General features: G+C 38.1%; 2 protein-coding genes across 3 annotated transcripts; one reads left to right on the top strand and one right to left on the bottom strand.

Annotated features, from left to right (window-relative positions):
- Positions 1-20359: 20359 nt before the first annotated feature.
- LOC113087772 (early nodulin-75-like) lies at positions 20360-23403 on the bottom strand. Its single transcript, XM_026255658.1, has 2 exons — positions 23349-23403; positions 20360-21357 (listed from the first exon to the last, which is right to left on the bottom strand). Exons 1-2 carry the CDS (start codon positions 23401-23403, stop codon positions 20360-20362), a joined length of 1053 nt encoding a protein of 350 aa, XP_026111443.1.
- A 30667-nt stretch (positions 23404-54070) lies between these two features.
- Positions 54071-71265, top strand: LOC113079753 (noelin). Of its 2 annotated transcripts, none has more exons than XM_026251969.1 (6): positions 54071-54524; positions 59454-59603; positions 59748-59903; positions 62168-62387; positions 67624-67730; positions 69495-71265. In XM_026251969.1, exons 1-6 carry the CDS (start codon positions 54459-54461, stop codon positions 70167-70169), a joined length of 1374 nt encoding a protein of 457 aa, XP_026107754.1. In that variant the 5' UTR covers positions 54071-54458; the 3' UTR covers positions 70170-71265. The 2 variants fall into 2 exon arrangements, with proteins under 2 accessions (XP_026107754.1, XP_026107748.1); XM_026251963.1 differs by lacking the exon at positions 54071-54524 and adding an exon at positions 56523-56977.
- Positions 71266-72089: the final 824 nt, after the last annotated feature.

The following is a 72089-nucleotide window of genomic DNA, read 5'->3' as shown; positions in this document are numbered from 1 at the left end:
TAATGCATGTCGCAGTAGATCTAGTTCTAAAACCTGGAGGAGAAAAGGCATTTCTGAGCCAACGGTTCATGGGTTAAGAATTTCCTGTGGGTTTCTAGAATGAGGGTTTTGGATTAATGAGGAGAATTTAATGTCTGTGGTTAACTTTGCATGAAGATGCTTATGTTTTCTTCTACAACATAAATTACCCAAAATCAGAATTATGAAACAACTGTAAAAATAAATCAATCAATAAAAAAAAATACTAATTTACTATGTCTATAAGACCAAAGGTGAGTGCATGCTTAATCTTATATGGCAATTACGTTTATTTATTTATTTATTTATTTATTTTTTAAATGCGTAAATTCAAAATTCATGTTTGACACATGGCAATGTGTAATTTATGGTATAGAACAAAACATGCAAATAATATTAACCACCAACATTATTTTACTCAATAAAAATGAGTGAGTACTTCTGGTTTGGTAAAATATAATAATTATTGGTTTAAACAAATTAAAAAAATTATATCTAAAGCCCAAAGTGCAAGCACAGGCCTATTTTTTTCTAACTTTGTCTACTCTGTATCCTTTTTTTTTTTTTTTTTTTTTTGCAATAATTATTGTCTTTTTTTTCAGTCATAACTTCTGGAGAAAAAAAGCACAGACACTGGACAGAGATAAAAGGAGGGGATGTGTGTTGAGCACCTGTGTTCGTGCATGCTATGAAAAGAATTTGACAAGCTTTAAATGTGCTATATATGATTTTTCTACTTCTATGTGTCGGATGACAACACTGCATCTCAGACTAAAATGAACATGCACTTCAGCCGAACCTCCTCTCCGTTTGTCCAACTGTAGGGCCAACCTGTAAAGTTTAGCCCCAGACAGCTCCAACTTACTTGCCTTGTCACTTTCACTTTCTCTTTCACTTTCACTTTCACTTTGTCAGGAGAAAGGGGCAGGATTCAGATGCGGGTTTACGCAAGGCTTTATTTAAAGCAGAGGAGGCAGATCAGATGAGTCACGTTCACAGGATTACTCGTAGTGACTGGAAGAATAGTCGAAGCAGATGAATCAAACCGATGAGTAACGTTCCACAGTTATTTGTACGACCACTGAGACCGGAGGGATGACACTGAAGCTTCCAAGAGCTCTGCGCTGGGGAACAGGGGGCAGAGAAAACAGCCAAACACACTGGAGCCTGAGGACAAGACACGACAAAGGTGAGTGCTAAGAACAGCTAGAAGATCCGAGCTATTGAAACGAGTAACAACAGTCTGACAATAGGCAGAGAAACACAGGGAATGATAAAGGTGTAAAATTAGAAGAACATAGAAAACAGGTGGCGAGCAATTAAGGTTCACAACACAGAAACAAGGAGGGCGGGGAAAACTCAAACAGGTAGACACGGTGAGCTGACAAGTGATAAACACACACACCAAAAAGGCAGGTGATTAGCCCCGAGGCCCGACAGTACCCCCCCTCCCAGGAGCGTCACCTGACGCCCTAGGAAGGGCCCTACCTCGATGTCGCCGGAAGTCCTCAATCAACGAGCGGTCCAGAATGTCCCGGGACGGCACCCAGCACCTCTCCTCTGGGCCATACCCCTCCCAGTCCACAAGATATTGAAACCCCCTGCCGCGGCGCCGCTCATCGAGTAATCTCTTAACCGTATAGGTGGGAGATCCATCCACAAGACGAGGGGGCGGGGGGGTGGGCCGACTACAAGCAGGATTAAGGGGGGAAGAGAACACCGGCTTGACCCTGGAAACATGAAATACCGGGTGAACCCGACCAAAAGTTGGAGGGAGCTTGAGCCTGATCGCCACCGGACTAACCACCTTGGTGATGCGGAATGGCCCAATGAATCTGGGTGCCAGCTTACGAGAAGGCGCCCGGAGAGGCAGATCCTTGGTAGAAAGCCAAACCCGCTGACCACACACATAGGCAGGAGGAGAGGACCGGCGACGATCAGCTGCGGTCTTGGTTCGGCCAGAGGTTTGGATCAGAATCCTCCTGGCTTTCTCCCAGGTGCGACGGCAGCGCTGGACGAAAGCCAGGGCGGATGGAACCGCTGCGTCGGGTTCCTGTGAGGGGAACAAAGGTGGGTTATAACCAACAGAACACTCAAAAGGGGACATACCTGACGCGGCCACCGGAAGTGTGTTATGAGCGTATTCTGCCCATGAGAGCTGCTGGCACCAGGAACTCGGATTGTTGGATGCTAGACAGCGGAGCATTCTTCCTAGATCCTGGTTGGCCCGCTCACACTGCCCATTGGTCTGGGGATGAAACCCTGAAGACAGACTTGCAGAGGCCCCAATCTGTCTACAAAATTCCCTCCAGAACCGGGAGACGAACTGGGGACCCCTATCAGAAACCACATCCACCGGAAATCCATGGAGACGGAAGACGTGGTCCACCACCAGTTGGGCGGTCTCCCGGGCGGAGGGCAGCTTGGGCAGGGGGATAAAATGAACAGCTTTGGAAAAGCGATCCACCACCGTGAGAACCACAGTGTTACCCTTCGACGGAGGAAGCCCAGAGACGAAATCAAGGGCAATGTGTGACCAAGGACGGGAAGGGATAGGGAGAGGGGTTAGCAGACCATCAGGAGGGCGATTGACCGGCTTACTTTGGGCACATGTGGGGCAGGCCAACACAAACTGTCTAACATCGGCAGCCATAGTAGGCCACCAGAAACGCTGTCGGATGGCAGACAACGTTCTCCGAATACCTGGATGGCAGACTAACCTGGATGAGTGACCCCACTCAAGGACCTCAGAGCGCAGCGCAGCCGGCACCGACAACCTGCCCACCGGGCACTCTCCTGGCACCTGCACCCCTCGACCGGCCTCCTCAACTCGCTGCTCGATACCCCATGAAAGAGCCCCGACCACCACCCCCTCAGGAAGGATGGCCTCGGCCGCAACCTCCCCCCCTGGAGCACCGAACAGACGAGAGAGGGCATCAGGTTTGGTGTTCTTAGAGCCCGGCCGGTACGAGAGGGTGAAGTTGAACCTGGCAAAGAAGAGTGCCCAACGGGCCTGGCGCGAGCTCAGCCTCTTGGCCGAACGGACGTATTCCAGGTTCTTGTGATCCGTCCAGACCAAGAAGGGCTGCACTGACCCCTCCAACCAGTGACGCCACTCACCCAAGGCCAATCGTACCGCCAACAGTTCTCTATTGCCGATGTCGTAGTTACGTTCTGCAGGGCTGAGACGACGAGAGAAGAATGCACAAGGGTGGAGCTTCCCATCGTGGAGGGAACGCTGAGATAGAACTGCGCCAACCCCGACGTCCGAAGCATCAACCTCCACAATGAACTGGGCCTCAGGATCTGGAACTAACAGAACAGGTGCAGAGACAAAACGGGACTTTAAAATGTCAAAGGCTACCTGCGCCTCCCGGTTCCATCTGAAGGACACCTTGGTGGAGGTTAAGGCTGTGAGTGGTGCAGCGATCTGACCAAAATTTCTGATGAATCGCCGGTAGAAGTTGGCAAAACCCAGGAATCGCTGCAGAGCCTTCCGGGAGTCAGGGACCGGCCACTGGGCGACAGCTTCAATCTTAGCGGGATCTGGCTTGATCCCCTCCGTGGAAATAATGTGGCCAAGGAACGTAACTGACTCAGCGTGGAATTCGCACTTCTCCGCCTTGACAAACAACTGATTTTCTAGTAAGCGCTGGAGAACCCGTCGGACATGCTGGGTGTGTAATTGGAGAGAAGGGGAGAAAATCAAGATATCATCCAAATACACGAAGACAAATTGATTGATCATGTCACCCAACACGCTGTTGACGAGTCCCTGGAAAACGGCTGGAGCATTGGTAAGACCAAACGGAAGAACCAAGTACTCGTAGTGTCCCGAAGGAGTGTTAAACGCCGTCTTCCACTCATCCCCCTCCCGAATGCGCACCAAGTGGTAGGCGTTGCGCAGGTCTAACTTGGTGAAGACGCGAGCTCCCTGTAATAACTCAAAAGCAGAAGACATTAAAGGTAGGGGGTACCTGTTCTTAATAGTAATGTCATTCAAACCTCTGTAATCAATACAGGGGCGCAGGGAGCCATCCTTCTTCTGAACAAAGAAAAAACCTGCACCAGCGGGAGAGGAGGAATGGCGGATGAGCCCAGCTTGAAGTGACTCACGTATATATTTGTCCATGGCCTCTCTTTCAGGACCCGAAAGGGAATATAAACGACCCTTAGGCGGAGAAGAGCCCGGGAGAAGATCAATGGCACAGTCGTAGGGGCGATGCGGGGGTAGCGAGGTGGCCCGGGCCTTACTGAAGACCGCCCGAAGATCATGGTACACCGCAGGAACACCGGACAGGTCAGAGGGATCCTCCTGAGGAAGACAAGACACAGGGACAGGAGGAAAAACAGCACCCAAACATGACACGTGACAAGACTGACTCCAGGCTAACACGGAATTGTTGACCCAGTCAATGTGAGGATTGTGTTTGTGCAGCCATGGGTGTCCCAGAATTAAAGGGGCCTTAGGGGAATCAATAATAAACAACTCAATCAGCTCGCTATGGCTATCAGCAATGTGAAGGTTTAACTTGGGGGTGATGTGAGTGATGGTGGTAAGGGGACGGCCAGCTAATGACCATGCTGATACGGGACTAACTAAGGGGATAAGTGGTATTCTCCATCGTTGGGCAGAAGCAGCATCGAGGAAGTTCCCCTCAGCCCCTGAATCCACAAGGGCGAGTCCAGCGTGAGATTGACTCTGGACGGAGAGTTGGAACGGCAGCTGAGTCCGTGCTGCAGGAGAGCTTGAACTAAGAACCGTGCCCACCAGGATGCTCCGCCTCACTGGTGGCCCCTGGCCCTTTAACGAACAGTGCAGAGCGAAGTGACCTCCCCCGCCGCAGTATAGACACGCCCCCGACGACAGACGCTCCCGCTTCTGTTGCGGTGTAAGCCGTAAACGACCCAACTGCATGGGCTCCTCCTCCGAGGGCTGTCGGTCGGCTGAACTGACTGAAGAGGACTCTAGGTGGCGCCACGGGGCGGGAGTTTGCCGTTGCTTGCGGCGGCGGCTGAGACGGCCCTCAATATGGAGCGCGAGATTAATGAGGTTATCCAATTCCCGCGGGAGCTCTATGGCCGCGAGTTCGTATGAAATGGCGAAATCCAACCCCTCAAGAAAGCGGGCGCGCAGCGCGCTCTCATTCCAGCCACAGGCCGCCGCTAAAGTCTGGAACTGGATGGCGTAGTCCGTGACAGAGCTCCTCCCCTGAGTCAGACGCGATAACTGGGCCGCCGCCTCGTCTCCCTGAGCTGAGCGATCAAATAATTTTGCCATCTCATGACTGAAGTCCGCGAAGGTTGCACAACAGGAAGCCCGCGATCTCCACACGGCAATCCCCCATTCGCGGGCACGGCCCAAAAGAAGTGTAAGTACGTAAGCAACTTTGGCCTCTTCTTTTGCGTAACGCCGGGGCTGCAGAGCGAACACCAGCGAGCATTGGGAGAGGAACGCTTGACAGGCGTTAGGATCGCCATCATAGACCGGCGGATTGTTGGCATGAGGTTCGGGCTCGTGGAACATACCGGTGTGAAGAACGGATCCGCTCGTTGCCTCTCGCCGAAGACCATCCACCCGTGCGATGAGCTCGGAGACCCGGGCAGTGAGAGTGTCCACTTTCCGCGCGGTGGTGCCGAGCTGGGTGGCATGCTGTCCCAACAAAACTCCCTGCTGAACGAGAGCCGAGCGGAGTGGATCAGATCCCGCTGAATCCATGATCTGGTCAGACTGTTATGTCAGGAGAAAGGGGCAGGATTCAGATGCGGGTTTACGCAAGGCTTTATTTAAAGCAGAGGAGGCAGATCAGATGAGTCACGTTCAAAGGATTACTCGTAGTGACTGGAAGAATAGTCGAAGCAGATGAATCAAACCGATGAGTAACGTTCCACAGTTATTTGTACGACCACTGAGACCGGAGGGATGACACTGAAGCTTCCAAGAGCTCTGCGCTGGGGAACAGGGGGCAGAGAAAACAGCCAAACACACTGGAGCCTGAGGACAAGACACGACAAAGGTGAGTGCTAAGAACAGCTAGAAGATCCGAGCTATTGAAACGAGTAACAACAGTCTGACAATAGGCAGAGAAACACAGGGAATGATAAAGGTGTAAAATTAGAAGAACATAGAAAACAGGTGGCGAGCAATTAAGGTTCACAACACAGAAACAAGGAGGGCGGGGAAAACTCAAACAGGTAGACACGGTGAGCTGACAAGTGATAAACACACACACCAAAAAGGCAGGTGATTAGCCCCGAGGCCCGACACACTTACCTTGAAGTTTCTAGCACTGTGTTGGAAATTGTACCCTCAAATAGGGCACTATTTGAGGGGACAGCCATTTGTAGTGGGCCCAAAATAATGTATATTCACTCGGCAGCTACAGAACACCCATAATGCACTGTGATGGTTGTGCTGAATACCAGAAGATGCGTGCAGCTGAATCATCCATCCACTTATTCTCCAGTCTGCTTGTCCAGTGAGGGTATAGAGTAATATCATTCAGGTATAAATTCATTTTTTATTTGATTTACTTTAATTTTGGTTTATATATGCTAGTTTCCATGACATGTCAGTTTGCTAAGCTTCAAATAATTATTAAACAGCAAGCACAAAGTATGCAGAAGTGCCCAATTCCACTTGTTTTCATTCACACATTCAACTAGACTGTATTAGTGGACTAATGTAGCGGTTATGGGTATGTGGGTGATTTTAAAAAGCCTAGTAAGTCACTGATTAGATGGTTGAGGTGTGTTTAATTAGAGTTGAACCTAAACTCTGGGACAATGGACCTCCAGGAACAGATTTGGACAGCCGTGGTCCATAGCCTTTCAAAGTATTCTTCATTTGATTGCATTTGAACACAGGCACTCAACATATGCAAACAATGCTTATGCAAGGGATATTATGAAGAGAAACTGGCAACTCTAGTTTAAACAAATACTTACACTTTTTTTATGAGTTATAACTTCTGGAGAGAAATAATGCAGAAACTGGACAGTTGGAGACTGTACCAGTCTTTAGATGAACACAAATGAATGTTTTTAGAAATAAATAATCACTAAAATCTCTCTATATATAAGAATTGGAAAGACCACTGATTTACAGATTTATATTTGCATTTCTCTACGTTTCTTCTTTCTCACCTTCTTTTTCACCTCATCTTCACTATGATTCATCACACTCCTGCATGCACTGGACCCACAAAAATGGAAACCTGGCCTTCATATTGTATACAGTATCTTCCTCACTTTTTGTGAGAAACATCAGCATGTTATGATTCATCTCATACAAGAGGTGACATCCTCTGTGCTTCCATGTCACTTCTCACAAGAGGTTCACAGCGCAACTTCATTACATGCTGACATTTACACCACATGAACCGGTGCATGACAGTTGACCAGATCAGTGGTTTACAGGGATGGATTTTTTATTCTAAAAATGTATGTTTGTGTTCAACTGAATCAAGTAAGTATTTTAAATATACCCACAGGAATTAAAGCAGTAACACATAACCATAAGTTGGTCCAGTACAGCCCCTCTGGTAAAAGGATCATTAAGACAACTTCATATCCTGAATAACAATTTTTTTGTATAGAGCAATCAGTTAAGTGCTACAACAAAAATACAAGCACACTCCATAGACATCCATTCAAAGTGCACTATGGTAAACACAGATTTGTTTGTTTTTACCACAGAGGGAGAAATCAGCAACATGTCACAAATATTATAATAGTACTAGCAATAACTTATTTTGAGCCCATAATACACCTTAAACTAAAACAAGAAGATCTAGCCAAACACTAAAACTAGCGGCATGAACACTTGCTCGAGGTTGAGTCATGTGACAGGTCCGTGATGCATGCTGAGCCATGGAGTCAGGCAGAGCTGGCTCGACTTGTGAAAGTGGATAACCGGAGGATTACGGCTGGCTGATGATCCAACAGAGAGAGAAAGAGAAATCCAGATGATCACTGTCTAAATGCTCTTATCAGCCTTATCAGTTCAACTCTGTCTGCCTGTCACCTATCTGGAGGACTGTCTGTTTGAGAGTGGCTGTGTTTTGTCATTTAGGTCATAAATGTGGTCGGGTTTTCAGGTTACAAAGAATTACACTTACAGTATGTGGTGATATCAGGAAAAGGTGTGTTGAAAACCTTAAGCATAAGAGCTTGGTTCAAACCCATGATTTTCGAACCTTGGTTTTGAAAGATTTTGAAATTCCCAGAGTTTGCCACGACATGAAGTTAATCTGGTGAACCCATGAACAAATGCTGGGTCACTTAATAATGATTCATTTTTTATTCATTTAAAGGGAACATAACACAGTTTCTGCCCATCCCATGTTAATCTTGAGAACCTAAAGAGTAGTACTGCATCCTTCATTTCTCCGAAGTCTTTTATCAGATTTATAAAAGACAGATAAAGATTGACAGATAAAGCTTTACAGATAAAGCTTTACTCTTCTCACCAAAAACAGTTGAGCTCCTGGAGGCGTGCCATGGGCGGAGCTACAGAGTCAAGAGCATGCGCAGTTGTTGCGTAGCAATCATCTGCAAGCTTATACTAAACTTATATGAACCCTGAAGGAGTGTATTTGGCACAGAAATACTCTGTCATATGTCCAACTAATTTGTAGTTAAACTCTATAACAGTATCAATATGTCAGAATGCATGAAATAGCATTAGACTTCAACTTTAATGAATTTTATTAGGCTATAGAAGCATGTATAATACAAAAAAAGAGAAATTCTACTTAAAATGTTTAAAAGCTGTCACTGGGTTGGTACCAAAAGGTACATATTAGTACTTAAATTATATATTTTAGTACCTAAATGATATGATGTACCTTTTGAAAGGGTGTGGCCACAGTGACAGCTTTTGGACCTTTATTTGTATGTGTTACAACACCCAAAACAAGGACTAGAAATTTATAAAAACATTTTATAGAACCTTTTATTATAATTATTTGTATCAAATTATATTTCTTACCCATTATTTGTAATCAATTACATAAGCAATTTGTTGATTCAGAACTTCCATGAACGTATTTGGGAACCACTGTGTTTACACAGTGGAAATAAGGCTGCTCTGTGCGTGCTCAAAATGCAGCATAAAGTCCAGACTAAATTATGCCTGCTCAGAGCCACCTACCCTAGTATCATAGTATGCAGATGGACTTGCTGTGTAAATACAGTACAATGCCACCTCTGAGCATTATTAAACATTCTGTCTTACATAAATTCCAAGCAGGATTTATAGCAATCTGTGATTCATAAGACTTTCAGGCAAGCTTATGCAGTAGGTGTTGGTCTTTATGGCTGATTAGGAGATTGGTGTTGGAAGTACGGGTTAAAGCAGGTTAATTAGGCAGGGGGCAGGGAACGCTGTGATCTCTAACTTCAGTCTGTCCTTTCTCCAGAGTGATCATCCACCTCTAATGCTCCTTACGCTGCCAAAGTGTGATGACAATTACACGCAAGGAGTCTCATGAAGAGGATTAAGGTGTTAACCCAGGAGTTCTTTTGCTCAAAGGATTTTAGAAACCTCAGAAATAAATCTGATGAACCAATCATTATGCATTATTCTCTACAGTGATTAATGTTCATGTTATGACTGTATCCACCGCAGGAAGCCAAAGGAAGCCATCTCTGACTGTTGATATATTAGTGGGTGCTGGTGGGTGGTTGTAGTTGAGGGCATTCTTACCACTTTCTGTTCTGATGCAGAAGCGATGCTTGAAGCCCTTGTGGGAGTGAGAGCAGGTGATGACTTCGGGGCTGGAACAGCCTACGTCCACGTACCTCTGGTTATGCACAATGTTAATGAGGGGCTGCATAACACTGCAGCCCCTCAGCTATAAAGCAGAAAGCAGATCTTTGTTTGCATCTGGGTTATGGAGAATACCGAAAAGCAGGAACAAAAAGCGGCCAACGATATCTTCTTTCACCATCAGTTTCTCCACTATTTCACTCACTGTGGCTGCAAATCAAGCAGGGTTGAGGCTGTAACGACTGAGACTGAAATTAGCCGCGAGGTTTTAAGTCACTCAGCCATGTGCTCAGAACCCTGCTGTTGATACACATGGGTTTAGCTGCACGGTGCCTCTAGCTACACTTTGACAGGTAGTTGTTAGGCTAATGTACTGCTCCTCTTTGGTAATGTTGTTCGTGAAGACCAGTACATACCATATTATTAATGAAACACCTCAAAAAGCATAAATCATTTACATCAACAAGGAAAAGCATTCGCTTGCATGCATTATTGATGTCTCACTAATCTTCTGAATGATTTGCAGCGACAAGCAATCTGTATCTGGCATTGGCTTTGAAACTATCCAGTAGAATTCTGCATGATATGTGTACAGTTTCTGACAGGCTATTGGCTTTTTCTCATGTATGGCAATTTATCATTTCTGGTAATGTGATCTCTATGTCCTTTTTAAAAGGCAAAGTTTATCTGGGGGCGTGGTTCACTTTATATAACCCCCTCACTGGAATCTATTCAGACAGAAATGTTGTGTTTGCATTTAAGATTAGATCTAAATTAGGCTAATTAGCTTGAGGAGGCAACACTGCAAGCAAACAAAGATATTTCAATTCATTACTGTCGTATAGCTCATATACATTTAGCATGAAGAATTATACCTAGAATGTGTCAAATACATAAAATCTGTTTGTTAGAGGTTTGTAAAGAGTAATGCCGTGATGACTGCTGCATGGAGGTCACAGAGCAAGTTCAGTGTCAGGTGGATAGTTGACAAAAACAAGTGCCTCTATACCTTTGCTATATAACAAAACCTTCATAGACATACATTTTTAGTATAAATTAGAGAAAATAAAAGAGAAATACATAGAGAAAATACAATGTTTGCCTTATTTCCTAGTAAAATTTTATAAATATCCCAATAATGGGAATAACATGAGATGCAAAATTGCACACAATATTATGACTTGCTTTCAAAGAATATGTCTTGAATTACAAAATTGTGCCTTATAAAGTTACATCTGTATTTTGTTTTGTCTCCTTCAGTGTAACTGACACCATTCAACACAAACACAAACACAAACACAAACACACACACGTTTGTTTTTGTGAAAAGTGGGGACATCCCATAGGCGTAATGGTTTATATACTGTACAAACTGTATATTCTATAGCCCTACACCTAACCCTAACCATCATAGGAAACTTTGAAATCTGTATGATTTATAATCGTTTGGAAAAATGGTGATTTTTTAATGTCCTAATAAGTCACCCTCTCGTAATACCTGTGTCATACCCATGTCATTATACAGAGTTGTGTCCTGATATGCCACAAAAACAAGAGCACGCACACACACACACACACACACACACACACACACACACAAACCTACCTTGTGTCAAAAGAAGTGTCAACAATGCCAAGAAATAATAAAGTCCAAATCCATTGAGCAGGTATTTCTGGAGAGTCATGGGTGCAGCTGGTGGAAAAGTCACCCAGGCAAAGCAATGAAGGGCTGAAGGAGCAATGAATCCTCCTGGGAGTAGCTATCTGCCTCTTTTAGCATGAGCCACCACTCTCTAACAAAATACAGTCAAACTGATACTCCAAAGGAAAAGGGGAGGGGCCTCATATCAAAAAGAAGTATCAGTAATGAGCCGTTAAGAACAGACTACATGCTACATCAAAATAAAGTCCAATCATTTGTCCCTGGTTTCTCCCATTCTTCCTAAGCCTTACAGGGAGTCTCCAGTCCCTGGCAGACGCACACAGTCTGTCTGAGACCCTCTGCTGGATCAGAGGTAATTTGCTCATTGATAATCCCAAAGCCCCAGATAAACACTTTCACGCCCAGTTTCTCACTGTGACAGAGGAGTCAGTCTCGATGCTCTTATGTGTGTGGTATTAGTGTGTCTGAGTGAGTCCTCAGGCCATATTGCATGTAATGAAAATTTAAGAAGCAAATCCTCACTCGGGAAGTGATGTCTAATGAAGGAGTGGGTGGTTTTTTTAGAACAAACACAGACATGAATCAAAAGCGATTGCTGTGCTTTGAAGGGTCCAATCAGTTTCAGAAGTGATTGGATGGTGACCCGAAACGCTTTCATATACACTCATTAATGTTAGATGTAGCTCCCTCTTCTTCTGCCACTCTTTCTCTCTTTCTCTTAATAGAGTTTCTGTTCGTAACACTGGCTGTCAGGATCAAGAGAGTAGAGGTGTCTGCCATGTGTGATGTGTAGCGGGTCTAATTGGGGAAGTGGTAAGGATGTCGTCAGTATTCATATGAATTAACACATTGCATTTAAAGTAGATGTATGGGTGCACATTTTAATCATTTACTCTTTTCTAACCCACAATAACATAGTAAAGCTAGATTTTTTTTCATGTTCTAAAGAAAATGTGATTGTTTGCCCATGCAAAATTCATCACAGTTCTATAAAAAAACATGATTATAATTTAAATGCTAATGGTAATTTTAACAGACTGTAAAGATGCTACAAAAACCTTGATTGATTCACAGTTAGTTCCCTTTCTCGAATCCATGCGTTTTTGTAAAAAAAAAAAAAATCCTTATTTCAAATGTAATAAACACTTTTTTCTCAATTCCGTTATCTGTCATACATGGAAGCCGTTCCGGCAGATCATGCAAGATCATGCAACAGAAGTTCGCACTCTCTCTCTCCTTGCTGTCAAATAACTTTAGTAAGTTTTGCATTGTTTTACTTACTTGCTTTTGACATATCCAACCGAACTCCAAACTTTCCAGTGATGTCTTTGAGATATTCACTAGACAAGCATCACGCATCTGTGAGGCCGCACGCTCAATCTACTCGCCGTGCTCTGCTTATCCACTATACAGGCGTGAATACTGAATGTTTAAAGTTATATGAATTACTTACATGTACTTCATAGACATCCTTAATCTCTAATCATTAAACTCCATTCTACTCTCTGTTGTTCTTTTGTCTGTGTTTCTTTTTCTGGACACAAACTCTATTCACACGTTGTGTGGTATCGGCTTTTGGTAGAGCATTTTTATAGGTACAGGACTACAGGAGCCCAGTATCGGTGCATCCCTATTTGGTCACTGGTGTTTCCTTGGTGGTTTCTAGGGCATTGCAAGGTGGTTGATAGGGTGTTCTGGGTGGATGTCAAACTGTCCCAAGTCAAAGAGTCAGATCTCTATAATCTGATCTCTATAAGGCACAAGATTATTTGGCCTATTTTACTGCCTTTACGTCAAAATTCATGAATCCAATTGTTTGGGTGATTTCTATATATTGTTTGTAAGTTTTACTCTCTGCTAGTCAAAAACCATTAATCCAGTTACTTTTAAAAGTTAACAAGCCACACAGTCCGAGCTATCATTCATGTAGCACAAATGGCACAGGATGAGTTAGCATTGTCACAAATTTGATGATCTGAGTAATGATCCAGAAAAAGTGACTTAAAATAAAAACATTAATAGTATGCATTTATTGCTTGTTTATTGTATTTTAAAAAAGTATAATTTTCCAGGATTACTGTACAATATTTTGAATCCCAGATGTTTGTTGTTTAAAATGGAAATATTATTTTATAGATTAAAATATTCATTAATAGATCAAAACAAATATTTGTATTCTCATATTAATTAAAAGCAAAAACTAAGACTAAACTGTATTTCAAATCAAAAACTAAAACTTCATTTACTATAATTTAGTAAAGAAAATACTATTTCCTGTCTGGAATAGAAAGTGTGAGTGAAGACTGAAAAAAGTCTATGTCTTCACTCCTACTCTGTTTGGCATGATCCAGAAATGCAGAGATTAACCCTGCAGATGAGGAGCAGCTTCCCAAGTAGCTCCTGGCTTAGCTTTGGGTTACACATAATTGTTCCTAATAGCTCTGCATGAGTCTGTTGTTATGTAGGGCAGCAAAGGAGTGAGTGACAAGCGTGCGATGCAGGATTCTGAATCCTCCATGCTGTGCAGGCATGAAGACAAAGACAGCTGAGGCTCCGGCCCAGCAATATTGGTGAAATCATAAGAACACAAAAGCATGAAATTTTCATCTCGCTCCAAGGATCCAAGAGGCAAGCCTTCTGTTGTATCTCACGTCTTTCAGATGGGGATGAAAGATTTGCCCTTTACTACAGGTGTGCGATGGTCTCATAGTGACATTAATCAGTAATCCCTGTTATAAATGTACCTGCATGAGAAGAATATATGGATTCCAAAGACTACCCGATTACTGTAATTTCATTTAAGCTTGATGGTCTCACATTAGGCTGTGGCAGGATTTCAGCTGAGCTTATACGGTTTTTGTTCTCAAATCAGGCGATATTGTTGGAAAATTGTCCAGTTGGCAGGAAGGTCTTATTTCTGTGGTACATAGGAACCTTATTCAGAACAGAACTTGATAAAAAAAAAAAAAAAAATCTCAGAATTTTCAACCTAAAGATGAATTATAGTGCATACTGCAAGATATGATGCACTTCTCAGGGAAAATGCTGGTGACGACAATGATGAAAAATCTCTGAATGACAGAACGCAACAGACAAGCATTTTCTTTTTGTCCATTTCTGTACAGTGGATTGCATCTCTTAAAACAGTTGGCAGAATAAGATATTATTAATATTGCTGTTCAGACCTGAACCCTTCTTAAAACAATTATAAAACATTCATACATATTAATTGCATAGTAGTAATAATTGATATTATAATTTTATTACATAATTAAGTACTAGTCTAATAAGTCAGTTCAAGTCAGGTTCAGTGTCTTTATGATGTTTCTCACAATCCATACAGTTACTGAAAATCATCCCTTTATCGAGAAAAAAAGGTCAAGTGAAGAGGGGAGAATGACCTTGAGAAGAATCAAACTCAGTCAGTGTTGTTATTGTTAACTAAACATTAACCTATTAAAATTGTTAATTGTAATTTAAATAAAGCTGAAAAAAAAAAAATATTCATTAGATTTTCCCATTAAAACAATTCAACCAAAATTAGAAATGCTACCTTGGCAACTAATTAAAATCATTTTGAGTTGAACTACTAAAATAAAAATACATTAAAGCTAAAGAAAAATATAATTGAAGGAGCCCAATTTATAAATGTCAAAAAATAATCTATGTGTGTAGTAGTGTTCATTAAATACGTTATTTATTTAATATGGAAGTATAAATAAAAATAAATAATTAATATATATATATATATATATATATATATATATATATATATATATATATATATATATATATATATATATTTTTTTTTTTTTTTTTTTTTTTTTTTTAAATATATATTTTATATATATATTTAATAATTTTTTTTTTTTTTTTTTTTGATGTTGAACAGCTTAACAAGATTATTACTTCACAAATTTGCAATGGAGCATGTATTTATAAATATCCTGGCATGTTCTGAGGGTGATTAAGGTGACAGATCGTGTTCAGTGATGCTTATAAGAGAATAAATGCAACCTGATTTGAGAATACAAAAGCAGATGCTTTTAATTCTTAAAGATAAGAATGACCTTTCAGAAAATGAACTAGCTTAAGGAGTTGGGCTGTGTTGGTATAATCAGATTTGAGAAAGCATTTCATTGGTGCTCTTGAAGAGTCAAAAGCTTACAGTAATCCGTAAAGTGCAAACAAGTCTTACAGTAAGTGCCAGTAAGCAGCTAAAGGGTATCCTAAATACAGTCTGCTGAGGGCATGCTGTCAAATCAGGCACTGAGAGTGTCACACTGTGTAATTGCATTACATGTCCACTAGAGAGTAGAGTAGGTTACTCATCTATGCCAAAACCAAATTGTACTATAGGATAGATACTTGTACTGCCTGAGAGGTTTTTTAATTGGTTTGTTTAGTGATTTCAGTACTTTTGTTAATGGCCTGACCTTAACCCTTGGGGTCTGGGGTCTCGAGAAGTTTTGACATGCCCTGACATTTGTGCTTTTTTCAGTATCTTAAAAACATGGCTACTAATGGTCTGATTCCACTGTAAAACTGTGCAACAATAATAAGTTGGCAACATGTACATGTTTGTGTTCTTGAGAAAATAAAAAAAGGTTTATGCGTGGTTGGCGAGAAAGAGAGTTTTTGCTATAAAATAATGTGAAAATCATCCCACTCATCAACAAAAGATATATTGATTTAACTGTTGCAAGACATGTTTTGTGTTAGAAAGATAATGGTCATTAATATTTAGTGATTCAAAACATTATTATTTGACACATCATTTCAGTATCAGAGTCAGTAGGAGCTTTATTACCAAATATGTTTACACACACAAGGAATATGACAAGAGCTTCCAGTGCAGAAGAAAATAGACAGTGCAAACTATTGTGATTATTTAGTGCATAGGGCAGACATGCATAGAATTACACAGTAAATATGAAATAACATAATATTTGAAAAACAGAAAAAAGCTATGCACTATATACAGAAATAGAAATTAAATAGAATTAGAATAATAAAATATAATAGATTTTATAAGAATAGAAATAGAAATATAATTTATTCTGGACTCTGAATAATACATATCTCCAGTATGTCCCACTGTGCAGTTGATAATGTTGACCAGCAGATGGACAGTGACCTCTATTAAGATATTATGATGCACAAATGAAAATATGACAAAGATTTATTCCAAGAATATTCCCAAGAATTACAGTAGTCCCATTTTAACATATTGTTCCTCCCTGTATCTGTTGCCTATGAAAGGTGAATGTCTTTCCAAGAATTTCTAAAAGTCTTTGCTTGTGTTAATCAGAAGATAAAAGGTCATACAGTACATCTGGTAGATGACATGAGGCACTTTTCATTTTTGGATGGAATATCTCCTTAATCAGTTAACTATAGTTAAGTTATTCAAGTGCAAGAGCTTCAACTGCAGTTTTCTATTTGATCATTTTGAGTTACTTACCCTTTTGATTTATTTATTTTATCTTTATTTATTTTCTTAATCCAAAGAAGTTCCAGTAACATAGATATTTTATATAGGACTCCAGGCTAGATTCCAAGGATAACTGGAAAAAGCACTGTCGAAAGGTGCGTCCAGAATCACCCACTGTGTCTGAGGCCTCAGGTGAATTTGTGGTCTTGTGGACTTAGAATGGCTGTCGTGTGGTTGTCCATTAAGAACATAGAGCATGCCACTGGTCATTGAATGTTTCAGAAGGGTGCCCATGAGCTCACTGAGTAGGTATTACATTTGAATGGAATATTTTTTGTGACTGTTAAAAGTATATTCTATGTAGCATGGCTGTTTAGTATCAGTATCTGGATGTACTACATCAACCATGTTGGCTTTGTCATGTGACATAAATAATTGTCACACTGCCATTCACAACTGCTTGGTTTACTATAATGAATTTTCAAAGATGAATATTCAGCAGTCATACAGTAACTCTGGTCTTAAGTGTCACATGATCCTTCAGAAATCATGCTAATATGCCGATTTGGTGCTCTATTGAAATTACTTATTATTATGAATGTTGAAAATGGCTGTGCTGTTTATTATTATTTTTGTGGAAACTATTATATTTAAAGGGGGGGGGGGTGCTATTTCATGCATACTGAGTTTTTTACACTGTTAAAGAGTTGGATTCCCATGCTTAACATGGACAAAGTTTCAAAAATTAAGTTATACGTTTGAAGGAGTATTTTTGTTCCCAAAATACTCCTTCCGGTTTGTCACAAGTTTCGGAAAGTTTTTTTCGAGTATGGCTCTGTGTGACGTTAGATGGAGCGGAATTTCCTTATATGGGTCCTGAGGGGCACGTCTGTCGGAAGAGCGCGCGCTCCCGTATAGCGAGGCTGAGCACAGACATTTCACTGATCAGAGCGAGAGTGTCGCGAAAAGTCACAAAAGAAGTGTGTTTTTGGTTGCCAGGGCAAGACGACCCTGCACAGATTACCAAAAAAACAGCATTAAGGGACCAGTGGATGGAGTTTATTTTTACAGAGCATCACGGAGTTGTGCAAGTGTTTGTGTTTGTTCCCTGCATTTCGAAGATGCTTGTTTTACAAACAAGGCCCAGTTTGACGCCGGATTTGCATATCGTTTATTTCTTAAGGATAATGCAGTCCCAACGAAAAAGGGTCACGATCGTGTGTTGGAACCGCAGGCGGTGAGTAAAACTGCTTAAAATATCTCTGCCTCCTTGTTAGTGCGTCCCCTCCCATGCCGAGACCCAGGTTCGAGCCCCGCTCGGAGCGAGTCGTTGCTGCTGCTGCTCTCGTTCAGTTTCAGCCTCTGGATCTGATTCTGGATCATAAATAAACGGCTGAATCTGACTGTTAGCCATGATTTGTTTTGGATGATGGTTTTTCCCTCACGATAATGTCACAGCTTCCAAACGCTCTCAACTCAAAAGCCTACTCGCGCTCGTGATTCTTTAGCTCCGCCCACACGTCACGCCTCCAGTCGGTCGTATTTTTCCGGGACAAATCGGTACAGACTATCTTTCTCTTATGAATATAATAAAACTAAAGACTTTTTGGAGTTATGAAAGATGCAGTACTACTCTATAGGTACTCAAGATTAACAGGAGATTGAGTGAAAACGAGCATTTCACCCCTCCCCCCCTTTAAGGATTTTTGTTTAAATGCATTAATTTATTGTCTATGAATAGAAAGGATTTACTTGTAATATAGAAATCTTTTGTAACAATGTAAAAGTCTTCACTGATCAATTTAATGTATCCTTACTGAATAAAAGCAGCAATTAAAAGAAATATATATATATTGCCCAAACATTTGATTAGTACATACCATGATAGATAAAGGGTACCCAAATGTCCTTTTAAGAAAACCATAGTATCATTTTAAATGGTTTTCTACTGTGTCCATCACCTTAGTTGTAAAGTGCCATGATGTTGTTGTGTTGTTTTGTTTTCTGTTTTTTTTTTTTTTTTTTTTGTAAGTGTAATTTATAGAGATTATGAAGCTGTTGGGCTCTGCTTCATACTTTAATATGTAGCAGATAAATATTATAACATTATATCAAAGCTTGAGATGCATATTGCAAAAGCAACCACATCCAGAAAATAAATAAATAAAATAAAGTAAAAACACTGACCTACAGATGTTGAAACAAATTGTGTTATAATAGTCTCTGGTCTCCCATACAGAATAGAAGTACAAGAATACCTTAAATAAATAGATTTCTTTCCCACTGTGCTCTGCAATTAAATGTATAAATTTCTACTCCGCTTTTTTATTCACGCTAGACTAAATCTCAACCCTGGTGGTCAGTGGTTTGTGCCATTTTAGCAAATGAATATGAAGGCCAAAAAATGAGCTCTCACCCTCTGTGCCTCAAACACTATTATTTTTATGTTGGTGCAGCGTGTATTGATTTAAAGCAATCAATAGAAAGCCCAAGCTTAGCATAGAGAAAGGCAGCTGATCTCTTGTGGTGGACTAAAATAACTGCTGCTCATAATGAGAAGCTTTAAAAGTCCAGTATGTTCCATTTCAGAGCAGACAAAACTACATTCTGACAGTTTAGAATTTAAAATGACATTTTTTGCAAGACAAGACTGATATTAATTTATCACTTATGAAAAGCCACTTTTTGCACATTGCATATAAACTATCTTTAGAGTTCAGGGTGCTAATTGCTGTCGGCGCTTACAGTCTTGTAGCAGCACTGAAAATCAATATCAGTCACAGACAGAAAGCGAATAAGAAAAAACAAAGAGAGAGAGAGAGAGAGAGAGATGGGGTGTGTGTGTGTGTGTGTGTGAGAGAGAGAGAGAGAGAGAGAGAGAGAGAAAGAAATTAATTGAGAATAAGGTTAAAAAATACTGAAAATGTATTACCTATTGGGTCTTTACACATTTAGCTCAATTATACCATGTCACCTTCACCTGATACACTCAACAAGGTAAATACAGTCCCATTACCATCAGCTCTGTCCTGCATTTAAATGGCTCAGAGACCACACTGCAAAAGTTATTTTAAATCAGTATTTCCATCATGCTTTCCTATGTTAACCTGTTTGTGCCTCAGAATAAAATAAAAAAGGTAATTGCATTTTTTCCCTCACAAATCTGAGTTATCATCTAACAATTCTTACTATTTTTTTTATATCTCACAATAGTTTTTTAATGGGTTGCCATGAAATTAAATTAATTAAATTGAACTATTTCTTACAATAAATTTGTGATACTTATATCTTGCCTTTTTTCTCTGAACTGTGAATATTAAGGGAAATGTGTCATTTGGAGGGGTAAGGAGGAAATCAAGTGCAGACAGGATGTACTAAACACAGGATTTATTACACAAAAAGGGGAAAACAAAACCCACGAGGGGGAAAACAATGACTAGGGCAGATACGAAATTACTTAATACGAAATTACTTAAGACTCATGGATTGGAGTAGACTCATGGACTGGAGCAGACTCATGGATTGGAGTAGACTCATGGACTGGAGCAGACTCATGGATTGGAGCAGACTCATGGACTGGAGCAGACTCATGGATTGGAGCAGACTCATGGACTGGAGCAGACTCATGGATTGGAGCAGACTCATGGATTGGAGCAGACTCATGGACTGGAACAGACTCATGGATTGGAGCAGACTCATGGACTGGAGCAGACTCATGGATTGGAGCAGACTCATGGATTGGAGCAGACTCATGGACTGGAACAGACTCATGGATTGGAGCAGACTCATGGACTGGAGCAGACTCATGGATTGGAGCAGACTCATGGACTGGAGCAGACTCATGGATTGGAGCAGACTCATGGACTGGAGCAGACTCATGGATTGGAGCAGACTCATGGACTGGAGCAGACTCATGGACTGGAGCAGACTCATGGATTGGAGCAGACTCATGGATTGGAGCAGACTCATGGACTGGAACAGACTCATGGATTGGAGCAGACTCATGGATTGGAGCAGACTCATGGACTGGAGCAGACTCATGGATTGGAGCAGCCTCATGGACCGGAGCAGACTCATGGATTGGAGCAGACTCATGGACCGGAGCAGACTCATGGATTGGAGCAGACTCATGGACTGGAGCAGACTCATGGATTGGAGCAGACTCATGGACTGGAGCAGACTCATGGATTGGAGCAGACTCATGGACTGGAGCAGACTCATGGATTGGAGCAGACTCATGGAAGAGAGTAGGCTCTGGAGCAGACTCATGGACTAAAGCAGACTCATGTACTGGAGCGGACTCATGGAATGGAGTAGTTTCATGGCCTGGAGCAGACTCTGGAGTGGACTCATGGACTGGAGTAGGCTCTGGAGAAGGCTCATGGACTGGAGTAAGCTCTGGAGAAGGCTCATGGACTGGAGCAGACTGATGGATTGGAGCGGACTCATGGACTGGAGCAGACACATGGACTGGAGTAGTGGAGCAGAAATGATCAGTAGCACTGTTAGCATCAAGAGATGCTAACTATTTAGGTGGATGAAGTAAAGACGAAACCATTGCAGATAGCCGGGAGTGTGAGAGTGAGCGTTGGTTATGTTGAAAGAGGACATGTGGAGGGGTATGAGTTGTGTCAGGAACCATGTTGACGTTAAGTGAGAAGGAAGTTATCTGAAGTGTGCCGTGGAATAACCAGTACATGATCAGTGGAGCAGTGTCATGTGTAAATAAGGTCCAGTTGGTTGCCTGATTTGTGAGTGGCCGTAGTTAACACTCTCTTGAGATCAAAAGAGGCAAGCAGAGTGTGGAAGTCTGCAGCCTAAAGTTTATCTAGGTGGATGTTGAAGTCTCCAAGCATAACTAGGGGATTACCATATGCAGGAAAGGTTGAGAGTAGCACATCTAATTCATCCAAGAAGTTACCTTGTGGACCTGTGCGTCGATATCTACAAAACTGATTTTAAACGGGTGGGTAATAGTGACTAAATGTGATTCAAAGGAGCTGTTAATACCCAGAGAAGGTAAAGGAATACATTACTAATCATAAGAGATAAGCAGACCAGTACCTCCACCTCTTCCAGTCAGATAGGGGGAGTGGGAAAAATAGAAATTATTGGAGAGTGTTGCAGGAGTAGCAGTGTCCTCTGGATAAAACCACATTTCTTTTAGGGTCATGAGGTTTAGTCGTGAATGACTAGAAATAGAGGTAATGAAATCTGCTTTGTTTACTGCAGACTGACAATTCCTGAGACCAATAGAATAGTAGTTTATAATATATATAATAGTATATAATAGTAGTGTATTAGCAGACATAGGAAAAATGTGCATGTTTTTAGGATTGCACTGCCTATAGTGTGTGATATGTGGTCTGTTATTAGTAGAAATAGTAGGGATGTGGAAACACATAGTAAGAGTTGGTCATAAAAACGGAAACAGAGCTGAAGCAAGGTGAAGAAAAGAGGACGAATCAAAATTTATACTTATGTCCATTGCCGATGTCCCTGTCTGGTGGAGTTACACTGTAGAGTCGATGGTCTTTACACTCTTCATTCTTCATACAAGGGCTGTCGTGACCACTGCTGCGGTATACTAACCTTTTTTATACCAATTTGACAAAACAGAAACTGAATTCAGCTGAACTCACTTTACTGTTTATCACAACAAAGGGTTAAGCAAGTGCACAACACTGACAAGGTATGCAATACAGTACGAGACCAAAAGCATCTTCAGCACATCCAAAAACAGTAAACACATGTTTCCTAGCAATGACAACTGCGCTAAACACTAATGAGACAAGAAATGTATATACTTATGAACTGCTTTTAGTTTCTGCTGATTGACTGCTTCTCTCAAAGAGTATTTCTCTCAAAGAGTGATATGGTTTCCGGCAGCCATATCACCCTGGAGCCCAAGACAAGTTTCCCACTGAAGCTAAGCAGGGCTGAGCCTGGTCAATACCTGGATGGGAGACCTCCTGTGAAAACTAGGTTGCTTCTGGAAGAGATGCTAGTGAGGCCAGCAGGGGATGCTCACCCTGTGGCCTGTTTGGGTCCTAGCGCCCCAGTGTAGTGATGGGGACACTATACTGTCAACAAGCACTGTCCTTCGGATGAGAGGATTGCTCAAGACAGTTTGTTGGCCAAACGGTTGAGCAGGCCTGGAATGTGAACAGCACAAAGTGACCTCAGAACCTTCTGACTCCAAAGGAGGAGGTGGCAGGTGAGTTGCAACATGCGACGGGACCGCAGACCTCCTTGTCAGTTGATGTACACTACAGTCACTGTTTTGTCCAATTCGGACCAGCACATGCTTTCCTCGTAAGTGACCTTTGAGATGGTTCAAGGCCAGGCACACTGCTAACAACTCTAAGTAATTGTTGTGCCAATGCAGGAGGAGGAAAATCACAGCATGCCTGGAGATCTTTTCTAGGGGCACCCCTTCCCAAAGGAATGTAAGATCTGACCACGGGGTGAGGGTTTGGAGACAGGCTGATGTAACTTGGACCCGGTGAGTGCCATGCTTCCACGCCCACCTTGGGACTCGGCCATGAAATCAGTGCTGGAGTGGTCTCATATGTAACAGGCCGAGCGGTGTAAGTACTGCCGTAAGCCCCAGGAGCCTCTGAAAGAGTTTCAGTGGGACAGCTATCCTGCCCTTCAATGTATTCAAGCAGCCTAGCACCGACCGCGCACATTCCTCTGTGAGGCGTGCTGTCTGTTCAACCAAATCCAACTCCATACCGAGAAAAGAGATCCTCTGCATTGGTAAGAGTTTGCTCTTTTCCCAGTTGACCCGAAGGCCCAACAGGCTGAGGTGTCAGAGCACCAAGTCCCTGCGTTCGCACATCTGATCCCGAGATTATGCTAGAATCCTCTAATCATCTAGATAGTTAAGAATGTGAACACTCTGCTCTCTGAGGGGAACAGGAGCCGCCTCCGCGACTTTTGTAAAGACACAGGGAGACAGGGATAGCCTGAAGGGCAGGACCTTGTACTGATATGCATGTCCTTTTAACACAAACAACAGAAAAGGTCTGTGGTGATGAATTAATGTCTATAAAACCCCGTCCTCATATTGGCTGGAGGGACCGGCTCTATCTCATCCTTCGCAATTAGGCAGCAGTGGGCTCGGCGCCCAGACACGTGAGGCAGCAATCTTGACCATCACCCATTGCCAGGTAAAGACCGCACACAGAAACTCACGGGTCAAACGGCATCCTTATAAGGGTGATCCATCATCTTTACAAAGACGCACCCGTGAAGCTCTTTTAAAGAAATTTGCACTATAGGAAATAGGAAAAACTGAGAGCAGAAGAGTTTGTACAGAGAGAGGAGCAGATCTGATCATCATAAACAACAGAGAGGAATATGTGAGTGAAAGACTGCATTTTATAGTTTTTGGCAGCTTAATGTGAGACGGTCAGATGTACCGTGTCTGTTTATGACCGAAATGTGCAACTGTGTTGTCTGCTCAGGATTTTCTTCAGAACATGTCTGGTGCTGCTGCAGTTTATATTGGTCTGACTGACACTGATGTGGAGGGCAGATGGAAACAGGTTAATGGCAGCAAGCTGACCTCTAGGTGAGAAATCACTGAATTGAACTTATTAGTATTTGATACATAATTCTCACAGTCAGTATCATATCACACAGAAAGCAGTACATCTAACTGTACATCTAATGCTGATCTGTAGTTTCAGCTACTGGGCATCTGGACAGCCAATTGGAGACAACAATGTAGATGAGGACTGTGCTGTGACTGTGGCTGTGCCTTGGCCAGAGTTTGCTGATTTAGTAGGGTGGCATGATGTTGCGTGTAATAGAGCTTTTAAATGGATCTGTGATAAGACGACTTCACAGTTCATACTTCCATATGCAAATGCAAACCTAGCATGTAAATCTAGAACTATCGCTTAAAATCTTTAGAAGAGAAACTCTGCTTGTTGATGTTTTGCTCTTGATTTAATGTGATTCTGTATAACTTAATTAAACTAAATATGGTATTACAATTGATTTCAATACACAAATCTACTCATAAAAAGTAACACACACACACACACACACACACACTTGCATGTGTGGTTTACGGGGACTCTCCAAAGGCTTAATGGTATTTATACTGTACAAACTGTATTTTCTATCGCCCAACACTATCCCTACACCTAAACCTACCCTTCATAGAAAACTACGGGCAATTTTTAAATTACATAAAACAGCGTTTTGGAAGGTTTTTTTTTTTTTTTTTTTTTTTTTTTTTTTTTTTTTTTGTATGCTTTTGTGTTTTTCTCATTTTACCCACGTTATTGTACCCATGTCATTATACACATTTGTGTCCTATCAATCATAAATACCAGTACACACACACACACACACACTACTTACAGTTTAAAGAGTGCACATCTTCATTCATATATATATTACATAGTGTTATCAAGTTGCTCTGTTGCTGATATACCAGATGATATTCGAGTTAATTACTTAAAATGCAACTTAGCATTATTAAAACAAAACAAACAAAAAACAACAACAACCTCCCGAAAAAAGCTTCTGTGTCAGTTTATATTCGAATGTAAAATTTTTATGTGGTTAAATTTACACAGTGGAACTGAATGTAAATAGTAACTAATGTTTCTCTTAGTAAAAGGCATAGCATGTTGGCATAGCATTAATAAAATAAGCAACCTTTTTAGATAGCAAAAAAAAAAAAAGAAGAACTAAAAGATGGAGAACAAATCCTTGTAGAGGTGTTCAGTTTTGTTTTAAATATGTTAAATATGTAAATCTCACCTGAGAAGCCTGTCACACGATTTCAATTGGGCCAGATGTGGGCCAGATCTAGGCCAACACTATGGTGCTGTCTGGGAATACAGAATCTTAATATTTCGTATTATTGCATTGTGTATTACTATAAACGCCATTATTATTTTTGTGACATGCTTTGGTAACCCATGCAGCAACATAAGCCCCTTTCACACTGCCATTCGGGCAAATACAGGGGTAAAGTGTTCCTGTAATTGTTCCCTGGTCGCTAGATTTGGCACTTTCACACTGCCAGTGATGACCCAGTATATGTGCGTGCTTTCACACACAACCCTTGAAGATCCCGTAACGACACGTGACATCAGCGCGTGACGTGTAATGTACGAGTCGACAACGCTTGGCACGTTATACTTTAACTGAAGCAAGCAAACGATCTCGGCGTCAGCGCGGAAAGTGAGGAACTAACTGATCTCTGCTTCATTACAGTTTGCACATATGTTTTCGTCGCAAATGTTGATCTTCCTTAAAAACAGCCTCTAAAAGAGTCGCGCGATAATGTGCGTCATCACTTTGATACGGAATTAGATCTGGCTTTTGTTCACACAGTGCTCGTTCCGGATCGATTACCGCAATGTTACTAGGTCCCCGACCCGGGTTCGATTCGGTAATCAATTCCGGGACGTGGTTGCTTTCATAAAGAAGGCGACCAGGCAATGTTGCGGGAATATTGCGGGTCCGACGTGCAGTGTGAAAGGGGCTATAGTGTTGGCCTCGATCCGGCCCACATCTGGCCCGCATGATGTTGACCGGATCTGGGCCAAAACTGCTTGCTGTCTGAGAATATACACACAAACTATGCCAATAAAGACAATTAAACTGAATAGAAAATCAGACTTAAAACCCACAAATCATGTAACTGTGCAATACAACTTTTTTTTATTTATATGATTTTTACACTCAAGAGAGACAACACCTCTTATACAAAAATGAAAACCTGACCAGTGTAAGAAGCTAATGAATTAATTTCTGACTCTTGGTAAAGTATTTGCTATATAGCAGACATTGCTAAAACATGGCGTTAAAGATGACATTCAGTATACTATCTGTAAGTTACGTGGAGGTGAGTGGTAATGGAGGGAAAGGTAATAGCTGAAATGATTGTGTTTACAGATGAATGGATTTACTATCAATGCAGTTTTTACCTCTTGTCCACTGAGAGGAAAAACTGGGGCAACAGCAGACAAGACTGACAGAAGAGAGGAGCAGATATGACCATCATAAACAACAGAGAGGAAAATGTTTATTTTTTGTGTACATGTGTGGTGTTTTGCTTCTAATTAAAAAGATGCATATGGAATGTGTCTGTTGTCTGTTAATGATATAAAAGAATAATTATTTCACATGCTCAGGAGCTTGTTAAGAAAATGACTGATAAAAGAGAATTCTTGACTAGTCTGACTGAAAAAAGAATGTGTTGATGGCACCAACATGACCTCTGGGTGAGAAATCACTGAACTAATAATATTATTATGTAATAAATGACTCGCACAGTCAGTATCATATCACACAGAAAGCATCACTGAACATTTAATGATGATCTGTTGTTGCAGGTTTTGGGCATTTGACGAGCCCTTTGGACTAACAATAGAGAACAATAGTGTTGTGACGTATTTTGAAAAACGTATTTTGTCTAACTTTTAGGTTAGACGTGATGATGGTTATTAATGGAAAATGAAAAGAGAACTGACCCTCTCCTACGGCCCTAGGAACATCATACACCTTTTACAAAGCTTTCATATTTAATGATTATTGTGTAAAGCAGGGGTGTCCAACCCTACTCCTGCAAGCAATCTTTGCTGCCGATTTTAGCTTCAGTCTTAATTGAACACACCTGAACCTCAAGGTTTATTGGGTTAACTGCAGGAAAATGTGTTGAAATTAAACTCTGCAGGATGGTGGTCGCCCATGAGCAGAAATGAACACCACTGATCTAAAAGAAATACTTATCCTTTATCTGGATAATTAAAATGTTAAAATGTAAATCATTACTTTACTTTCTTTTTTAAGTAACTTTCTCTCTCTCTCTCTCTCTCTCTCTCTCTCTCTCTCTCTCTCTCTTTTGAAATATAAATCCTGTTCACACTTTTTTTTAAAGAGAATGGTGAATCACATTTAAGCTTAAAAAAATATGTCTATATAGAGTTTAAAGCCCAATTAATTATTTCTTAGGGTCTTTTGTAGAGTAATTTTTTCTGTTTATGTCATGACAGATTTTTGTTTTATTGCTATTTTTTAATAAACTAACTTTAATATAATACTACGAGCAGATGTTATTTTTGACCATTCTCTCATTATGTTTAGTATAAGTGGTAAGCTTTAGCCCAAATGTTACTGAAAAAAGTTCCTTTAAAAAGTCGACCTCCTTAAAAACCACTAAATAATTCACACTGATGGAAGCTTAAATTGTTAACTATACACTGATCAACTCTATGGACTTTGATGTACCAGCAACAACCTAAAAGCTATTAAAATTTTGAAAACATTACCATTATTAAAATTATTATATGCATTTGGACCTCATTTAAATAAACACAGTCCACATTGTTGAAACACATTAAAACAAATAATGTCCTTCTGCGGTAAGTTAAGTTCCTATATGCATAATTTTTTAAAACCGTTCACAAAAACAGTTCCTACTGTATATGCATAGTAAATACTGGCCACATAAACAGATGAGGAGCAAAATACAGTCCACTCCCGGAGAAATTAGTGAAAATCGTTCACAATAGAGGTAATAATCACTGAGATTGAAATAGACTTTAAACAATATTAAAAACATTAATGTTAAAAACAAAATGTATATGAGCCTAATTTAAATGAACACAATCAACATTTCTGAAAGAATGAAATAATTCTAATATCCTTCTGCAGTGAGATGCAGTTCATTACAAGTTCAAGTTTATTACATCATAAATACTTAAAATTTTCCACAAAAAAAAATCCTGGCTACACAAACACAGATGAGGAGAGCAACACAGTTCACACGTATGTTAGCATTTGATGATAGCAAAACTGTAAAAAGAAAATAATCACTTGAAAAAGCGATTAAATATCAAAAAGCAATTATAATGTAAAGCCACCCATGGCCCAACAACAGAATCCAACAGTGATGATAAAGGTATAGGGCCCTATCTTGCACCCAGCGCAATTGACTTTGTACACCGACGCATGTGTCATTCCTATTTTGCACCTGCGCAAAGCGCGCTTTTCCCTCCACAGAAGCACGTCGCTAAACTAGTGAATGAACTTGCGCTCCCTGGGCGGTTCAGCGCAAAAAAGGAGGCGTGTTCCGGCGCAAACAATCCCTGGTGCTATTTTGCTGTTCCATTAAACAATTGCGCCACTGACCAGAAAAAACCTAGTCTAAAGTCAGTGGCGCGTTGCGCGTTGTTCATTATGCTATTTTAAGGGCGCATGCTTGACCATAATGTATAGCGTGCACAATGCGCATACACTTTGCTCATGTAATCTACACAGATGCAACAGTTATTTTTGCAAATCATAAATTGTTACACTAAAAAAATATTAACACATGAGATGACGGAAATCATTGTGGTGTGCCACGAAGATGTGAAAAAATAGGCATAAATCTAGCTTACAAATTATTCAGGCTAATTGTAGTAATTAAGGATCATACCTGTTTGAGGTCATATATGTATATAAGGACATCTGACAAATTGGTTTGTCCGTCAAGAACCAGGAAAAAAAATCGATGAAACAATTGTGGCTATTTCCTCCCACGCCTGTTTAACCGACGCTATTTTGGGTGGGTTTCTCCCATCCTCATACAACACAACTTCTCTGTCTTTCACTGCTCTTACAAGAACATCAGTCTCCTCGGCTGTGAACCGCTCCTGGCGTGCGCCTGGTAAATACGCCATAATAATAGCAATCCATAATGGAACTTGCGCACCTGCTTTTAAAGGGAATGTTGGATGACGCTCTGATTGGTTTATTTCACGTTACGCCCAAACCACACCTATGAATAATGAAGCTGCTTCAGACCAACCCACTTTAGATTTGCGCCGGGCGCAAGAGCCATTTATCCCGCCGGGAAAATAGCAACAGCGCCGAGACCCGCCCACAAACTTACTTGCGCTTTGCGCTTTGACACTTGCGTTTCAGATCATTAAAATAGGGCCCATAATGTGTATAGGTCAAGTGCTTCTGCAAAGTTCACTTAATTTATTAGGATTTCGTTTCAGTTAGATTTTAGCTTCAATCTGATTTGACAAGACAGAGCAAGTTACTTCTGGTATTAGAGTCTCAGCTTTCAAATTTTGTTGTTTAAAAAAATGGAAACAATGTAAACAAAAATTCTTTAAACTTTAAACTCGTGATTTCAAATTAAGTGAAGTGACATACAGCAAAGTGTGGTGACCCATACTCAGAATTTGTGCTCTGGATTTAACCCATCCAAAGGTCACACACAACAGTGATCACACACACACACAGTTATCACACACCCAGAGCCGTGGGCAGCCATTTATGCTGCGGCACCCGGGGAGCAGTTGGGGGTTTGCTCAAGGGCACCTCAGTCGAAACTCAAACCCACAACCTTAGGGTTAGGAGTCAAACTCTCTAACCATAAGGCCATGACTTCCCCATCATAAAGCTGGGTTTTATGCATTTGCCCACTGTCATATTCATGGCATTTCCACTGTGTGCTGTATGTAAAATGAGTGTTACCCTGGCTTTATTTGAAAAATATGATTCCCAGTGCACACAAACTTCCAAAAGAATCCCAAAAGCCCTGTTGGTTAGTGTTTATTTCCTTTTTAATTCTATTTTTTATTAAATATTTATTTATTTGTGAAAAATACTCTGTCTTCTTGTCACAATCATCAGCTGGAGTGCACATGAACTCCAGTAGAGGGAACTCCACTCAGGACTTTTGTATTTGGTGTCCATTTCCATTCCCAACTCCATTTCCCATAATCCCGTTCTTAGGGCTAATAACCAATAGGTGTTTCCCATTACCACTCTATAAACTGTGTTTGGACTCTCAATAATTGTGAAATCTTGTTTAGTCCAGTCTGTCAATTCCGAGCATTTCTTCTTGTGTTTGTTTGTTCCTTCCTTGTCTGATCTTGGATTTTTTCTACTGCCTGTGGTTCTCTGCTGCCTGCCCCGACCTCTGCCTGATATTGTTACTGATTCTGGATGTACCTTGACACATTTGATGCGGTTCCTGATTTCTGCCTGTCTGACCATTCTTTAATAAACTACTGCATATGGATCCGAACATATCAGTATGTTTATTTCACACTTTTTTTGTCAAATGATTTCAGATTGCTTCAATATTAATAAAAATATAAATAAATTATCAGCTATCGGCCCCCTTCTTTCCATGATATTGGCATCAGCTGTTAAAAAACACATATCCATCTAACACTAGTACTGACAGATTGCTTAATAAATGCCATTTTGTGACTCTTTAATGTGTCATGACAGATTGTTTTGGTTTTAATATTTACTGTACTTATCAGGGCATATTTTATTTAAACCGCAGAAAGACGTCAGCACAAACGACTTTTCAAGTTTAAGTCCACTGAAGTTGACAAAATGGCAGATTTAGTGTTATAAATAGTCAGATCACCTGTCAATCGAGCTCTTTGCGAAGGGTCAGTTCGGAAAGTATAATGCAATATGTATGGGTTTCATTTAGTGTCTATAGTTAATTTTCACCCCTAGATCTTCAGAAAAAGTTTTTTTTTTTTTTTTATGTAATGTAATTATGTCTTCCATGATAACTTATGTTTTAATAATGACATTTTGGAGCCAAAGTATTTTTCAACCTTCCAGAAATGTCCTGGAAAGCATTTTGAATAATCAAATACTGGCAGTTTCCTGGTAAAATCATTAAACTTCTGATAGAACGAGCTCTGTTACATTCTGAGGTGGCCTGAACTTCCTGTACATATTAATATTCGAAATATTTCCAGACATCAAGGCACACATATAACAAGGTCCGCAAATATTTGTTTCAACAATGTTGATTGTTTTCATTTAAATGAGATTCAAATGCATATGTTGATTCAGAATCACTCAGTATCTACATGAAGTCTTCAGAGTTCAGTTTAAGTGGGTTGAAACGTGTGTTTCTAAACATGTATAAATGCACACACATACAGTATATATTTTGAAAATATATCCATTTATTTTCATGTATATATTTGTAGTCATATAACTGATATTATATACATATTATACATATTTTAAATGTATATCGTAACATATTTTTTCTTAAAAATATACAATGCATGTGTGTGTGTATTTATTTATACCTAATAAATAAACACAGCACACACACATATATTATGTACTGTAAATGAAAAATGTTTATTTTGGATGCTCTAAATTTAACATTTTGTTTATCTCCCAGTTTAACTGGTCTCTTTGTATAATCAGATTGTCATTCTTGACTATTATATAATTATGTTCTTGTTTAGTAGCCAGTCTCTGTCTCCTGAAAGGCTAGTAATATTAATTAGTAGCTGGTCTCTCTCTTCTGAGAGATATTTATTCCTGGTTAGTAGTTGGTCTCTTTCTTCCATGATGTTTTTGTCCTTGATTTAAAACGATGTTTGTAAAGACTTGGACATACAGCACTGTGCCTGAAGTCAGCAAAAGAACACACAGCAGAACCAAACACACTGCAGCTGCTCTGGAGCTTCTTATCCACACAGAATCACTCCCTGGACAACACAGACATGATGTTAGTCCCTTCAGTAGCATTTAATACAGCACAGGTACAAACTTGATCTCTCTCTTTGAAGGTTTGTGCCTATGCTATTATTTTCATCAAAAAGGGAAATGTATTCATTGTTAAATTCTGTACCTGTGTGTTCAGATGGCTGGATTCTCATTATATTCTAATTTTCTTTCTCCATTGTGCTTTCGCCTCTTATTGCATCAGCATTTTTATAGATATCAATGATACAAGGTCCACCTCAGAAAAGCATCCACCTCAGAAAATCATAACTTTATTTACTTTCAGATAGTTCCAGTGGACAACAAGTAATTAAGAATAGACGCTTTTCTGATATTACACATATAATATCAGTTATATGACTATTCAAAATATATACTGTATGTGTGTGCATTTATACATGTTTAGAAACACACGTTTCAACCCACTTAAACTGAACAAGTCTCTGAAGACTTCATGTAGATACTGAGTGATTCTGAATCAACATATGCATTTGAATCTCATTTAAATGAAAACAATCAACATTGTTGAAACAAATATTTAGGGTGAAGTTCTGTGGTGAGCTGAAGTACCATTATGCATAAGTACCTTTTCATAAAAAAAAAAAAAAAACATTTCCTTTCTGTATTAATACTGGCCACACCAACACAGATGAGGAGCAAAACGCATTCCACTCCAGAGGAGAACTAGTGTTAGACTGTCAGCATCTTGACAACACAGATACTGTCAGTAGGTGATTGAAAATGTATAAAGAAGATGGAAAAATCACTCATAAAAGCACTGATGATATTTATGAAAATATTGCTGTTACAAAAGGAAAATTTGGAAAAGAGACCATGGACAGTAACACAACGGGAATCCAGTCATCTGAACTCACAGGTACTGAAATTAATTAAGAATACATTTCATCACTCAACATAGTAGCAGCAAATTTGTCAATAATGGCTTAAAGGTAGAAGCATTTGCCAAGTTTTCCTGCTTTTCATTGATGTGTGCTGTGTTAAGATCATAAATATAGAGAATAGCAGCGTGTTTGTTCTTCAGGAAGTGATTCAGTGAAGATCAGAAGCTCCAGAGCAGCTGCAGTGTGTTTGGTTCTGCTGTGTGCTCTTCTGCTGACTGCAGTCATAGTGCTGTGTGTCACCTTCACTCATGAGAGACGACAGCTCTTATCCAAGAATGAAAACCTGACCAATGAGAGAGAGCAGCTGATGCTCAAGAACACAAACCTGACCAATGAGAGAGAGCAGCTGATACTCAAGAAAACAAACCTGACCAATGAGAGGGAGCAGCTAATATGGGAGAAAAATGATTTCCAGACATGTCTTGGTAAAGTGGGAGAGTTTCTTTGTACTTTTTTGTAGTTGCTACATGTTACAGAAACATCTGGCTAGTATTCCTAGGTATTTGTACATCAAGAGCAATTCTAGTTGCGCCTATAGTGAACAACATGGAAGGATTTAAAAGAGTCCCTAATCTAAAACCAATTTAAAGTGTAATATTTAAAGAATGTACAAATATTTACTCTTTGTAGTGCCACAGATCACCATGTAAAGTTACTGCTGTGCTGGGGTTAAGTGATTTCATTTAAATTAATTATTTAATCTCAAATACGTGTGAATACACAATAATAACATATTAAGTGTATGTTGTTTTATTTATTAAAATCATGAATGGATGCTCTCTTACTTCTCTCTTTCCCTAAAATCAACCTCTAATCTTGAACTTGCTGATTACTTAAGGTGCCCTCACGTGTCTAGGAATTGTTTAGAATGTGGTACAACAACAATATATTTTATCCATGTTCAATTATAAGCCAGATATCTCTTAGCCACCACATTTTATTTAAAATAAACACCTCTCTGAGGTGATATATACATTTGGAATAAGGATGTTATCATCTTTAGGCAAATTCAATGTTCTTACACTCCACGCCACAATCCAACTTACTAAATTAGTTTCTTTTGTAAGGATGTTGGGCAAAGTTAGTGAAAACAAGACAGGTTATTTGCATTTAGTGTAAATAGACACTTCATAACTTGCTCAGTTTAGAGTTGACTACAAATAAAATATGGTTGTTTTACACAGATGGATGGATTTACTATCATTCCAGTTTTTACTACATGTCCAGTGATACAAGGAACTGGGCTGAGAGCAGAAGATACTGTACAGAGAGAGGAGCAGATCTGGTTATCATAAACAACATAGAGGAACAAGTGAGTGAAATATTGTGTTGTTTAGCTGGATGAGTGATGAAATAGGGCTATTGTGCAGTTTATGATATAAATGTGTAATTGTTTTATTTGCTCAGGATTTTGTGAAGAATATTTCTGGAAATAATTTTGTCTGGATTGGTCTGACTGACATTGATGTGGAGAGTGTTTGGAAATGGGTTGATGGCAGCACACTGACCGCTTGGTGAGAAATCACTGAACTGAACTGATTATCATGTAATAAATGTTTCTCAAATAAAGCATTACTGAATGTCTAACGCTGATCTTTTGATGCAGGTACTTTTTTCCTTGGAATTCTGGCAACTCTGACAATCAAGACTGCGCTTTAAGTTTTACTTCATCGTGGTATGATTATTCATGTTACGGAGCATTTAAATGGATCTGTGAGACGAGTAGTTTACACATTACTGTGTAATACAATTGTTTTATTTTTTATCTCATAATATTACCCACATACAACGTTCTAAAAACGGATTAAATGTACTCTAAAAATATTTCAATAAATAATTGAGCACGCATGATTAACCTGTCAGTCTTTTGTTGATTTTTATTTATTTATTATTGTCTGGGGAACTCTTATATGTCAGCAATTTCTCAACAATCTTTAATGTATCAAACATATTTGTTTTGAATAACAACTTCTCATTTTTTTTTTTATATAAATAATATTCTACTTAAAAAAAAAAGAAATATTTTAACAAGATATTCCACAGTTCAACAATTCTACAGAAAAAAGTATAGCACCTGTCATATATATATATATATATATATATATATATATATATATATATATATATATATATATATATATATATATATATAATTATTATTATTATTTCCCTATATCCTGATTTTCACCAATTAGATATAATACTGTCAGGGTTCTGCCCTGGCAGCTGTTTCTATGTTGTCTTTGTTTAGTGTTTCTCTGTTTGTCCTGTGTATAACCACATGGCTTTGTCTTTGTTTATGTTGGCCATGCGCTCCTTTTGTCCTACCCCCTTGTTTCACATTACCACGCCCCCTTGTTTAGTCCTTGTTTGGTGCTCGTTAATTGATTGTTCTCACCATGGGTGTAGGTTTGGTCTCAGCTTTGGTGGGTCTCAGACTGAAAACCCGATCAATCAGAGAGAGCAGCTATTACTCAAGAAAACAAACCTGACCAATGAGAGGGAGCAGCTAATACTCAAGAACACAAACCTGACCAATGAGAGGGAGCAGCTGATATTCAAGAACACAAACCTGACCAATGAGAGGGAGCAGCTGATACTCAAGAAAACAAACCTGACCAATGAGAGGGAGCAGCTGATACTCAAGAAAACAAACCTGACCAATGAGAGGGAGCAGCTGATATTCAAGAAGACAAACCTGACCAATGAGAGGGAGCAGCTGATGCTCAAGAACACAAACCTGACCAATGAGAGGGAGCAGCTAATACTCAAGAACACAAACCTGACCTATGAGAGGGAGCAGCTGATATTCAAGAACACAAACCTGACCAATGAGAGGGAGCAGCTGATACTCAAGAAAACAAACCTGACCAATGAGAGGGAGCAGCTGATACTCAAGAAAACAAACCTAACCAATGAGAGGGAGCAGCTGATGCTCAAGAACACAAACCTGACCAATGAGAGGGAGCAGCTGATGCTCAAGAACACAAACCTGACCAATGAGAGGGAGCAGCTGATGCTCAAGAACACAAACCTGACCAATGAGAGGGAGCAGCTGATACTCAAGAAAACAAACCTGACCAATGAGAGGGAGCAGCTAATACTCAAGAGCACAAACCTGACCAATGAGAGGGAGCAGCTGATACTCAAGAACACAAACCTGACCAATGAGAGGGAGCAGCTGATACTCAAGAAAACAAACCTGACCAATGAGAGGGAGCAGCTGATACTCAAGAACACAAACCTGACCAATGAGAGGGAGCAGCTGATACTCAAGAACACAAACCTGACCAATGAGAGGGAGCAGCTAATACTCAAGAAAACAAACCTGACCAATGAGAGGGAGCAGCTGATGCTCAAGAACACAAACCTGACCAATGAGAGGGAGCAGCTGATGCTCAAGAACACAAACCTGACCAATGAGAGGGAGCAGCTAATACTCAAGAACACAAACCTGACCAATGAGAGGGAGCAGCTGATGCTCAAGAACACAAACCTGACCAATGAGAGGGAGCAGCTGATGCTCAAGAACACAAACCTGACCAATGAGAGGGAGCAGCTGATGCTCAAGAACACAAACCTGACCAATGAGAGGGAGCAGCTGATACTCAAGAGCACAAACCTGACCAATGAGAGGGAGCAGCTAATACTCAAGAACACAAACCTGACCAATGAGAGGGAGCAGCTGATACTCAAGAAAACAAACCTGACCAATGAGAGGGAGCAGCTGATGCTCAAGAACACAAACCTGACCAATGAGAGGGAGCAGCTGATACTCAAGAACACAAACCTGACCAATGAGAGGGAGCAGCTGATACTCAAGAACACAAACCTGACCAATGAGAGGGAGCAGCTGATACTCAAGAACACAAACCTGACCAATGAGAGGGAGCAGCTGATGCTCAAGAACACAAACCTGACCAATGAGAGAAACCAGCTAAAATCTGAGAAAAATGGTCTTAAGAGTTTTCTTGGTAAAGTGGGTGAGTTTCTTTTGTCTTTTTAGTAGTAATTTAAAAGTTATGCGGTTAGCATTTATAATAATTACTTTAAGCTCTTCAAAAGAAAACTTAAACTAACATCAATGTAAAAAATAAGCAGTGTACTATATGTATGTGTGTGTGTGTGTGTACATATATATATATATATATATATATATATATATATATATATATATATATATATATATATATATATATATATATATATATATATATGGTGGTATAATAACATATTTAGTGTAAATCGTTATATTTATTAAAATATAATATTCCATCCTTCCCTCACTCGTGAACAAGACCCCAAGATACCTGAACTCCTCCACTTGAGCCAGGAACTCTCCACCAACCTGAAGTGGGCAATCCACCCTTTTCCGACTGAGAACCATGGCCTCGGACTTGTAAACAAACAAATCTATGTAAAGTAACTAAACAAATCTATTTTATTTGTCCATTTGCAATATTGATAGTTTAAGGAACATTTGTGTTGAATAAAAAGTGAGTTACATCAGCAACTAACTCAACATGTAACTGTGGTGTTGAGCACATAGATCACAGAGGAGACTCTTGTCTGGATTTTACAGGGACAGATGAGACACATGTGTGTTTATGTGACTGATGAAGGAATGCTGCCATCAAAGGATTTGTGCAAGTAATCTACAAATAAATAAAACCTTTTTAATCATAAGTTGTAGTTTATTTTAATTAGTGTAATTTTAAACAACTATTACAGCACTGTTCCTATTTTTGATTTCTGCAATTTGTGCAATTTTCTTCATTATCACAATACTTACAAATGCATTAATTAAACCTGTCACTCATATCTTTTAAGTTATGGCACTTGTCTTAACTTTGTAGGTCACATGATCAACATAATGGATGATGATAACCAAATCGCATTCAGGCTGTAGAGTATGTACTCTTTTAGTGTTCGTTAAATTAGCACTTATTGGAATTAAGTGCCTACTTAAGTTTCCATAGACGTATATATTATGTCTATGGCGGTTTCGAACGCAGCCCGACAAAATCTCGTTTTGACATCTCGCGTGGTTCTGTGTGATTTAGACAACTTCAAGTAACGCCTCTTTCATCAAGTTTCAAGTTATGGCCCTGTCTTGCAGTCTCCAGACAGACCCTTTTCGCTAATCGGGCTGACATTTTTGACACACCCACCAAACATATCCCAAACCCAGTTCCACACCGTTTCCAGCAAACATGTTGTTCAAACCGGAGAACGTAGCAAAACATTGTGCACCGGTTTGAGCTTGAAGTTTCCCCAGAACTAAGAATCACATGACAAAATCAACAGATGAGAGCAAGACACATGAACAAGACAACCAATAGCAGGGTTACATAAGGGTAAGGGAAAAACACGACAGGAACCATAACTATGAAAAAGACAAAATAAAAGAATAAAACATCAAACCAAACCCAACGGTGACAGTTGTTTTAAGCATGCTCAGATATGAAGACCTTCAGAAGTTCTGAGCAGTTCAAAAGCTCAATGAACAAGACTGAGAGCTCACCGTCCGTGACTTCAAACACTGCTGCTGTAATCCGCATTTAGGAAATGACCCTGAATGACTACAAGAGAAAAGAGAAAATCAATATCTTTGAGTACTGTGTCAGATAGTCTACGCACTGCAAAACGAGAGGATGAGAGTGGTTGGAAACACAAAGGCATTTGAAAAGGAGAGTTTGAACACCCCCAGAGAGCAGCGGCTGAAATGAAATCATAGGGTTTGGGCCTCTTTCTGTCTCTGGAGAAAAATAATGCAACCACGAGATGTCCTAAAAAATAAAAACAGATGTCCCATCATAACAATATCCAACCAGACCTCTGTGACAATAGTGACATCCGAATTACCTTTCAAAACTGATTCACAAGGCAAACCTAGTGACTCATATCGTTAACAGAGCCTAGATCAGTGAAGGTGACAGTTACGGTCTCTGTTGGCCTATTAGCTGCCTCTAAATCCTGTCAATCCTGAGTTCATACCAAACATCAGATGGTTTATGATTTCTGTGCCACCCCAAATTAAACTATAATTCTAACGCGATGAAAGCTTTATTGGCTGGCTGCAGCATCGCACCAACAATATATTGTTTTATTTTTCCTCTATGTGATATACTTTCAGTTAACAGGGCCGACAGCTTGCAGGGGAATGTTATTCTGTGATTCAAATATGAATTAGTACAGCAGAATCAATGCATATAATAAGGCCATGGTGCTACAGACGTCTCAGCTGTGCTCTCAGAGGGTTTTTAAACTTTTTTTTTTCTTCTGTCAAACGCTATTCATTATGCATGCTCAGTCAACAGCCATGGCCATAGAGCATTTTCAAATGCTAATTGTTGCAGTCGGCTCCAGCGAATCTGTTTGGTGTGAAAGGAAGAGAGAGCTCCAACAAAAAAAATTAGCAATAACGATCCTTATTTTGAATATACATTTTTATTGGCTGCTATTCTGTGCTTAAAGGCAGCTTGAAGGGTGATTTTGGCTGCAAAACAAGGTACAAACTAAATCTTCAGTTCAGAAACTGAACCCAAATAGCATATCTTTCTTAAAAACTCTTGTAATGCAGGTAACTTTTTCTATTTCTTCCGTTCTTCTTTTTAAAAATGTTAATAAAACATTCATGCAGCACCTACGGTGAACTGCTAAACGGCAACTATAGTTGTTCACACACAATGTTGATTAGATCTCACTTTGGCTCAGAGAAAAGAGAGCAACGCTCAAGAGGATGCAGAAAGATCACTTGGATCATGTTGCTATGACGACGGGGGGAGTGTCAGGTGTGAGAGTGATTAAGGAGATGTGCAGGGCCACATTTAGAGACGCTCGATATATACGGGGAGATGTGGGGGAACCAAAACACAAATGTGACCAGGAATCTATTTATCTCACAATCTGACACATCTGCTACTAAATCATGCTGTAAATTGTCAGCTGCTGGACTGATTTATTAGGCTTATAGAACTGATTAGTGTTTTATTTATGGTTTTGGTGGAGGAAGGGGATCATTTTGCTACTTTTTTTTATCAGCAAAACAGTTGAAAGGTGACCGGGAACATTAGGCAGACACAGTGGGGGATGAAATCAGGATACAAACATGAGACATCTGTATAATTGCTATTATCAAGTTCTATGTAATGGTAGGACAATATATTTGTACCATATTAGTCTTTGGTTAATATTAGTGTTTTTGTATATGATCTGTATCTTCAGCATTGGATGGGTTTTGGATATTTAATTGAGCATGTTTATTTATGCTATTTTATTTTTTTTAGATGACTTTTGCCGTAATATTTAAAAACAATAAGGTAATGCTTAATTCTAATATGCCCTTGTTATAAATTTTTCATGTATTTTCTATAGCAATAACTGTAAAATATTTGTAATTCCAATAAGCTAACCTAGACACTAACACTTAACCTATAATTATTCCATGTTCTTAGTTCTTATTATTGACTAATTCGTGTGAACAAGACATTTTTTTAATAACACTGTTAAATTAATTTTCATTTTTCATACTGTACATTATAATATTGTGATGCATACATTTTTATACATTTTAATTGGTTTTCAGTGTTTCATTTTAAATATATTTAAAGAAAATAGTATAGCATTTTAATATCTTCTATTTATCATATAACCACCACAAACGATAATGCAATTTATATAAATCATTATAAGATAATAATCATTATAATAACACTGTTAAAAATTTCAATTTTTCATACTGTAAATAACAATGTTGTGATATCTTAACTTGCTTTCAGTATTTAGTGCTTTATTTTAAATGTGTTTAGAGAAAATAGTATAGAATCTAATATCTGCTATTTATCATTTAACAGCCATAACATGAAAAAATAATATGAACATGAACATGAAAATAGGATGCATTCGAAATGTGCTATCTGACAAGCCACGTCTATAACGATTTATGTATATTTGTGGTTCAGTTTAACATGAGCATCCCCGGAGATGATAGATTTTATTGGTTGTTCATGTTCTTGCATAAATATCCATCCAGTGCTTCAAACAAAGGGTTGAACAGGCATTTGTCTTTATGAGAGAACGGAATAGACCAATCAGCAAACCATCTTACAAATGTGGCTTCAGAAGTCAAACGCTGTCTCTGAAGTGACAAAGAAGTTTTAATATGATCTCTCTGGACCTTATCCACACAATTCTGTAGGCTCATAATGTGAGCACAGGAAAGTACACCCACTCTACTACCACCCATAGAGGAACCATCTGCTAGCGTGGAGAGAGACTGGACTAAATGTAACACGCACAGCCCAGGTACCAGCGCTTTTCTTGCAGAGATATGGAAACATCATGAACATGCCAAATCCTACTTTTATGCCTATGATCGAATAACACTTAATGCAGGTTTCAGACAGGAGAAAAATAGCTTTCTCTTCAGATGTGTCTGGGATTGATTCTGCTCGTCTGTAAAAGCTCCCCTGAAGGCATACTATTAGACCTTTGATAAAGTGGTTAGACAACTCACACAGAATTTGTGATTTACTCAATTTGGCTCAAGGACTCTGTTTTAACAGGAAGCTACAGTATAATGGAAATTGTGCTGGTGGGAAATAGAAGAAAATTAAGCGCAGAAATTCAGATGGGAGTAGAAAAAAAAATAAAAACACGAATAGACCCAGTAACCAAAAATTCAAGGCATTGCATTATGCTAATCAGTACCTATTGTGACCTCCTTTGAAAGTCAGCGCTTTATGATGTCATGATTGTGGCGGCCCGGAGGACCCTGGCGAGTGATGCATTTATCCCTGGCCGTGCAGGTGACAAGCATTATATTCACAGAGGTGCAGTCTCTCTACTTCTTTCTGCTTTTGATGTAATGCAGCTGGCAGCTGGTTCTGGCTCAAGATTCGGCTGTGTTCCATTATACATGAGCGGAACGCATTAACACTAGGAACAATGACAGCTCAATCCATAATAGAGTGTGTTGAACTAGAAATGTACATTAATGATCAGGCTTTGACTCAGAGCTTACCAGGCCACGGAGAGCAAAGCAGAGCAGAGCTTAGCAGTGATTCATGGCTGTATCTTGGTTGAAAACAGATTAATATAATGGAGACAGAAATAAAATTGACAGATTTTGGAAGACGCGTTACTCCACGTTGTCTTTCTGCTTTGGTTTGGACTGTAGAGAATGGTTAAATTGTCAATCACCACGCTGAATAAACAGCTTTTGTGGGGACATAGCTCAATGAATCGACAGGCTGATCAATAAACATGTTTTACACTAAACAATACTTTCATTGGGAACAATATGTAGATTTTACCCAGATAAAAAATATCATTTTTAGAAATAAGGCAGAATAGTAAATGTCGTGACAGCTAGAATTCATTTACAGATATTACTAAACAAATGGGTCGCATTAATACGTATTAATAGATTTTGGGTAACACTGCGCATTGTCTGAAAATATCTATGTTTTCTTTCATTGGTTTTCAGGTTTTTTCCGAAGACTGAAACTGTAATGACTGCATTGTGCCTTATGTTGATAGAATGTATTTTAATGAATAAAGGCTTTATTAAAAATATTGTATTATATTGTATGAACGTCAAAAGATTATTAAAACATATTATTTCAAATTTACTTTAAGGTAAAACATTATTTGGCGTTGTTATTACAAAGTACATTTTTTAATAGTGTAATTTAGTGTGTTAAGAAACATAGACATTGTACTGTAAGGATACATTTAAATGACAGTTATGCATCCCAGACCAGTATCTGGTGATGTCATAAAGAAACACTATATGTGCCTGTGTGCATATACTCAAGCTTTTAGACTGAACACATAATATGGATGTGCATGACATCACCATTTTCATAAATATGTGTTTTTGTAGTTTACACAGAGACAGTAATGGTATCTTTTTCAAAAGCTTGCACTATGAAACCCATTTTCAAAATGCCATTGTTGTGTAAATGAATGGCCAAAATACATAAAAGGTTTTCTGTTTTTATTTGAAAATTATGTCGTGTAAACATACACTTAAGTGGACTTTTGTTTAATTAATAATATCTGCAAACAGTGTTTTATTTATTTATTTATTTATTTTTGAAGTACACTACAATTGGACTTTCAGCACAGTTCCGTTTCTTAAGGGTACTCTTGCTGTGTTATATTGATGTAAAATATGCTTTATGCTATCCTGTTAATTATGTACTGAAAAATGGGAAAAGTAAGGTACTCTGAAAAAAGAAAAGGAGTTTCTTTCTCTTTTTGTGAGGAACTGACTTAGCATGAAAGCTCTGCCAATTATATACAAAGCTCCGGCTGTTTGACCCGCACCACTCTGACACCCACTTTGGTCCAAACAACCTGTCAAAGGCTTTTCTTACAGCTTTTAATGCTTTTACCGAGCAGCAAGAGAACTGAAGTATTCAGGAGAAATGGGAGTATTGAACTTGTTGTTTACACTTGACTTGTGAGAGGACCGTAAGTGAAAGCTTCTCATCCTTCATCCCCGCAATCTATTCACACAACACAATTCTGCTAGTTACCTTTCTGTTCAGAACCTCCAAAACCTAGGATAATTGGCTGCTTTGCAAGCTACCCTGAGCGTTTTGCAATATAAAAATGATGTACTGTTCAAAACAATGCAATTTGCTGGTTACGTTATGGCTGGTGTTTAATTTTGTATAGTTCTGTGCTCAGACAAAAAGAAACACAGGTTGCTCCTTTTGTTCCTTAAAATTCTCATTTCCTTCTTTTAAAGTGTTGATATTAAAAACACCACTGGGGCATGCCGCATGTCGTACTCACTTACAGAGTGTTTTATGATCTATCTTAACTACAGCGCAAAGTCTCTGCTGTCAAATCACAGCTAAATGTAATTTTGTGAATGCAGCTTTGTTTATGCCTTAAGTCCACTTCGATCCATATTTGATTCCATAAAGGCTGACACAATATTGCTGGTTTTCTCTGTCTCCTTGTTTTAAGTCTTTCAACGTTTCTTCTTTAAACTCTTGTGAAATGATGGGGGGTCTGTGCTTGTGCTGGCTGGCTGCTGTGGTTAGCTTGTTTAACAGCTTCAAGGCATATGCGCTCCAGTGAGCTATTTCTTAGATGAACAACTGACAGGCTTGTTCACACCCTACAGTACTGTCAGTCTCTAGAACATAGCAGAGCCATTACCTGAGATTAAACACAATCTATCAACCGCCTGTGGAAAATGATCAAGTCTGAAGCAGACTTCACAGATGGTTCAATAGGCAGACAGAGTTTAAAAGTTAACTTTCTTGAATTTAACTTCCAAAAGTATTTGTACTTTTGATAATAAAGCTGCACTGTTATTGTGGGTAAAATAAAAAAAAATGTTACTCTAAAACGTGGTGGCAGCTATATAGTTAATCATGACATTTATAATATCTGGATATTTTCACTCTGTCACATTTAGCAGATCAGATCAGAGACTCATTCTAAATGTGGTCAGTCAATGTATAAAGTCTAAACTGTATAATATTTGATAGGAAAATTTTTAAGGCCTCTATATTATCAACATGTTTAAAAGACTGCATGCCTTCTGAAGTTTATACAATTGTAGTATAGTTGCCCCAAACAATAGAAACTACAGAGCTTTGATCATAAAAATATTTACATTTTATGAAAACATATTATTAGGAGATAAATAGAGACAACTGATAATTATGATATACTGATCTATATGTGTTACAAACACGCCAGGTTCCACCTCCACACAGTCACAGCGCACGCCTAACCTGATTTTACCAAGTGAGACATGTTCCTGGGACAACATCGTTGTTGACCCTGGATAAACATTGTGATTAACCAATCAGATTTGAAGAACCAGTTTATAGATTTTGTGAAGTTTATGCTTAAAATCAGTGTTTGGTGCTTGTTCATCAGTGTCATTCATCTATCATTCCCTCTGATTTTAGGGATTACTCATGGTTAAGGTTAGGTTTAGGTGTAGGGATATGGTTAAGAATATATTTTTGGAGTAAAATGTTGTTCCAGGGTCAACAAAATATGTTGACCTAGGAACACATCGGACTTGGCAAAATCAGGACGTGCCACAGCGCACACCCTCACCTGAGTTCTAAACCATCACCACCTGACCCTCATCACCTGCCATCATCCACAGCACCTTAAAAGCCACACACGCACACAATCATTGTCCGGTCACGTTCGCGACAAGATTACTCATCTATGCTAACTGTAAGGACTAACTCCTCTTTACCTTCTCTCCAAGGATATTCTCCGAGTTCCACTCCTCCTTCTCCTCTCTAAGGATTGTTCCCCAAGACTCCTTCAAGAAACCCACGGTGTGTGTGTGTGTGTGCCTTCACCTCCTACCCAGCACGGATCCATATCCCTCATTCACTCCTCACTACCCGCTCCTCTGCTTGTGTCTTAAATAAACATCATTCTCATCTGTTACTCCTCTGTCTCTGAGTGATCTGTAACAATATGAGATAGATCTCATTGATTTACTGTACATTAGCAGCTTTCATAATTTAATTAAAATTTTTGGCCATGTAGGGACACCAAACTATATATTCTTGCTTAGTTTAGGCCTCATAGTAAATTTGAGGGTTTTCTTCCTCCTCAAGTATGAGCTCCATATTGTTTTATACTGTATCATACTATGTGAAACATGAAAGCCTGGTGTATAAAATATAACACACATAGACATATTTAGATTATTATTATTATTTTTTTTTTGAGTGATAGAATTAAACTAAAAATGCTGCAACCTTAAGTGATGTGAGACATTAAATGCCAAAGCTATTTCCATTCAATAAAAATGTGGATTATGATTAGTGAATATAAAGTTCATCTGCAATTATGTTTGGTTTACTAAAGATTTGAACATTGGTCAGTTGGATTTGAAACACAGTCTGTGCCTCTCACATCTTTATGGAAGCCCGTTTCTGCCCCGGATAAAAAAAAAAAAAAAAAAAAACTTTAATGCTGAGTCCCAATTCGCCTACTTATACTACGACCTAAAAGTATGTACTTTTTTTGTGAGGGAAAAGTACATACTTTTGAGTGTGTAGCAAAAGAGTATGCACGCTCTGGGACATACTTCGATGACGTCATGCAACATGAACGACAACGTGGTTGACTAGTTACGCACACCACAACTGTTAACGTTTCATTCATTCTTTATGTCCAATAAAATTTTATTTACTATTCCCATCATTTTTTCTCATCGTTTTTTTTCCTAATACATTTAACTATGTGTGCTTCTACCAAGTTGAGGAGTGAGGAAGCAGGGCTGCGTCGTCGTAGAACCAAACGCAGGTCGTTTGTGAGGCGGCTGGTTCTGACGTTCATGTGCAATGTGTGTAACGAAATAAAATATAACTTTAATTAGGGTTAAACATTTGAATTCTTACACTTAAAAGCTGAGGGCGCATCTACGCTGCTGCACCCGGCTGCCATGTTTACATCACCACAAAGCCATCGCAAAGCTCCTCCCTCCCGTACGCAATGGGTTGTGGGCAATATTAGCACTTAGAGTGTGCATTGATCTGCACTTCGAATTCTAACCGGAAATAGTAGACCATCCGGGTATCTTTGGAATACTATTTTCAACATACTACGATTTGGGACGTACTAATTCTAGTTTTGCATACTATTTAGGACGGATAGTATGCGAATTGGGACTCAGCATAAGTCTCTAAAATGTGAATTTATATCTCACAGTGTTACTTTATCTCACATTAGCGACTTTGTTTCTCATAATTGCAACTTTATATCTCCCAGTATGACTTTATACAGTAGATTTTCTTTCTTAAACTTAATTGAGGGGTTGTATTTATTAATTAAATAATTTAGTTAATGTTTTATCTCATTTAACATATCAACTTAGCTGGGACTGGCACTGGTTCCCCCTCAGAATACTATATACACATACAAATGTCTTTGATGTGCTCCTAAAACTAGCTTCTTGCTTAAAAATTCTGCATCTTTACATTTAGCAATGTCAAGCTCATTAATCTCCAGCTTAACACAATAGTAGAAGGTTAAAAAGTCAAGAAATGCTTGAACGCTATGAGGCTAATTCAAAAAGTCAAGCTCCCAACCTAACCAGCACCTCATCCACTGGGAGAAGTTGCATTAATCTGCTCTTTAGTAAGTTGCCAGTGCCTTCATGTTCTCAGCAGCAGTGCACTGTGGGTAAGGAAAGGAACCAGAGTGAGGTTCTTGTTTGGTTACTGAATTAGAGAGAGGCAGATGGTCCCCACAGTCAGATCTGGACCGCAATCCTCCTCGTCTTGGCAGCAAACATGACAGCCTATGACTCAAGTCACGGCACATTTGGAACCGCGTGTACGTGTTGAGTTAACGCCGAGGTTTCGATGACTAATTTAGATTTGCAATTAAAATTGGAGATACTGCAAATGAGCAGTCAGTGTGGAAAGACCTTATGAGTATTAAAGAGGACAGTTACTTCTTGTTATTTCCAGCACGTAAAAGTCTGAACATGTGGACGTGCTATCTGTTTGACTGAAGAAAAACGTAATGGAGGCAAAGTTCTTTAAAAAATATTTCTATAGAATTACTATGGAGCATATTTACTACAAGGACAGGGAATAAGCTCAATAAGAGCTTATAAGTAGAGGGATCAAAAGTAGCAGTCTCTGATCTTGTTTAAAAGGAGAAATCGCCCCAAAATGAAAATTCTGTCATTTACTCACGCTCAGGACGTTCCACGACTGTTGTTCTTCAGCAGAACACAAAATAGGATATTTTGAAAAAGGGTTTTGTCCATACAAAAAAGCCTTGAATGACATGAAGGTCAACGACACTGGGTCCAACTGACTTTAAATGTATGAACAAAAAACAGATATTATTCAAAATGTCTTCAGTTGTGTTCCACCGTCTTACAATGACATAAATGTTACTCAGTCAGTAGTGACAGAATTATCATTTTAGGTTGAACTATGAGAAGATCCAACTATGTAGAAAAGAGATTATAATTAAAACTCTGTGAGCATTTATGTTATATGGTAATAATACAAACAAAGTTCATGACAATGCATTTATACTGTATCACAAAGATTTGTTTCACAAAGGCTTCATACAATCATATTTATGAATGAAACATCTGCAAATCTGCATCAAATATTGCCACCAGAATTTTTTTTTATTTTTTTATAAAAATGAGGCACAGTATACTCCTATCCTTTGTGTTTTAGATCCTACATCAAAGGCTTTGTTAGTTCTTTAGCATACTTTACTGAAATTGCTTCAAAGAGGGTTTGTCCTCTAATGAGACTAAGAGAGTTTTAATCTTGCTCTAGATGGTGCCACTGAATACTGTTAAAGCTGAAGACTGAATGCTGTTAATTAGATTACGTGAGATAAGACCTCCTTTTGATGCATGTCACAACTTGATTTTAATTCACACTTCTATTTTTGAACAGTCTCTTCAGATACCAGCCATTTGGCTATTGATATGGAAAAAATAACTGCTCTATTTTATGCCATTATTTCAAGACTTACTCAAATCTTCCTCCAATACCATATCATCATCGAGACACTTGACCACAGGTTGTTCAGTCAGGCCGTTTTTGACATGTAAAATGTAAAAAACATCTGCAAAAAATGACAAGTAACCAGGCAACCAAGAAAAAAAATCTTCAATTAAGGAACACAAAAAAATCTTCAATTATGGAACACGGCATTTGCACAAACTGAGATCTCTTCACCAAGATGTTAAATAATGAGCATGGCAGGGTGAAAAGAGGCCGGAAATTGATGTGTGCAAAAGCAGCATGACCTGAAATTCTGTAAATGAAAGAGGCTGGTGTTGAATCTCACTCCTCTAGAGGCATCAATCAATGTCCAATCTGAAAAATAATGAATGTTCCTCTGTGTTGCACTGAGCTATGATTAATCTACAAGTCCAACATTATGTAACTCCAAACGTTCATTTGCCACCTAGTTCTGCTTTCCCTTTCACGCGAGACTATGATTATCTTTGAAAAGAAAAGACAGATTATGACAACAGATGCAAAGGTATTGAAAAGAAACAAAAGCGCTTTGTTTATATTCACTGATCTCAAAATCAAAAAGAGAAAGAGACTGAAAAGTGGGACATCTCCCCGAGCTTGTCTCAAAACCTCTCAAGGGCTTCGTCTTGCCTAAGCAGGGAGTCTATTTATGCATTCATTTATAAGCCTGCTTCAAGGATTTGCAGTGGAAAACAAACTGTTTGCTGGAGACACTGATATAAGTCCCTGTTGCGAAAGCACATTTATCTTATAGGATAAATTTGGTATCTACTACTATAATATTGGATGAAAAGAATATATATATCCACAATAGAATTGTGTTCTTATCCCTATGCTAACAAGCACAGTTTGATGCAGGTGGGCTCCCCTAGGGTCTCTTGATGCATGGACACTGACAGGCAATGGTTTGTGAAGCTGCATGTCAGCGTTTGTGTCAGAAATGGTAGTGAGCAGCCTTGTAGCACCTCAGGCTAACCCTTCACACAACACATGTCCTATATATCACTAGTTCACACACTACCTGCTGAAGTTTTGCAACAAACCATCCACTGTTGAATGCATCACAAATGGAGACAAACTATGGATTCATGGACTGAGATTCCACACAGACAAAACAGCAACAATGTTCAAGTCAAGCTATGCAGTATTTTCTGAAGCTGTTTATGTCTTTCAGCATGTGTGGCATGATAAAAGAAATCTCCAGGCTGGAGTGTTTATTTCTGCGCTGAGGTACACTAGAAGGCTAACATCAATACGATATAACCCTGGATTCCCACATCTATCCATATGTCTAGCCCAGTGGTTCTCAAACTTTTTGACTCCAAGGCACAACAATATTCAGCTGCCCAGTGATTAAAGATTAATGTTATGGACTTGTTTTAAAGTATTTATATATATATATGTGGATTTTTTTTTTTTTACAATTTTAGTTAATATTTTTAAGATTTTACACAATGAAATATTTTAGAACTTGATATAATTTTATATTCATAAAATGTATACAGATTTTGTATATATATATATATATATATATATATTATTATTATTACGGTATGTTGGTGGAATCCATGGTTCTTCTTCTTCTTCAAAAAAAAAACTTTGTTTTGAGAGTAAGATGGTGATTTTTTTTGTCTTATTTTTAATTTTAAAGCATCTTAAAATAATTTAAAATAAAATCATTTAGTGGGCTTTTACTCCCTGGTTGAAGACCACTGGTCTTGGTGGTAGTCTTGTGTGTTTGCTTGATTTTTGTTTGTTTTTGCATCTTTAACTCCAAAAATACTATTCATAAATTAGTCTGTGATCCCTAATGAGTTTAGGCCCAAAATCCCAATCTATTTTATACCCCTTCCCCTTCCCCTTCCCCTTCCCCTTCCCCTTCCCCTTCCCCTTACCCTTCCCCTACCCCTCCACCAACCCCTTCCCCATGTCCCTTGAAACAGAATGTCAAGGGGTAGGGGAGAAAATATTCCCCCTAAGGATTGGGACACCACTACTATGCCGTCACATGTCATCATTCGTCGTCTAGCTCTTACAATACACACACATACTGGTGTGCATTAGAGCCTTTAATTATTGTTCTGTAGGCTATTAATGAGCAGCTTACTGACACACACACACACACACACATATCGGAAATCACACAGCTTACACATCCAGGAGAAAATAAACTTGTCATGCTGCCCCACAACTTTTATTAAATACAGTTTAAATACTGAATCGCTATTTTCCAGTGACGAAAGGATACAAACGCTGTTTTTAAGTAAACTCACTCCAAATAGATAACGCACAGACACGAATACAGGCAACTTCCATTTCTCTCTCTCTCTCTCTCTCTCTCTCTCTCTCAAATAGGCAATATTTGAGAAAATTGTTTAGCGATTTCTAATTATTGGAAATAATCAATGTCTACAGCAGTTATCGCCCTGATCAGACATATGCTGTGGCACTATCATGCAGTCTGTAATGAAATGACGCTAGCAAATATTAGCATTTTTGGCAAACATTTCTTTGAGTAACATGACCGTTAATATGAACTCACAATTGATTCTAACATAAAACAATTCATTACTCGTCATTGAAATCTTTATTTATGCCGAAAAAGCTTACATTTATGTGACTTTTTGTTCACTGTAGCAGCCATGTTGCCGAGATAATTCATACCCATTAGTTTGAAGATTGGTCCCGAAAAATATTCGTTTGAAGGTATGTCTGGCCCTTCCCCTTCCCCTTCTCCTCCAACCAAAAGAGAATCGAGACAGGGGAAGGGCTAAGGGGTAGAATTGGGATTGGGCCTAATGCAGCACAGGGGTTCTGCTAATTATTGTTTGATAAAGTCATTTTACTTAAGTTTACTTTAGCTTTAGGTGAAGTTAAAAAGTTGAAATGTATATGATAATACTAGCCTATGTATGCATTATAGGCCAGGCTTAAAATGCAACAGTTTTATATCATATAGATGTCTCTGCTCTCACTCATCTACAGGGGACCAGTGGCATGAAAAAAGACCCTTAAATTATTCTGTTCATTTATTGACTTAGTATTTACATATGTAAATGTAAAAAGTCATCTTTAAACAATGACTGTTTGCACATTCTGTTTATTGTATACAGCAGCACCAGGTGTCAGCTTGACTTTTAATACAAGGAGTTTACTCTAGACTGTTGTGCTTTTTAAGACCACCATGGCACTGACATTTAGCCTATCGCTATTTTAGATGAGTCAATTACTGTCAATAATTGGGGAAACCTTAACAATGGTATTTGAAGTAATAATCCAACCCAAATTTTTAATTTTGTCATTAATCACTTACCCCCATGTCATTCCAAAACTGTAAAAGCTTTGTTCATCTTTGGAACACAATTTAAGATATTTTGGATGAAAACCGGGACCATAGACTGCCAAGTAAATTACACTGTCAAGGTCCAGATAAATATGAAAAGCATTGTCAGAATGGGCTAGGTGCACAAGATGGTGCCGGTGTGAGCTTCAGCGACGCGAGTGTGTGCATACTTATTTCCGGTTCTGCGACACTAGCATTTACTATAAGGGAAACTTACATACGAAACCTGGGTAGATGGATATAATTAATGTTTTTCAAATTTAACAGCGAATAGTGGTATATCAAAGACACGAGGAAACATCCTCCCTAAACTTTTGCGTATCTGTGTGGAAATTAATCAAGATACAACGTGGAGATTGCTTTATTCTTCTGTTGATTATGCGGATCAGCGTCAGCGTCAGGTTAATCAGTTCACAGGGATTTCTTCTTTCAAACACAAACCACTCAAATATGCAATACTTTACATTTTCGGAGAGCTGATTTTGTTCTGACTGTTATCTATAAGATCATAAGGTATCTGACTGTCAAACGAGACAGATATTTCTGATAAAGTATGTATGTTTTATTAACTTTATTTGGTAACAGTTTATAACTGTGTGCAAGTTAATGTAATGCTATTAGGTTTGCATTAATTAAAAGATTGCTGTTTGCATTCATGTGTGTTTTTATCGATGTTTATCTGTTTAGTAAAATATCTGCAGCATAAATAATTTTGTCTATAAGCAGTGCATGTAATTTGTTACGAATTCTTCAGATAAAACAAATATTAAAAATATTAAAACAGCCCGTTTTTTTTTTTTCATTTCAAAATGTTTGATGCAAAGTTGACTATGTCAAATAATAAAATATGTTGTGAAAATGATGATGACACAAACTAATGTATGTGCACAATTGAGAAATGTGAAGATAAATCACAGCCCATGTCTCACAAGGTGAACATTTCATTAAACAAAAATAATAATAATCAATGTAATACAAACATTTTCAAGAAATAAGTAATTTTTAACTACATGTAATTACATCTGTATTTAATTTCTGTAATTACATTTATAATTACACTGTTGACCCATACTTTACACCTTAACCCACCCTTAAACTTATCCATACCTCCAACCCTCTCCCTAACCTTACCCCATCCCACCTCAATAGCAGCAAAAGTGTTTTACAATACAATAGTAACACAATAAGTACTTTGTACTTACTGTTTTATGTAAGTACATAGTAGTTAGGGCCACCTAATATAAAGTGGAACCCTTTTTGTATGCAAAAAAAAAAAAAAAAAAAAATGTATTCAACAACTCGTCCCCTCTGTGTCTCTCCGCATCACCGTTGTGCCATTTTGGAGATTATGAGCTGAATGCAGGCCGCTTATGATGTTCTGTGTCAGCCGCTCCACAAGTATACATGAAAAAAAAAAAAACTTTGTTTGCCTTCAGTGATTTTGTATATTTTAATTCTGGGATGGAGTAAAGGTTGTTTGTATTGATTAAATGATGATGTCAAATCTTTAATATCCTGAATTTGTTTGGTACAGGTTGGTTTAGGCTAAAAATAAAATTTCTATATTTTTGTGTTCATATTATAAATGTATTTAGAAATGTAATTTTATAGTGTGAGTGTGGGCATGTTTTTGTGACATATCAGGACACAACTTTGTATAATTACATGGGTATGACACAGGTATTACAAGGAGAGGGTGACTTATGAGGACAAAACCCATGTCCCCATTTTTCAAAACCCTTATAAACCATACAGAATGAGTTTCACGTTAGTTTCACTGTTTCACGTGCGCGCAGTGATCGCAGATTATGAGCGCGCTCTCCTCTCACGCTGCTCGCGCTGTTCAGGTGCCTCTGGTTTTTGAATTTCCCACGCCAGTTCGTGTCACATCCGGTTCAGCACCACTGTTTGGTCCCGCTTCTCAAATTTCCTGCCCACACCTACTCGCTCATATTAACCAGCCAAGTTTGTCTAGTCATGAAGTAATATTTTCGCCCCTTTCGTGCTCATCCCTACACTCGCGATCGGATCGCCGGTCCAGCAAGAAAGAGGACGAGGAGGCGTCGAGAAGCTGAGATGAGATAAATATGCAAAGAGGCGGTTCTGCAAACCATTCCAATCCCATTTTCCATTATCTTGGCGCTGAGTAAAAACATATACGTACGTTGAAGAGGGGCATCTAACAGAGAGCCGGACTGGACAGCCGCACAGAAAACAGCTCTGCATGTGATATCCTCGGATCAGGTGCATCGGCGGCAGAAGATGCAGCCCGCGAGCAAGCTCCTGAGTCTCACCCTTCTTGTACTGATGGGCACTGAACTCACCCAAGTAGGTTTATAAACGCCATTTTCAGCGCGTATCTCGGACTAATTAGGCAGATATGCTCAGAATAAGCCGTTTCGTGTATTATCATAAGAGCAGATTAATCTATTGTGCAGCAGAGATCGGGATAGACTAATATGATTAAACCTCATTTAGAAGAAAATCATATCGGGGATTCAATGTTCTAGAACTTTCATGCCACATGGCTAGAGTTTTTTTTTAATAGTAACTTTTATGTAGGTTTATTGCTGGTGATTATGAACGTGTTCACGGAGTAGGTAATAATTGTCAGTTTTAGTGAGATAAATGCATCTTGGTTGCAGTGAAGTCTCTGTTATTGTGTGTGTGTGTGTGTGAGAGAGAGAGAGAGAGAGAGAGTGATCATCAGTATCATTTTATCATTTGTAATGTTATCCCTATTCAAGTTAAAACACTCAAGGCCTTGTGCAGTGTATGCTCATTATCCACGCTCTGTGATTGTCTCTGACACTATAATCTCACTTTGAAGACAAAAATAGCAAGCAAATTGCTTTTTCCACACTCCACACTGATGCTTGCTCTTCAGTAACTCGTTGTTTCTGTACACCTTGACATGAAATCTCTGTCGGTGAGCTAATCAAATGGTAACATTTCAGCTTTACCGAAGGGACAAGGTCATTAGTCTTAATGTACAGAAAATGAATATTGCAAACGTAATTAATTTCACCTATTTACTGTATTCTCTGTGGATTGTTTTGTGCAAGAAACAATTAAGGTTTGATTACATTTATTTGTTTTTGTCTTTCACATGGCATTTTTTTTTACCTTAATACTATTACAAGTAGCTATTAATAAAACAAGTAAAATAGTACTTGGATAGTAATTGGATAATTCATTTATCTCATATCTCAAATAGCAAATCCCAAATATGAATCACTGAAAAAAAAAAACAGATCCAGTCTAATTTAATACAAATCCAGGTATGGCATTAGATGCACATATTATAGCGTGCTAACATATTATAGCGTGCTATAAATTCACATTCAGTTTTAAAAAATTGCTCAAATATTTTATAAATATGTTTGGAACAAAACTTTTCATGCGTAAATCAGTGATATTTACAGGATATTTATGTGTTAGTGCAGGTAAAAAAAAGCGTTGCTAGCCAAAAAATAAATAAAAAAAGAAGAAGAGTACAAGAATGTTGATTAAATCTTGAGTCTGTCTGTGTGTGCTAATATGTCAGTAGTTCGTCAAGGACGTCTCTGGTGCACAAACACCATAAATCTAAGATATTTGATAAATATTTTTATACATAGCATGGTTGGGAAGGGGGCGTTGGGGGTTTGATTGGAACTTTTGTCCAAAAAAAAACTGAGAAGGTAACCTGTACTGCCCTCTGTTGGATAAATAATACAATGGCATGCTGTTGAGAGATAACTGTTAATGGTCTGTCCAATCAAAAAACTCTCCTGTTCGGAACTGACTTGACTGACATAAATAGCACTCATAAAGCACTCTCTTTTAGACTGTGCATAACTGAGTTATGTTTTTAATCTAACATATGTTGATATTTCAGAGTTTAATGAAATGCTCAGAGAGCATTAACAATCATAGTTACTTTAGAGAGCATAAATAATATGGTTACTATGTAATGCATGTGGAGGAGAGAGTCTGATGGCTGCAAAATTACACCAATGAGCCAAAATATTGCACAGCGCGCGAATTATTAAAGCTGGTCCACTTTACAATAGCCTCGTCTCGCGTAACCCAATAGCCTCCAGCTTTTGAACGTACGGTCACGTTTGGATTTGATTGTTTTTATTATTATTGCAGGTGCTTGAGTTAAAACATCGCAGTTGTTGAGAGCAGAATAGACTACACTGTTTTGTCTCTTAATACACGTTTTTAACTATTGCTGTCTTTGTAGGTATCGTGAGAGCACGAAAAAAAAAAAACTTTGTGTGCGTTCAGGGATTTTGTATATTCGTGCGTCAAGCGCCTAAGGAGGTTTGTGATATTTATGCATATTTCACCCGTATAGCGAGCGGGTGGGCGGCTCGGAACCAATGAGATGTGATGCTCTGCTGAGCTGCCGTCATTATTTGCGTGAAGAGAGAAGACAGAACAGCACGCTTATCATAAACCGAGAGAGCTCGAGTAATTATAAAGTTCAGAATAGGATAGTGCGAGTAGAAATGCCCGAGATGAATTCATTTACACTGGGTGCTTTACAGAAGTACATCAGCTCTGTCATCAGCGCAGGTTACCAGCACAGTTCTCCACTGGAAGCTGTATAATGAAGGTTACTGGGAAAGAGCAGAGCAGAGATGTCGGTGCCTTTGCTGAAAATTGGAGTAGTGCTCAGCACGATGGCCATGATCACCAACTGGATGTCGCAAACGTTACCCTCACTAGTAGGTCTGAATAGCACCAAATTAAGCGTGGCACCTCCGGGAGTGCCGGACCGGAGCACTGGCGTGAGTTTTCCTCTTTGTTCATGTTCATGAGCTGCGAAAAAGATTTATATTATTTATGCGTTATAAATTATACCATGTAAATTATAAAATGAAATTAATAATAATAATAATGTTGTTCATACAGTACTCTAAAACATGCGAAATATACCGCCTGTATGTATGTTTTTTATTTTTTTTTATTTTTTTTTACCGTCAATATAATGGTTTTTGGTGGTTTGTTCCTGGATCAACATCTTTTTGTTGATCCTGGATCAACGTTACTGTCCAAAAATATAGATCTACCCCTAAACCTAAACCTACCCATAATTAATTGCTAAAATCAGAGAGAAATGATAGGGTGTAGAAGCTTCTAACCCTGATTGTAAGCTTAAAACGCACATTTCTTGAAAACTTGTCCCTCAGTTCTGATTGGTTGATTGGAATGTTGATCCAGAAACATGTTGTACTTGGCGGAATCATGTTCACCGTGGTCCAACAGTATCTTCTAATGTAGGCTACCTTGGAGTACCATATAAATATTTGAATATATAAATATGATATAATTATTAATATCCTATGATATTGCAGTTGTATCAGATGCAATTAAACTATTTATGTGTCTTCCTGTCTTTGATGTTAATTTAGATTTTGGTATTGTGTAATGATGGAACTGTTGCTGTGCTGTAGCCACAATAATAATAATAATAATAATAATAATAATAATAAATAAAAAGAAAGGAAAAGAAAAAAGAAAGGATCTCTATTATTAAGTGGAACCTATTCCTGTTTATGTCACTGCATGATTCATGTAGTGTCGCAACACAAATGGTGGCAAATAATGACTTTTTTTTTTTTAAGTTTTTGACCACTTTTGCAAAAGAAAGCCAAAATGCATTATCATTAGTTCAGTCTTTCTTGTTTAAGAGATCTTGTGTTTATCAGAAGGTATTCGTTTAGGGAAGGAGGGGGTAGGAACCAGCTGGTTAAATTTGACCTAACAGTGGCAGTGGCGTGATTAATTTTAAATAGATATCCAATATTATGCAGCTTTTCCAATGGGCAAAACCTTTGTCTTCTCAGGTTCAAACAGGTATAAATGTGTCTCAGCGGGGGGATTATTGACTTAGAGCGTGACGTGTAGTGAAGTGTAGCCAAGTATGGTGTCCCATACTCAGAATTTGTGCTTTGCATTTAACGCATCCAAGTGCACACACACAGCAGTGAGTATAGTGAACACACACACGGAGCAGTTGGGGGTTTGGTGGCTTGCTCAAGGGTCTCACCTCAGTTGTGGTATTGAGGGAGGACGAGAAACTAGTCATTCACTCCCCACACCTACAATCCCTGCCAGTACTGAGACTCGAACCCGTGATCTTTGGGTCACAAGTCCGACTCTAACCATTAGGTAAGACCGGTCCAACACTATACAGACAAGTGTGTTTATAGTCTTGAGTAATTTTTCGTAGTCATCTGCTATCTTATAAATCCTGTGTTGAAGTCAATACTAATTAAATCACTTGTTTGTGAGCAAGGGAAAGATATCATCTTTTCTTTCCTTATTTATGTTTTTTTTTTTTCTTATATAATACTGTATATGTGTTCACTATTTTGGTATTGTGATAAACTCTGTCCTCAAACAATTTGCGAAGATGTTCCTTCGATTTAATAAAAAGTGCTTTTGGCCTGCTCTGGTTATGGATTATTCATTATATTACTCGGGATTAGGACAAGACATACAACAACACTCACTCTTCCAGATGGCTCTTTTATGTAAAGCCACTGGGTCATAAAATCCCCTTCGAGATAAGACCATTTCACATCAAAGCACCAGCTATGAAAATCCCCCCCCCCAAAAAAATAACACTGTTTTGTCAGTATATTGACCACCAATATACACTTCTCTGCACCTGATGGACAAGGAGAAATAAAATGTGAACAAGGGAAATTAAGTTATACTTAATAATATAACTTAATAATATACTTTATATAAATATATAGATATAAATAAACTTTATAATTTCTGTACCTTAGCTTAAAAAAAATACAGTTGTATACAGTGTGAAACATTACTAATTTGTTTATCATTTTCATTTAATTCTGAAACTCATGCTTTCTAGATTTTCAAAAGATATCCTTATGATTAGTAAACCAGATATGAGCCAACTAAATAATGTTACCTTGGGGACATATTTACTTCACAGAATTCATAAAAAAAAAAGAATAATTCATAAACCACAAACAACCAAATGCTCACGTTCAAGGCTTTCAAAAACAATGCATAAATGTATGATTATTGTAACAGAAAAATTGCACTGGCATGACAGTTTCCATCAACTGGCTGACAATTCTTTCACTCTGACCGTTGTGTAGAGTTCAGGTAATCAACCCTCTCAAAGACTGCAGTGGGAGAAAGAAGAAAACTATTACAAAGCTTCCTAAAAAGCACATCCTGATCAGTCACTGACCTTTTTTCCTCTTTGTTTTGCCCCTTGCCCAGGTGCTGCCCGCTAACCCAGAGGAGTCATGGCAGGTGTACAGCTCAGCTCAAGACAGTGAGGGCAGGTGTGTGTGCACTGTTGTGGCTCCTCAGCAGACCATGTGTTCACGGGATGCCAGGACCAAACAACTGAGACAGCTCCTGGAAAAAGTAACCTTTTAAAAATAACCCACACACAAAGACCTACTGACAGAATGCACAGCTCTCTGAATGCATTACATAAATCTTTCAGCAAGACTGTCGGTCAACACATAACTTATGATTCTTCTCTTATGTTCTCTTTGCGTCTCTCAGGTTCAGAACATGACTCAGTCCATCCAGAATCTTGACCAGAGGACCCAGAAAGACCTGCAGTATGTGCAAAGAATGGAAGTGCAGTTGAGAGGCCTGGAAACCAAGTTCAAACAGGTGGAGGAAAGCCACAAGCAGAATATCGCCAAGCAATACAAGGTGGGTACAAATCCATGAGCTCATCCAGATCAGTTATTCCATTGTCAATGTCATATTTTCTCGTACAATATGTCTCATTTACCAAAAGATTTACTCACTTATTTAATTGAGCTCCCAATTATGTTAACAAATCAATCTTTGAGAAAACTAGTGAGCATATACATTAAAAAAAACAAAAAACAAAAAAATTGAGCTCAGAATATTCACACCACAGGCATTTTACCCACAAAAAGTAAATTACAAAATATGATTCATTTTGGCGATATAGCATCTTTTCCATCTTAACTATTGTTAGCTGTCTGAGATCAATTGCATCTGCGTGCTAATGAGGCCGTTTCTATTTTTCTAAATGGAGGGGCAGTGATTTGGTTGCACGTTGCAATTTGTAGTGTGTGTATCGAGCTCCCAAAGCAGCATAGATTTTATAGATCAGTCTAGCACAGTCTTTTAGTTCATTTGGCATCATCTAACCCTTCAAAGTCAAACAAAATTAATGTATTGAGCATTTTTTGTTCTAGTCAAACTGAATGCTACGTTCAGGAATCTGTATTATTATTCAAATTATTATTACTAGGTTTATTAAACATTGACAGTAAAGACATTTATAATTTCACAAAAGATTTATATTTCAATAAATGCTGTCTTTTGAACTTTGAGCCCCGCACATGGCATGCACGAAAAAATAGTAGGCTAACTCATGTGCACGATTTACTATTTCATTCCATAAATTGTGCACAAAATGTAGAAATCGAGATAACAAATTAGTTAATTGTTCGCACAATTTATAAATCGAGGGAGTGAAATAGTAAATCACACATTTTAGTACATCGAGGGAAAAAACTAGTAAATTTTGTGCACGATTTATTTATTTTTTTCTTTCATGTTATGTGCGGTGCTCTGTAGAACTTTATATTAATTAAAGAATCCTGAAAAAATGTCTAACAGTTTCCACAAAAATATTAAGCAGCCACTGTATTCAGCATTGATAATAAAAATAAATGTTTCTTGAGCACTAAATCAGTACATTAGAATAATTTCATATGAGAATGACACTAAAGACTGGAGTAACTTAAGTAATTTTAAATTGCAACAATATTTATAATTTGTTCCCAAAACTTTGTGTTTTAATTATATCAAAATGAGGGAACAAATTAGTACAACACAGCTATGATTTACTAAAATTTGGATACAAATTAAGTTTTGGGAACTATTTTGTTCATTGTGGCCTCAGTTTGTGTAAAATAACAAAATGGTGTAATAAATGGTGTAATAAAACCATGGAAATTATTTTTAATTCTTAATTCTTATGTTTTTTTTTTCTGCCTGTCATTTGCAGCGCTTCATACATAAGTTAATTATTTAAAATATATATACTGTATGAAAAAAAAAAAAAAAAAAAATATATATATATATAATTTATTATTATTATTATTATTATTATTTTATTTATTTTTGTCATTTTTTATATATATATATTACTGGCCCCAGGCTTTTCAAAGGTAGTGAATGTATAGTTTAATAACTTGCTATTAATATGAAGTTCTTTCTTCATCTATGTCCGGATTTATGTGTTTTAAACATATGGCAGAATCCATCACTTGTGCATATAATTTCAAGCATGTGTTTGTGTGTTAGTTCAACATATCAAATTATTGTTTTAAATAAAATGCTGTATTATTTCTGTACAAACAGCTGGATCTGTCAAAATGTATGTATTAGAAAGGCTAGTGAGTTAGTTATTCAACCAAATTTCATTTTCTTGCTTACAGGGCTAACTTTATGAATTAAATCAAAGCTGCAGAGACTGAAGGACAAGTTCAATGCCATTGTAATCAACTGGTCAACTGATCGCATCATTCAGTTTATTTTAAATACAAAGCACCTTTGACATCTGTTTGCAGTCTTTTTGTGCATGCCACTATTGCAGCCTTCCATGAGTAGATTTTCTCATGTTATGATATCTCCTTGTTTATTATTCAGATTTGTTAATGGACATTTGGATATTTTGAAACAAGGGAAACTATTGTTGTATGTGAAGCATGTAACCCTCGACACCTTGCATTTTAAACCTTGAAAAATAAAGAGAGTTTTTTCACATTTTTGCTGGTGTACTGAGAACTTGTTTTATACCACGTTGAACTCTACATCTATTTGCTAGCACACTCAGAAATTATAGTAGAGAGGGCAAGTGTAGGGCAAGACAGGTTTTTGGACGAAATCGTTGCACGCATGCCTACTGAACCAAGCCTATTTTAACCTTTCAGGCCATAAAAGCGAAAATGGAGGAACTTAGGCCAATGATACCTGTGTTGGAGGAATACAAGGCCGATGCAAAATTGGTAATGCAGTTTAAAGAGGAGGTCAAGAATCTGACATCAGTGCTAAGTGAACTGCAGGAGGAGATCGGGGCCTTTGACTACGAGGAGCTTCACAACAGGGTGTCTAATCTTGAGGAGAGGCTTCGTGCATGCATGCAAAAATTAGGTAGGATGAGTTTGAGCACAAACACAAACAAATGTTATATTTCATTTCAAAATATTATATATGACAGTGCACAATACATTTTATTATTGTTATTTTTTTGTATGCTTTAGTATGCAAGAAAATATTATTTTTTTTACTAGTTCATATTTTTTGAATAACAAAAATAGGCCAGAAAAAGACACTATAAAATATATTGGTGTTGCTTTTATACAGTTATATTAGGAAATTAAAAACTGCACAAATAAAGGCACACTTTACTTTTTTAAATTGTTAAAAGAGTAGTTCACCAGAAATGGTGAAAATTTACTCATCCATGGTGTAGATGGGTTTGTTTCTTGATCAAAACAGATTTGGAGAAATTCAGCATTACATCGCTTGCTCACCAGTGGATCCTCTGCAGTGAATGGGTGCCGTCAGAATGAGAGTCCAAACAGCTAACAAAAACATCACAATAATCCACAAGTAATCCACACAAAGTCAACATCTTGTGTAGTGAAAAGCTATTTTTTATTAAAAAAATACATCACTAACGTTTTTTAAAGAGTCCATAATCTATAATAATGCTTCCTCCAGTGAACAGGGCTGTCCTGTTGTCCTCTGGCATCAAAATCCTCCAACACATTTGTTTAGAACTGTTTTCCCTTCAAACAGTATTTTATCTGTGTATATTTTTTTCTTGATTCAATTGAGACAGTTTTTTTTTATTTTTTTTATTTTTTACTGGAAAAGACAATATGGATAAAGGATTTATTTGTTTGCCAAAACTACTGTTTGAAATTAAAAACATCTTAATAAAGAATTAGTTTATTAAAAACACAGCTTTTCACTTCACAAGACATTAATTAATGGACTGGAGTCGTGTGGATTATTGTGATGTATTTATCATTTGTTAGGACTCACTCTGATGGCAGCCATTCACTGTAGAGGATCCATGGGCAAATGAAATATTGCTACATTTTTCCAAATCAGTTCCGATGAAGCAACCATCTCATCTACATCTTGGAGGGCCAATTTTCAGCAAATGTTCATTTAAAAAGTAAATAAATAAATAGCATGTTCATGGCATATTTGAAATAGCTAACATGGTGTAGCCTCTATATTTATTGAAATTAAACACATTAGTCCTGACTCTCTGAATGATGACTGAGCAAAATACAAAACACTTTAATTTATTGTGCTGCTTGGATGCATTAGCATGCTGAATTTAAACAACACGACGTAAACACCGGTCTTCCTTTATCCCTGTCATTTTCCCTTCTTGAAATGCTGTATCTCAGCATAGCTAATCTGATCCACATAGCAGCAGCAGATTCAGATGTTGCCTTATTCTGAAGTGAGGAATGGATTTCATATGGATGTTAGACACAGACGTGACTAATGAGAAGCTGCTGTGCTGTTCTCTCCTCTAACAAATGCCTTTGGGTCCACCTGAGCCATGGCATGAATTCATAGCGACTTTACAGGTTAATTAAATAACATTATCAAAATTCAGTGAGACAGGACACATTTATAAACAAATCCTCAGTTGAATGAACATCATACAGTTTTATCCAAAAGCAAAATGCGCCTTTTTACAGAAATTTTAATAACCATTCATACACTGGAATATAGGTCAGAGGCTCTGTGTAACAATAGAGACTTGCTCTTTCTATTTGTTTTAGATTCACAAGAATAGCAGGTTTAGTACTATTCATGCATAATGCAAATGCAACCTCACTTTGACTGATTAAAGGAGGACACCACGCTGGGTTTTGATGCTTAACAATAAATACCAAAAAAGAGCTGCAGTTTTAAGTTTTCCACTGAGCCAAATGCTGCATGCAGTGATAAAGAGAGCCATCTAAATAGGATCATGGGATTCTATTGAAAGATTACTGCTTTCAGTACAGTAATCTCCTGGCTGCATGGATTTCTGATGCTGCATTTCGTAAGGGAATTAAATCACTGGATGGGAAAAAACACTGATAATTTGTTCACCGGTATAAATAACATGAACTTCATTCATAGTTAATATTACATTCATAGTGGTAACACTTTAGAATAAGGTTCCATTAGTTAATGTTAGTTAATGTATTAATTAACATGAACAAAAAATGAATAATACATTTATTACTGTATTTATTCATCTTCGTTAATGTTAGTTAATGAAAATACAGTTATTCATTGTTAGTTCATGGCAATTCACAGTGCATTAACTAATGTTAACAAGCACAACTTTTGATTTAAATAATGCATTAGTAAATGTTGAAATTAACATGAACTAAGACTTATAAATGCTGTAGAAGGATTGTTCTTGCTTAGTTCATGTTAACGAAAGTAGTTAACTAACATTAACTAATGGAACCTTATTCTAAAGTGTTACCTTCATAGTTAATAGAGTTTTGAGAGAAGCCTGAGCCAATTATTTTGTGATTGTTGTCCATAAAAATTGAAGCAGTTTCAACAGAATCCCATGATGTGCCGCAGTATTGTAATTATCATACCGTAAAACAGTCATACTGTAAAATATTGTTTTCTTTCTTAATAAATATTTTCAAAATATTTATCCAAAAAATAATTTGTTCCTCTGATGGCAAAGCTAAAAAAAAATTTGCAGCCAATTACTCCTATTTTCAGTTTCACATTAAAAGGCTTTTAATATGCCAAATGCTCAAGTAACATTAATTATCAATGTTGTAAATAGTTTTAGTGAAAAACGTGATACATTTCTGAGATTTTTTGAAAGTTCAAAATACAGCATTTATTAGAATAAAAAAATATATATATATATATATATATATTCTTCACTGTCACTTTTGAGCAATTTAATGCATCCTTGCTGAAATATCTTTCAAAAAAAGAGAAAAAATATATAGATATTTTTGACCCCAAACTTGAACGATAGTATGTTATATTTACATACATTCATTTAAAATGTAATCTAAAATATTAAGTCAGCAACCATTTACAATTCCATTCATTTTCTTGGAAAGGTGCATATGTTATGTTGTAAAAGATTAATTCACAGAGTCCAAGCAAAGAGTAATCCATACATTAAAGGGAGTATTAGGTTTCTGCTAAGCTTCTCTGACATTACACATAGCACAGTAGATTTCTCAAAAGAAAAGATGGGATGGGTTGGCAACATTTAATGCCATGATATTATGCAAATATCTGAGAAAATTATATAAACGTGTTATCTATGCAACAGTAATCATACATTAGCGATGTATGGCTGTGAACTCAGTGTTACTTGCTGTATATTTCAACATAATTGCATCAGCAGTCAGTGTCAGAAGCATTATAGATCCTAGCCTTCAGTCTGCTGTTTATTTAGTTGTACGACTGCTTTATGATCCTAGAAAAGGTTCTTCACTACGTTATCACATAAATACACTAACAGAACTGTAATTTATCACCTGTAACAGACTATTTAGCTAACATTTGGCCATCAGGTCTGGTGTAAAGACTGGCCACCTGTGCCGAGACAATAATCAGGCTGGTAACTGTGAATATTGTGTGCCATAAAATATCTCTGAATGTAAGTTTTGTCTACAGAAGTATGCCTGAAACATGCAACTCATTCAATCCCAAAGGGATTATGGAATTGCACATGTCAATATTAGCAGATTACGAGTTATCATATAAAGAGATCAGATTTGAATGTAGGGTATATCAGTAATATTTGATCATAGTAATTTTATTCCAAAGCTTCTGTTTCAAAGAAAATTGCTATATTTCAGTGATTTGTAATTTAAAAATAAGAGTACAATATAAAATAAATATGCGATAATGGGCAGTCAGCAAGTCATGATCACAAAATAAACTCAGATGTAAAGCAGAAAGTTCTTATGTAACCCTGAAGGGGTTGATTTTGCGACAGTGACTGGCTGACTCAACAAATAAATAAGTACGTGAACATGAAATATTGATTTGAGTTTTTCATGATGTGAGAAGAAAGAGAACGCAGGGGAAATGAGAGACTCCAAACCAGCATGGAGACTGGTTGCCAGGGACAACTGTCAGATATACAGTTTCACGTCATGATGTCCGCAGAATTCCAAGATTGACCAATCAGAATCAAGTATTCTGGAGTCTGTAATGACACCAGATAGTCAGGTCAGTGAAATACAAAACAGTTCTTTCTCCAGAACTGGCTCCTGTGAGGTTTTACGTAAACCAGCATGATGATTGCATTTCAGCGCCAAGAACAGAATATTGGAAAAGTATCATGGGAAACGGAGGAATATCTATAAAAGTACATTTAGTTTAAAAGCAGTTGCTTTGCCCCAGTGGACTTCCTGAACAGCACAGCCAGAGAGAGAGAGAGACAGTGAAAGAAAGGGAAACAGCATCAGTTCTCCGAAATACATAAAGTGACAGAATAAGAGAGAAACGCAGTATAAATGAGAGAAGAACACACTTCTTTGTGTATGAGGACTCTTACAACCCTGCAGACGACTATACAAGTTATGCTCCAGTGTGTCTGTCTGACACTGTGTCAAAACAGAGAGTATGAGAGGTTCACTGATGCCTGCAAACTTCTGCCTGAGTGCCTAACACACACCAGAACATGACAGGAACTCCAACGCCTCCCCCATCCACCACATGCGCATTTACCAGTGCAAAACATTCAAGTTTAACAGCACATCACTCACTCATAAGAAAGCAAAGGAGCAGCATGTTAAAAGAAAATGGAAAAATTCACCAGAAATTTAAATTGTCATCTTTTACTAACCCTCACACCATTATAAATCTCTATTATTATTTTTTTCTTAGAGGTGTCAGACGGGATGTTCATGTTGCTCTTTTCTATATAATGAAAGTGAATAATGACCAGACTACTGCAATTAAAGTAGTCCATATGGCTCGTGCACTATTCCAAGTTATTTGTGTGATTTGAACATGCATATTCAAATGTGGCACATCACAAACAATTATGAGACACATGAGAACAAATGACATTTGGTATCATCAGCGCGAAACCTGGTGTGATACATATCAATGTGCAACACAGTGTCATCAGTGAATAACTTATTTTCAGTTTAGTTATATGGCTCAAGCCTTATGGACTAATTTTAGTTTGATTTTATTGTGCATGACAGCTACTGGTCACCATCCACTTTCATTGTATGGAAGAGAGCAGCATGAACATTCTTCAAAGTATGTCTTTTAATGTCTTGTGGAATAAGAAAGTTGAACATGAGTTTGAGGAAATGGTGACTATAAAACATTGTTTTATTGTTACCGTTATCAGCCTGTGGGAAGCTGACAGGAATAAGTGATGCTATAACCATAAAGACATCTGGATCAAGATATGGATCCTGGATGACTGATCCACTTGCCCCTGACGGTGATACGAGGGTGAGTTTATCAAATCTTCACTGTCTTAACTGAACTCCCCTGGATCGTTTGTGTAAGAGAAAAACAGCTTTAATCACTTCACAACCACTTTTGTTTATTTTTTTCTTCCTTGCTAAAATGTATTAGACTTCGTCTTATCAGCACTCTTTTTGTCCCTGCAGTATATTTTCTCGTAAACATGCCAAGAGTGTGGTTTATTAAATTACTGGCAGACGTTAAGATGCAAATGATAGGTGTAAATCTTGCAAGATTTCATTAGCGTGGCAGCAAAGTCATTCCCAGTAAGAGCTGAATGATGTCTGTTCATTCCTGCTCCAGTATGTCCCGCACACAAATGCTGGTATATTTCTGTTGGTTTCATATCTTTGTTTTCGGACAAACTTAAGTATTCTGTGCTAAAAAGCAAAATCTTGTACAGCTGTTTTAGTTCCCTGCCTTTATCATTCTCCAATTTCTTGGACAAATCTAACACATCCATCTTGGTTAGATTTCAGTAGCAAGTAAGTTGCTTGACAACTAATCCATGATCCCATCATATATTAATGCAATAACTTCACAGAGGATGGCTGAAGGTGAAGCGGTGGAGTTTTTAGCTCCTTTGAGATGGATCGATCCAGTAGAAAAGCCTAGAAACAGAAAGGCATCTGGCCTGCAGATCTGTCTGAGCCTTAAATGATTGATGAAGGGTCAGAGAGCTGCCCTTGCGTGAAGCCTCTGATAGCCTTAGTATTAATTTTAACAGTGAATGTACACTTAAAAGGGTCAGACAGTTTAAAAAACATGCTTTTTAAGAATCCGATTTTATGAAATCTGTTCAGAGCAGGGATAGGATAATAGGTAAGTTAAAGAATAAATGTAATACATCAGTACCAAAGATTCAGATTGCATGCTGACCTTGACTGTGAAGGGATCAATGACATAAAATAGCATCCACAATACAGAAAAGGGGAAAAAAAATCACATGTGCCAGGTGAATGTCATGTGGAGTAGCTATCACATAACATAGAAAACATAGTATATATGTTTGCATACATGTAAACATTATTTTTCAAAAAATAAATGTAAATATATTTTAAACTATTTTCAAGGTACTTTTCAATATCATGAATTATTAATTTATAAATATATAAAGAGTCACAACACATGACATTTTACAAACAAGTTATAACTAACAAAAAAAGTCAAACTCTGATATATTAAGAGGTTTAGTGATCTTGATGCGGTAAAGTGTCTTTTTTTCTTTCTTTTTTTTTTTTCTTTTTTTTGGTCGCACCACTTTTATTTGGTGGACAGAAGTTTTTCTAATTTTAGTAAGCAGTGAAGCAGTTTAATTCTTTTATTCTACAAAATAATAATGAAAAATTGTGTTCCTTGAGAATTTAATTCTTCTGTTGAGTCTTTTTTTTTCTTCTTCATGATATCAGGACAGTTGTATCACTCTAACACTTTTTTGTGACTGTACGCCCCCAAAATGATCCAAAACATTTTGCTATGTATTTTTGAAAAAACAAAACCATTTCCGGTATCACTTTTTTTACTGTCCCATTCCACATGTACATACTACATAGATAATAAGTAAGTACTAATTGTGAACCTACCCTTAATTCTTGTGAAGCTACCATAATCTTAACCCGTGTAGTTATCTTATATTCCCCGGTATTTTCTTATGTAAGTGCACATACTGTAAAATAAAGTGCAGTCCCATTTTCGTTTGCAATGTAAAGCATATAAACACTGATGTGCATTTATTTTTTCCACCACCAGGTGTGGTACATGGATGGATACCACAACAACCGCTTTGTCCGGGAATACAAGTCAATGGTCGACTTCATGTATTCGGACAACTTCACCTCACACCGGCTTCCTCACCCCTGGTCAGGCACAGGGCAGGTGGTCTACAATGGCTCCATCTACTTCAATAAGTTCCAAAGCAACACCATCATCAAATTTGACTTCAAGACAGCTACCATCAGCAGGTCCGGTCAGCTGGATTATGCCGGCTTCAACAACCGTTACCACTATTCCTGGGGTGGTCACTCCGACATTGACCTAATGGTGGACGAAGGCGGGCTTTGGGCCATTTATGCCACCAATCAAAATGCAGGGAACATTGTCATCAGCAAAATCAACCCACTTACCCTGCAGGTCATCAAAAGCTACACCACCAACCACCCAAAGAGGAGTGCAGGCGAGGCCTTCATGATCTGTGGGACGCTTTATGTCACCAACGGATACTCAGGAGGGACAAAGGTCTACTATGCTTTCCATACCAACTCCTCTACTTACGAATATATCGACATCCCCTTACAGAACAAGTATTCTCATATCTCCATGTTGGATTATAACCCTAGGGACAGAGCTCTTTACGCATGGAACAATGGACACCAGGTGCTGTATAACGTCACCTTGTTCCACGTCATTCGCTCTGAGGAACTCTAAAGTGACATTCTCCACCCTTTGAGATACACAGTAGCACTGGTATAGTTTATTAACGAGAAATTGAGTAATGCCTGATGATTGTTCAATAAAAAAATGTATCAAAAGTAATAGTTAATGGCAACGTAATGAACAGCTGCCAAAAGGTCTTTTTTTTCTTTTTTAGGCTTTTCTTAGATGACTATGTTTGAACTATCGCTGCAAAAATTTCGAAAAATTCTTAAACCAATATCAATTTACTTGAGAAGCAAATTGCATAGAATTACTTTTTTTTTTTTTTCGTAATTTAAGCATAAATTACACACAGTATATACTGTATATTATCTGAAAACAAACCCAGTTTTGCTTCAAGTAAATTTATCTTGGTTTTTAGGTATATTTAGATATTTTAACTGCAAAAAAAATGACACACTAATTAATCAAATTAGTTTTCATGGTGTTCTTAGTACATGTGCAGCTTTACGAACATGATTTATTTCCATGGTAGAGGGCAAAGAAGTGTGACGTAAGAAAGATGTCATTTCGCTACCCAGTTATGTCCTTTGTATCGAGAGCAATCAAAACTAACTAACATCAAGTAAAGAACCGAAGGCGCTGACTGTTGGAGGCACTCTTTTAAAGAACGGCAGCGTGTTGTTGTGACTGTATGTAGTTCCATTTTCTGCAAACATTTGCATGAACATTTTTAGCACTACGTTTCACGTTTGTATTATTTTTCTCACATTTATATAAACTGTATATGTGAAAAAGAGACTAGATTAGTGATGGGTTTGCTATTGTTCTTGTCATCTTTCATTTTTGATGTATCTTTTGTTGTTTTCAAAATCTGTATTCATAAAGTGACTTAAACAGTAGGATGGATTGTAAGAAAAAGAAGCCAAGAGCATATATATAGATATAACTTGTCAGCAAAAAAAAAGTGTCAAAAGACAATGTGAAAACATTTATTTACAAAGTATTAATCTTTGACTGTATTTCAAGACAGATCCATGTGTCAGCTGTTAGAAGAAATAGATGGCATCATCTAAAACTGTTACGCTTGCATCCGTGTTGTACTTGCAGTGTGATTCATTTCAATAAAGTCAGTTTTTATTTTACAGTTATTGCCTGAAATAATGTGCCATATGTGCATATCAAATTACAGTCTCCGAAAATATAGATCTAAAGAAATAGAAAAATATTTCTGTGGAGAATGACCCGCCTCCAGCTTCAGGAGCCTAAGGAAATGTCAAATGGGATGGAATAGTCTACAGAAAAACATAAGGCCAGTCTAAAGGTGGATATCATTACCAGCCTATATTCTTTTTCCATAGCAACGGGGGCAGAAAGTGATGACCTCATCTGTTTGGCTTCAGTGAAAGCTGATCCGGAAGCAGTGGGACACGCACTAAAGACAGAGCAACTCATTAGCCCTCAGCTCTTCTCTACAGGCAGTGTCAAATTGAATTGTCTGGTCTGTCTGCTCTCCGCAAATGCACATTTAATTCAAGCCACCGTGACACTGGCAAACTGCTATTCAGGGAAGACATCAAGCGCTAAAGGTGCTTAGATTTAATGGTATTTCTTTCTTCTTTCATCTCAAGGTAGCCATCAGATCAGATAATCTAATTCCCCTAAACTCCTCAGCGTCATGGAGCCACCGCATAATTGAGCCCCTCTGTTACATTCTCAGTGATGATGAAAGAGTCATCTTCATTCTTTATAATTGTCTATAATGTAATAATTTCACAACAAACATATTCTAGTGTCACACTTTGAGATACACTGGACATTTAAAGGGATAGTTCAGACAAAAATGAAAATTCTACATGTCGTGTAGTGTTGCTTTGGATGCTAATTTTTGGGCAAAAATGCTTTTCTAAATATTTTTTGTTTGTGTGTGTGTGTGTTCCTCAGATTAAAGCAAATCAGATTTCAAGCAAT

The sequence above is a fragment of the Carassius auratus genome, chromosome 5 (genome assembly GCF_003368295.1).
Source record: "Carassius auratus strain Wakin chromosome 5, ASM336829v1, whole genome shotgun sequence".
NCBI classification, from domain to species: Eukaryota; Metazoa; Chordata; class Actinopteri; order Cypriniformes; family Cyprinidae; genus Carassius; species Carassius auratus.
This window is presented reverse-complemented; position numbering and strand designations above follow the sequence as displayed.

Excerpts from the sequence above, each read along its gene's own strand:
- LOC113087772 (XM_026255658.1), bottom strand. The coding sequence starts at position 23,403 with ATGGCACTCACCGGGTCCAAGTTACATCAGCCTGTCTCCAAACCCTCA. Across the intron at positions 21,358-23,348 it reads CTCCAAACCCTCACCCCGTG|TCCATGTGTCTGCTCCAGTC; the intron begins GTCAGATCTTAC and ends CCACTACTCCAG.
- LOC113079753 (XM_026251963.1), top strand. The coding sequence starts at position 56,828 with ATGTCGGTGCCTTTGCTGAAAATTGGAGTAGTGCTCAGCACGATGGCC. Across the intron at positions 59,604-59,747 it reads TGAGACAGCTCCTGGAAAAA|GTTCAGAACATGACTCAGTC; the intron begins GTAACCTTTTAA and ends TGCGTCTCTCAG. Across the intron at positions 62,388-67,623 it reads TGCATGCATGCAAAAATTAG|CCTGTGGGAAGCTGACAGGA; the intron begins GTAGGATGAGTT and ends TACCGTTATCAG.